The 69,813-nt window shown below is 38.8% G+C and overlaps 6 protein-coding genes, 1 long non-coding RNA gene and 1 pseudogene across 13 annotated transcripts; 3 read left to right on the forward strand and 5 right to left on the reverse strand.

Annotated features, from left to right (window-relative positions):
• The first annotated feature begins 11,686 nt into the window (after positions 1 to 11,686).
• Positions 11,687 to 15,341, forward strand: LOC133712141 (exocyst complex component EXO84A). The gene is made up of 6 exons (XM_062138230.1): positions 11,687 to 11,969; positions 12,473 to 12,570; positions 12,778 to 13,822; positions 13,920 to 14,624; positions 14,714 to 14,850; positions 14,946 to 15,341. The coding sequence occupies exons 1-6, from the start codon at positions 11,805 to 11,807 to the stop codon at positions 15,133 to 15,135; spliced, it is 2,340 nt and encodes a 779-aa protein (XP_061994214.1). The 5' UTR covers positions 11,687 to 11,804; the 3' UTR covers positions 15,136 to 15,341.
• Positions 15,342 to 17,600: 2,259 nt separating this feature from the next.
• On the reverse strand, positions 17,601 to 20,381 carry LOC133708284 (uncharacterized). Its single transcript, XR_009845726.1, has 3 exons — positions 20,225 to 20,381; positions 18,352 to 18,462; positions 17,601 to 18,010 (listed from the first exon to the last, which is right to left on the reverse strand). It is a non-coding gene; the product is annotated as an uncharacterized LOC133708284 (long non-coding RNA).
• Positions 20,382 to 21,624: 1,243 nt separating this feature from the next.
• LOC133708909 (LRR receptor-like serine/threonine-protein kinase FLS2) lies at positions 21,625 to 24,124 on the forward strand. Its single transcript, XM_062134479.1, has one exon. The coding sequence runs from the start codon at positions 22,129 to 22,131 to the stop codon at positions 24,115 to 24,117; it is 1,989 nt and encodes a 662-aa protein (XP_061990463.1). The 5' UTR covers positions 21,625 to 22,128; the 3' UTR covers positions 24,118 to 24,124.
• A 139-nt stretch (positions 24,125 to 24,263) lies between these two features.
• Positions 24,264 to 28,821, reverse strand: LOC133708910 (uncharacterized). Of its 2 annotated transcripts, XM_062134481.1 has the most exons (10): positions 28,321 to 28,821; positions 27,468 to 27,548; positions 26,863 to 27,348; positions 26,263 to 26,398; positions 25,880 to 26,042; positions 25,569 to 25,697; positions 25,220 to 25,414; positions 24,700 to 24,822; positions 24,503 to 24,614; positions 24,264 to 24,419 (listed from the first exon to the last, which is right to left on the reverse strand). In XM_062134481.1, exons 1-9 carry the CDS (start codon positions 28,514 to 28,516, stop codon positions 24,507 to 24,509), a joined length of 1,617 nt encoding a protein of 538 aa, XP_061990465.1. In that variant the 5' UTR covers positions 28,517 to 28,821; the 3' UTR covers positions 24,264 to 24,419; positions 24,503 to 24,506. The 2 variants fall into 2 exon arrangements, with proteins under 2 accessions (XP_061990465.1, XP_061990464.1); XM_062134480.1 differs by lacking the exon at positions 24,264 to 24,419 and having other exon boundaries at positions 24,442 to 24,614.
• A 1,087-nt stretch (positions 28,822 to 29,908) lies between these two features.
• LOC133707891 (uncharacterized) lies at positions 29,909 to 36,226 on the reverse strand. Of its 5 annotated transcripts, none has more exons than XR_009845390.1 (15): positions 35,943 to 36,226; positions 35,800 to 35,844; positions 35,613 to 35,711; positions 35,376 to 35,486; positions 34,936 to 35,110; positions 34,764 to 34,820; positions 34,165 to 34,301; positions 33,998 to 34,057; positions 33,834 to 33,911; positions 33,412 to 33,485; positions 33,142 to 33,218; positions 32,746 to 32,825; positions 32,565 to 32,648; positions 32,148 to 32,415; positions 29,909 to 30,301 (listed from the first exon to the last, which is right to left on the reverse strand). XR_009845390.1 is itself a non-coding variant. In XM_062133353.1 (14 exons), exons 1-14 carry the CDS (start codon positions 36,033 to 36,035, stop codon positions 32,326 to 32,328), a joined length of 1,239 nt encoding a protein of 412 aa, XP_061989337.1. In that variant the 5' UTR covers positions 36,036 to 36,226; the 3' UTR covers positions 30,638 to 32,325. The 5 variants fall into 5 exon arrangements, 2 of the variants coding, with proteins under 2 accessions (XP_061989337.1, XP_061989336.1); XR_009845388.1 differs by having other exon boundaries at positions 29,911 to 30,228; XR_009845389.1 differs by lacking the exon at positions 29,909 to 30,301 and adding an exon at positions 30,312 to 30,618.
• Positions 36,227 to 46,772: 10,546 nt separating this feature from the next.
• LOC133709749 (transcription factor BHLH089) lies at positions 46,773 to 49,885 on the forward strand. Of its 2 annotated transcripts, none has more exons than XM_062135591.1 (6): positions 46,773 to 47,511; positions 47,784 to 47,981; positions 48,215 to 48,280; positions 48,480 to 48,548; positions 48,663 to 48,734; positions 49,325 to 49,885. In XM_062135591.1, exons 1-6 carry the CDS (start codon positions 47,209 to 47,211, stop codon positions 49,469 to 49,471), a joined length of 855 nt encoding a protein of 284 aa, XP_061991575.1. In that variant the 5' UTR covers positions 46,773 to 47,208; the 3' UTR covers positions 49,472 to 49,885. The 2 variants fall into 2 exon arrangements, with proteins under 2 accessions (XP_061991575.1, XP_061991577.1); XM_062135593.1 differs by having other exon boundaries at positions 46,785 to 47,511; positions 49,343 to 49,885.
• Positions 49,666 to 51,925, reverse strand: LOC133709748 (SNW/SKI-interacting protein-like; annotated as a pseudogene).
• Positions 51,926 to 54,044: 2,119 nt separating this feature from the next.
• Positions 54,045 to 65,109, reverse strand: LOC133708492 (phospholipid-transporting ATPase 3). The gene is made up of 27 exons (XM_062133960.1): positions 64,744 to 65,109; positions 63,750 to 63,815; positions 63,330 to 63,391; positions 62,496 to 62,577; positions 62,239 to 62,349; positions 62,002 to 62,079; positions 61,796 to 61,892; positions 61,515 to 61,621; positions 61,127 to 61,192; positions 60,569 to 60,690; positions 60,368 to 60,467; positions 60,191 to 60,268; positions 59,977 to 60,093; positions 59,615 to 59,764; positions 59,049 to 59,150; positions 58,547 to 58,689; positions 58,097 to 58,198; positions 57,952 to 58,015; positions 57,653 to 57,865; positions 57,257 to 57,422; positions 57,042 to 57,121; positions 56,619 to 56,858; positions 55,769 to 55,990; positions 55,521 to 55,688; positions 54,997 to 55,347; positions 54,795 to 54,901; positions 54,045 to 54,699 (listed from the first exon to the last, which is right to left on the reverse strand). The coding sequence occupies exons 1-27, from the start codon at positions 64,915 to 64,917 to the stop codon at positions 54,402 to 54,404; spliced, it is 3,666 nt and encodes a 1,221-aa protein (XP_061989944.1). The 5' UTR covers positions 64,918 to 65,109; the 3' UTR covers positions 54,045 to 54,401.
• Positions 65,110 to 69,813: the final 4,704 nt, after the last annotated feature.

Raw genomic sequence — 69,813 nt, forward strand, 5'->3', positions numbered from 1 at the left:
AATCCGACCGTCGGATTTTCATATAATTTTGTGGAGATGTTAGTAAGGGCGATTCAGGAAGATCTGACCGTTGGATCTTCGTGATAATTTTGGAGGATGATCCTAAGGGCGATCCGTGAGGATCCGACCGTTGGATCATCATATAAATTTGATCTGACCGTTGGATCATCATTAAATTAGAATCCGACCGTTGGATTTCTGTATATGTGTGGTCTATGAATGATTTCTAAGTTAAGATCGTGTTTGACTAGGTGGTTGATGGATTGATTGGTGAACGATTTCGGATCGTTGTTTTTGAGCTGTTAAGAAGACGCAGCGGGAATTTAGAGGTGAGTAAACCTCACGTGGTTCATATTACGAACCGAATAAATTTAATTACCTTATTTTGTCGTAATTGCGTGAAAATATTTATGGAATAAATATTTGTTTTAAAATCATATGGACTTGATCAACTACGGTCCATGGGTAAGTAAAATGATTTTTACTATACAAATGAATTTCTCGGTTTTATTGCATGTGAACTATAGTTGGTATTAGTGATTATCCCTGAGCGGATAATTACGTATATATATACTTACGTGATTATATGTGAATGGTGTGACATTGAAGAGTGTGGAATTGGGATGATTAAATTATTATGAATTGACATGTGACTTACCATAATTATATGTGATGAACATGATTGATGAGTTCTTGTTAATATTCATGATTTACATTGGAGGATGTATAGAGTTAGAGAATGTAGGGTTCTGAGGATGAGGTGTCTGAAGTTCGACGGTTAAGGATAACCGGAGTGTTTGTGTGCTGAGGACGGGGATGTCCAAGGTGCGACGGTTTATTATTAACCGAAGTTGTGTGCTGAGGACGGGGATGTCCAAAGCGCGACGGTTTATTATTAACCGAAGTATATGGTGCTGAGGACGGGGATGTCCAAAGCGCGACGGTTTATTATTAACCGAAGTATGTCGCATTACTTGCACCTAGGCCAAGGTGACTGGTAGCGATGTGGTTAGAGCTCTAACGTGCTGTTGGGATGGACCAAAGTGGTGTTATGTGGGTTGGGTTTTTGCAGGACCAGTGTGGTGTATTGTGATTTGAGGATTGTGAAAATGTATTCCTTGTGGTTTTACATGAGTGGTTTGATGTCTCTTTGCAGACGTAATACTGTTGAATTTTACTTGAACTGAAATTTAATAAATCAACAGTTCTTTCTTTTTACTCATACGGGCTGTCAAAAGCTTACCGGGTTTTGTGTTGTTGCAATCCCGGTACACTATTCAAACGGTGTAGCGGATAACCCTGCAGGTCAGGAGAACCAGGACGGTGATCGGGCAGCTTAGAGTAGTGTTATGTGAATTACAGCATTATATTGTGAGGTTTGTTATGCTCATTTAGAGCTTTACAATTTTACTTTGTAAGAGTGAATTGTAATAATTAACTCGAGGTTTTCGAGTTTTGTGTTGAGTGGCGAGTGGTGTGTTTGTTTCTGAGAAAAAAATTCAGAACGTTATTTGTATTAATTGTTTATTCATGTTTCGGATTTGAATTGGTTATTCAAAATTCGGGGCGTGACAGTTTGGTATCAGAGCGTAAGGTACATATTTGGTGATAATCAGTACCTCCCGAGTGATGGCCCGTCTGCAGCGGATCCCCATCATATACTCTTCGGTACTGGTATAATCATTGGGTATGTCTTAGTATGGGGTCTAGACAACGTGTAAGTCCGTAGGACGGTAGAGTTGTCTACTAAGTTCGTATTAGAATAAGTTTAGTTTCCGCGAGTTGTGATCTTCGAGGAATAGGAACCTCTGGATTTAACTCTGATGAGTCGGTGAGGTAGAGGTCGAGTCTGATGTAGGGACAGGATCTTTCTATGGAGACAGTTGAGGATGAGGTGGAGGCATTAGAGGTTGAGTTGCCTAGTCTACCTGTAGTTGATGTGATGGATGTTATTCTTGGGTTGAAATGGTGAAAGAGATTGAGACCCTAGGAATAGTTGAAAAGAGAATTGATCTCACCAACTCAAGATGATAGGAGTGTGAGAGATTATGAGACAGAATTCTCAAGACTATATTGGTGTACGAGTGTAGTGATGTAATTTGGGAGATACTTATGTTACCTTTAATAAGGGTAGTATGTTAAGTGATCATGGCATAGGTTGACTTTGTAAGTGAAGTGGTGGAGTTTGTGTAGCTTCTTTGAGTTATAACCTTTGAGGAATGGGAACCTTTGGATTAAACTCTGGTGGAGTTATTGAGGATGGTTTCCACGAAAAACAGTATCCTTATGTGCATTGTAGTCGTTGGTTGTTGGGGTCATGGTGTTTGACCAATGCTTGTATCTAAAGTCGTTACGAGTATTTGACTAGTAGTTGTGATACTTTCCATTAGTTGGATATGCAGATGTTTTGAGTTGAAGAATACTTAGCAGTTATTGGTTGCTTAGTGATGGAATTGTGTTATAATGGAGCATTCATTCATGCTCAGTTGTTTGGTGTTTAGGATAGCTACTATATATTAGCTAAATGTCGGGGTGTGGTTTGAGGTCTGCGGATGGTATTGGAAATTATTGTGGAGTGCTGCTTCACTGACTATTGTTGAGTAGTAATGCATAATTCGTTGTTACTATGATGGATTTTGTGTATGGTTGACTTATGGAAAGATTGATATGACCTCGTGATAGGATTGACTGTGAAGAGACATTGTGTTGATGTATGAGCTTAGGTAATAACGTTGTTTTCAACTCTAGGAGTGCTAGGGTTGTATAACTAATTTATGAGGCCAGATACTGTTGTGAGGACAGATTATGGATTATGACGTTGTTAGTGTGAAGTGCTATAATCACAGAATTTTGACCACTAGATGTTGACTTACCACCAAATGAGCAGTGAGGTGATTCGTGGGTGAGATACTGAGTGTTGTACCAGTATCGATTAGTGGATGCTAAGATGGTACATATTGCTTGTTGAAGCAATTGATAGATGGAATGATCGAGATTTTTTTTAGAGTTGTAAGTGTAACTCTAAAGATGTGGGTTTTTCCTAACTAACTCAGGAAGTGTTTAGCTTTATTAATCCCTAATTCTAGCGACGAAATTATTGTGTTTGGTTTGACTCAGAGGATACTAGCTTGACCTTTGTGTGACTTAATTGATTGCTAGGTTTTGAGTGATTGTTTTTATTGCATCATTATGAAAGATGTGTGCAGCAGAGTTCTCGATGGTTTTGAAAAGAGTATTGAGTGACCAAGGTTCGATCCTTGGTGTTGTTGTTGGTTAAACAAAAAGAAAAGAAAACATGCACACAATCTTATTGATTTTATATTACAAAAAGGGAAACGAGGACTATTCTATACTAAGCCTAGTCAGCAGCTCCGGATGGGTTGAGGCTGAGCTCAAGAGAAACGTTTGAGCCACTGTGGTAACCGCCTGAGCCACCAGAATAGTAACCAAATGCGCTACCTTCCTCGGAAGTAGTCTTCAGGTTACCAAAGACGTCCTCGCCGTGCACGGGGAACAGAGGAAGAGTTTGAACCTCCTGGTGATCTCCTCCTCGTTGTTGTAGGGATGTTTGTCCTCCTGTTGTGCCAAAAGAGTTGTACTGGTATTAGTGTTGAAGTGTGAGGAAGATTATGAAACAAAATTTAAATCAAGAAATCCTTCATTACCAGTAGAATAGGTGGAACCAAAGTTGAGATCAATGGATCTACCATCATCAGTAGAACTAGTGGACCCAAAATTGATGTCGATGGATCCACCAGCACCAGTAGAACCAGTGGACCCAAAATTGAGATCGATGGATCCACCAGTACCAAGAGAACTAGTTCCCATGGGCACTGGAGCAGCCTGATTACACCTATTCATCTGCTTCTCTCGAGCCCTGACGTTCTGGAACCAAAAGTAAATGTTCTTACCCTCAACATGTCCATACTGGTTCAGCTGGAGGCAGATCTCGTGAATGTGCTCTGTAGATGGGCACTTAAATCCCTTGACGTAGTAAAGATCCTTGAGGATTCTTATTTGTTCTGGAGTAGGAATCCATCTGGTACGGCTTCGCCAGAAATCCATGTTGGCACTACTTCCAGCTGCTTGGGTGTTTCCTCCCTCCTCTGTTGGTTGCTGTTGTTGTGGTTCCATTTGTTGCGGGGTTTGGAGCTCCATTAGTTGCAGAGTTCGTGGCTCTTGGGTCATGAGGTGAGAGGATGTGAATATCGAGGAATACATGGTTTAGTGTTTGAGGGAGATTTTGTTAGAAGGATTGGAGTTGTTGAACTGGTGATTGGAGATCTGAGATTCTCAGCGGAAAGATGAAATCGAATCTTCAAATGGGAGAGAAGATCAGAAGAGAAGGATTGAAATTGATGAAGAAAGGATTTGAGTTTCGAGAGGAAGACTGCAGAGTTTGAGAGAGAATGGCTGGGGAAAATTTCTTTTCTTTGGTGTGAACAGTTTTTCTCCAGGATGCACCTATTTATAGAACGAGGTGAGCAGATCTCCACCGTTGGATGGACGATCTCTGAGATTCAATCTACGCGTTGGATTAAAGTCATCCGAAAACCCGGAAAAGTTGTTGGCGCGTGGAGAGCGTGTAAGGGGACAGGCCGAACCTCGAGACGCTGTGGCAGACAGCTTTAGCCGAAAGTGATTTGCTTTCCGTAAATCACGGAAGAGACGTGTCGTGGCACGTGGAGTGTACCGACAGTTTGTTGTTATTCTATCGCTTATGATAGAATAAATAAAAGAAGTTGCATGGATAGTAACGAGAGCAGCTGGTGCTCTAGTGGTTGAAGAGCAAGGCTCTTGTACAAGAGGTCAGAGGTTCGAACCTTGCCTCTCGTTTATTTTTATTATGTTCGCTTATGACATAATAAGTATAACATTTGTACACATTATATTAAGCACAGCTTGTGCTCCAGTGGTTGGGGGAAAAAGGTTTCGTGCGGCAGGTTGAGGTTTCGAACCTTGCCTTCCCTGTTATTTTATTTATGTCGCTTATGACATAATAAATATAACACGTGAGCATATATTAATGAAGGCAGCTCTTGCTTCAGTGGTTGGGAGCAAAACCTTCGTGTTCGAGGTCGGGAGTTCGAACCTTACCTCTTACAAATATTTTTGGATCTCGTATATGCTTGATATACATACGTATATACGGTCTGTACGGTATGCATACGTATATACGGTTGTACAGTATGCATACATATATACAGTCTGTATGGTATGCATACGTATATACGGTATACCTACGGTATGTACAATTTCATACCGTAGCCGAGCTAAAAAGTTGTGGGCCAAATAGTAAGCCCAAATGTTAGGCCCGATTTGTAGGCCTAAATAGTGAGCCCAATTGTTCGGCCCGAATAGTAGGCCCAAATGTTAAACCCAAATTGGTTTGGGCCGGTTCGAAATGTAGATGGTTCGGTTCTTCGGCCCAATTGGCCAGCCCTAATGCTTAGCCAAGGATTGAGCAAGCCCAAGTCATCGTCACTGGGTGACATATTTTATTGGCGTGCTTTTGGGGATGATTTGTTTTGAGTGATGCTAATTGAGTAGCGAAACGCTTTGTGGGAGTGTTTACTGTGCTTGTATGCCAGTACAGGGTGAAGATCTATGTGAGGATCTATGAGATAATCTCTGTGAAGATCTAAGTGATGATCTATGTGATGATCCATGTGATGATTTTGTGTAATTGATGTGGAGTGATGTTGAGCAGTTGTGTTGTGAGTTTACGTTTGTGATGAAAGGATTTAGTGGCCATAGGAATGTATTTTTATACAAAGGGCTGAGGCTTTGTAGATTACTACAGATTTGGAAAAGATGGAGATTCTATAGTTAGGTCAACCTTAATCGAGAGGAATTGATTTACGCTTAAATTTCGGGACGAAATTTCTTTAAGGAGGGTAGATTGTAATACCCCGAAAAATCCAAATTAAATTCCGTGGATTTTTAGAAATGATTTCACGATAATAGGAGCGAGTACGAAGCTTGGAAAAGTTGTGGAATTAGTTCGAACGATTTTATTTCGAAAACGAACGTTATTTAGGGGCTCGCGAAAGTTGTCTTTTTATACGTTCAAAATTTGGGAAAACTTCCTTCATGGAAGTTGTAGAGCTTGTCAATACGATCTCGTGCATATGTGGAACGCAATATTCGGAGTTCGTATGAATAAGTTATGAATATTTGAAAATTGGGAATTTTCTATAAATATCAAAAAAAATGTTGACTTTTTCATTAAGGACGAAAACATGTTGAATTTGCGGAACAATCCCCGCGTTTTCTCTCTGTCTCTCTTCAGAACCCTCGGGTCCCGACCGACCCGACCCGGCCAAACGACGGCCCTCCGACTTCCTCCGGCCTCGGACCCGGAGCTTTTCGAGGTCGCCGCCGCACGCTGAGCAGCTCCCCAGCCTCGCCTTGCTCCGCCGCTGCTCCAAAAGATGGATCGAAGCCACCCAGACGCATGATTCTGACCCGGCCGGAAAACCACTTTTCCGGCGTTGCATGGGCCGATCGTCCCCAGTTTCGTGATCTCCTCCTCCCCCTGATCATCCCTATGTAAGTCTTTCATCACGATTTTGAGTGTAGACCGCTAGATCAAGGTTTGACTTTTTGGACGCCTCTGATTCAATCTAGGATCTGATCGTGCGACCGAGATTAATCCAACTTCAACGCTTGATCTAGGACGATCTAGACCTTGTCTCAGAAAAAGTCAGGTATTAAAGTGGTTCAATTCTGTATTTTGAAGAAGTTTGTAGTTGACAACTTTAGCATCTGAAGTGGTTAGCCGGAGTTGACAGCCGCGTTGACCGCCGTCTGTCCTCCGCATGTGGCGGTGCGTCGGACCATATTTTGAGTTTATATTATCTGGGCGATGATCTATGCATCCATACGAGCGTTTTGATATATTACAAGGTTATGTTAGAAAAAGTTGGTAAATAGTGGATTTACGTTTTTACGTTACTATTTACGGTTTTTACGTTTTATCTTCGGTTTACGATCTACGAAGATCAGACCATCGGTTTTACTTCAAATTTTAATATGTTGATCGTATGACTGTCCCGGTGACTTTGTGAGGTCACGGGCGAAGATCCGACCGTTGGATCTTCGTATATTTGAGAAATAGTGATTCGGAAGGCGATTCGTGAGAATCCGACCGTCGGATTTTCATATAATTTTGTGGAGATGTTAGTAAGGGCGATTCAGGAAGATCTGACCGTTGGATCTTCGTGATAATTTTGGAGGATGATCCTAAGGGCGATCCGTGAGGATCCGACCGTTGGATCATCATATAAATTTGATCTGACCGTTGGATCATCATTAAATTAGAATCCGACCGTTGGATTTCTGTATATGTGTGGTCTATGAATGATTTCTAAGTTAAGATCGTGTTTGACTAGGTGGTTGATGGATTGATTGGTGAACGATTTCGGATCGTTGTTTTTGAGCTGTTAAGAAGACGCAGCGGGAATTTAGAGGTGAGTAAACCTCACGTGGTTCATATTACGAACCGAATAAATTTAATTACCTTATTTTGTCGTAATTGCGTGAAAATATTTATGGAATAAATATTTGTTTTAAAATCATATGGACTTGATCAACTACGGTCCATGGGTAAGTAAAATGATTTTTACTATACAAATGAATTTCTCGGTTTTATTGCATGTGAACTATAGTTGGTATTAGTGATTATCCCTGAGCGGATAATTACGTATATATATACTTACGTGATTATATGTGAATGGTGTGACATTGAAGAGTGTGGAATTGGGATGATTAAATTATTATGAATTGACATGTGACTTACCATAATTATATGTGATGAACATGATTGATGAGTTCTTGTTAATATTCATGATTTACATTGGAGGATGTATAGAGTTAGAGAATGTAGGGTTCTGAGGATGAGGTGTCTGAAGTTCGACGGTTAAGGATAACCGGAGTGTTTGTGTGCTGAGGACGGGGATGTCCAAGGTGCGACGGTTTATTATTAACCGAAGTTGTGTGCTGAGGACGGGGATGTCCAAAGCGCGACGGTTTATTATTAACCGAAGTATATGGTGCTGAGGACGGGGATGTCCAAAGCGCGACGGTTTATTATTAACCGAAGTATGTCGCATTACTTGCACCTAGGCCAAGGTGACTGGTAGCGATGTGGTTAGAGCTCTAACGTGCTGTTGGGATGGACCAAAGTGGTGTTATGTGGGTTGGGTTTTTGCAGGACCAGTGTGGTGTATTGTGATTTGAGGATTGTGAAAATGTATTCCTTGTGGTTTTACATGAGTGGTTTGATGTCTCTTTGCAGACGTAATACTGTTGAATTTTACTTGAACTGAAATTTAATAAATCAACAGTTCTTTCTTTTTACTCATACGGGCTGTCAAAAGCTTACCGGGTTTTGTGTTGTTGCAATCCCGGTACACTATTCAAACGGTGTAGCGGATAACCCTGCAGGTCAGGAGAACCAGGACGGTGATCGGGCAGCTTAGAGTAGTGTTATGTGAATTACAGCATTATATTGTGAGGTTTGTTATGCTCATTTAGAGCTTTACAATTTTACTTTGTAAGAGTGAATTGTAATAATTAACTCGAGGTTTTCGAGTTTTGTGTTGAGTGGCGAGTGGTGTGTTTGTTTCTGAGAAAAAAATTCAGAACGTTATTTGTATTAATTGTTTATTCATGTTTCGGATTTGAATTGGTTATTCAAAATTCGGGGCGTGACATGTCGTCTGCTGCCGGACGGGTGATTGATGCTATTGCTCAGAGGAGTTTATGGGAGGACTGTTTTCGCTCGAGGTTTCGGCATGGTGGTTTCGACGAAGGTCACTGGGCGTTGTTATCTGGAACACAGTGGTCATCTTGTACAATTGGTCGGCGCTTCGTCAGGGGCTTCCAGGACAAGCGCAAGGCGTTTGGATAGTGGAGCCTATGACCTGATGCGCTGCTGGTTAATTTTGTAGTGGTGCGGGCCAGGTCTGCTTAGGTTGAGGCAGCGTGAAGCGTAGCGACATGGTGATACAGGTCGCGAAGGCTATGGCGGTATGGGTCGGAGGCTGTGGTGGCGTGGTCGAGCGACACTGCACCGGAGTTGTACTAACGTCTAGCAGGTATGAGAGATGACGCCTGGGCTTGGGTCATTCCAATACTGCTGGGCCTTGAGTTGGGCTGGGTTGTGTTGCCCTTAGCCTATTTATGTTTTTAGTTAGTCTAAATTTAATAATTTTCTTTTCTCTTAGGAAGCTACGCATTTTGTGCGCACTCTATGTACCTCTAGCGCTTCTAGAGTAGTACCAAAAGAAAATTTCCGCTATATCTGCGTACATGAATGTCTAATGGGTGAGTCTATTTGATTTGTGTGCTTGAATGCAACTTACGCGCAATAAGGGCACGGTCATCAAAGAAGTGGGAAATATTTGAACCCGAAATTATCGTACCACGGGGATTGATAAGCTAACTCCAATCCTTGGTTATGCCGATTACTAAGTCACTAACAATTAACAAAGAACCTAGAAAAATAGCACCAAACTATTTACATGCCCGACTTGGAACAACCAAGCCTAAAATGGTCAAGAGAACCACAAGTGAATGCGGAAACTCACAAGCAAGTGGTATTGACAATGAAAGTGGTTTATGAAATTTGATTTTGATTGCGAAAAAATAAAATTGACAATTGAAAATTAATATTGCAACTAAAGATAAAGATAATAGAAATTTATCAAGAAATGAAAATTAGGTCACTAGGGTATCCTCCTAGCCAAATTTAATGCACAAATATATTTCGACAATGGTCATTCAATTCATAGTGGCATCAAGAACCGTACCCAAGGCTTTTCAAGGCTCATGAGTCATTAGATTCCTTAAAGGGTATTCCTACTCCGGATCAAGGGTCGTAGAAACTCAATTGGGACAATTTAAAGTCTTGTTAGGGCCTCTAGTTGCACCAAAAGGCGAAGAGTCCTAGAATCAAGGTTCCCAAGCTAGCCAATACGGCAATCGAAATTGGTATTGTAACTAACCATGTTCTAAACAAGTGTCCTAGCCATAAATTAGAGAAGTGATTAGGTCCCCTAATTTGTTCTAGACATGCTCATCTACACATTCAAGAGTTAATCAAGCTCCTAATTAAGCATGCATCTAAGCTAAATATTATAGAATAGAACATATGCCAAACATGAAATTAAAAACCATTAAATCAAAACATATTTATTACATTAAATCCATGCTAGGGCTCAAACCCTAGCTTCCTAAATAGACTACTCACAACCCATTCACAAATCAACAACAATATACATCAATTAAAGAGGTAAAGGTGAAGAGGAGTGAAAAGTAACAATAATAAGTTACAAATTGCTATGGAGCAATTATGACAAGCCTTGATTTATGGCTTCCCACTATACCCAATCTCAAAACTTGAAGCTCCTTGATGCTCTTTGAAATCCCTTGAAGGATTGATGAAGATTTTATGGAATTTTGGTGAGGTGAGTTTTGGATCTTGGTGAGGAGGAAAATTGATCTTGGTGAGGAGAAAAAGGATAGAGAGTGGTGGAGTGGTGAAGATTAAAAGAAAATATAAAGTGGGTATGGTGGTGTGGTGTTTTGGAGAAGAAGAGAGGAGTGAAAGGTGGTGTGCGGCTCTGTAGGTAAGGGTTCGAATGGGTTATCAGCTAATGGGGGTATATATATGGCTGAGAGAATATGAGTGGCCTAGAATGTGGACGCACAGTGTGCATGAGGAAGAGAAGAAAAAAATCTAGTGAGAGGCTGCTGCCATGTGTAGGCGTGTAATTGGTCCAAAACAATTAAACAAACAATCAAGGGTTGATTGCTGCACGTCATGGTCATGGCTGAAGCACTTAGTTAATTAATCAAATCATTGATTAATTAATTAAGCCAATGTTTAATTAAGCCACTGATTAATCCATGAATTGTTTCTTCTTCTTTTTTTTTTCTTTTTCTTCCTCCGGTCTCAAAGCACATCGGGAGGCATCATCTTGAAATACTTGGAATCGGCTTCCTCGCTCATGTAGACTATGATTGACCGCAATCAACTATTTCGTCTTTTTGTTGGAAACTCTATTTTGCTCAATTTTCCACCATTTTCTCTCGATTTCCACAATTCCACTTATTTACTACAAAATAAATAAAAATATATTAATTACATATTAATTGACTTGAAGATTAGCTAATTCTCGTGTTTTAGATACAATTACATGCATCGAAATGCGTGTAATCACTATTCCTATATACAATTGTGGGTACTACCACTATCTTCTTGTCTGTCTGTAGATAGCAGCGGAATGGTATGTAACGGCATGTTTTGGCTTTAGTGAATATACATATCGACACCCAACTTCGGGTTTGAATAAAAAAAAAAATGTAAGAAGCTCACATTCTATTAAAGAAAAACATAAAAATAGTCGCATTGTTAGCTAGATGAACCCCGCAATTATCAATTGTTGAATAAGAGGATTTCACTGAAATAGAGGAAAACAAAAACAATTTGACCAAAAGTTGCGGTAAACAATTTAACCAAAAATTAATAGAAAGTGTTATTATTTTAACTAAAAAAATAGATGAGTGATGATCCAATGGCTGTGCATGATAGATTGATTTTTGGGCGAAACGTTTGCGATAGATCCAATTTTAACAAACCAAGCGAGTCCTACGTGTTTGTAATGGCTCCCATCTTCTCAGTTCAGGTTCTCTCTTTCTCTGATTCTCTCTGATCAAAATGAAATGATTTGGTTCTCGGGCAAGGCTTCCAAACTGATTCATGTGTTCCACTTTCAACTAAACGGTGAAAATTAACAATGGACTCGAAGACACCGATACATATTTCACATTCGTCGAGTTTAGGAAATTCTTTGGAGTTTGAACAACATCTACCACTTAAGGATAGGCTGAAGTCCTTCAAATCCACTCATTTCGAACCAGATGAATTTGTCACCGCCAAATGCCACGCCATGACTGAGAAGGTAAATCAATATTAACGTCCACAACTTAATTTTTGATATCAATTGAGCTTTGAATGCCTCTAAGTTTTTGATATATAGTGCTTAATTGCTAGAGTTTCTTTGCTTAATCATAAAATTGCTAGATTATTCATAGATAAGGCAAAGCCAAAATTAAGTTGCAGATAGATTGGCGAAGTATGATTAGGCTCACTTATGTGCTCTTGTTTCTGAGGTGCCCCTTGATTTTATTCACGATGCCTTTGTGCCCATGTGGAAAACATGTTTATTATGTGAAAAAATCGAAGTCATTCGTGTTTTTATCTGGCAAGGCTTTAAAGAAGTCACTATTTCATGCGCCGATGCACTGCACCATTAAAACTAGGATTTTATCATTCATGTGGATTGTGGAAGCTACTCTTCAATACAAGAGAACTATTGCTATATGAGAATTAAAATGCGCATTGCTTCCAGAACAGAACAGAGGTCAATTTTGCTTACGGTTTATGCATTGATGGTGATGACAGGAAGTAAAGAACCTGTGCTCCTACCTTCTTGAACTAAAGAGGGCATCTGCCGAGGAAATGCGTAAAAGTGTGTATGCTAATTATTCGGCTTTTATCCGGTGAGGACCATTTTTCCGGTTAGAATGCAAAATGATTTTCAAAATAGAAACTAGCCAAATCTGTTATCATGAAGTAAGAAATGGGCAGCTTCAAGTTTGAAAGATGTTTGATACTAAACTCAAAAGGCATAATGAATTGTCATCATCCAATTCATACCATGATGTAGTTAATTACGAGTTTATCTCCATGTGTTCTATCATTTGCAGTACATCTAAGGAGATCACTGACCTTGAGGGACAGCTCCTTTCCATGAGAAATCTCTTATCTACTCAAGCAGCTTTAGTTCATGGTTTATCTGAAGGAGTTCTAGTTGATTCAATGTCTGCTTCTCAGGATGATTATGACGACGAGGACACATCTGATGAAAACAGACCCCTTTCCGAGACAGAAAAATGGTTTGCAGAATTTTTGGACACTCTGGAAGTCCTATTGGCCGAAAGAAGGGTGAATGAAGCTATGGCTGCCTTGGATGAAGGAGAGCGTACAGTTTATAAAGCTGTTGACAAGCGAACTATAACCCGAGCTGCATTCTTGTCATTCCAGACTACCATCAATGGACAGAGACAAAGATTAGTAGATCAGATTGCAGAGACTATGTTGCAGCCTTCAATTGGTGCTGATGAACTTCGATCAGCTGTTGTAGCTCTCAAAAAGCTCGGGGATGGTTCCCGTGCGCATACGTTGCTGCTCAGGTCTCACTGTCAGAAGTTGCAGTCTAATATGAAAAACCTTAATTCCTCAACCACTTCATATGGAGGAGCATACATCACTACATTATCGCAAATACTGTTTCGTTTCATTGCACAAGCAGCAAGTGACTCCTTGGCGGTTTTCAGTGAGGACCATGCTTATACATCTGAGCTTGTGACATGGGCAGTCAAACAGACCGAGGCTTATGCTCTTCTACTAAAGAGGCATGTTCTAGCATCAGCAGCGGCTGCTGGGAGTCTAAGTGTTGCTGCCGAGTGTGTTCATATATGCTTGGGTCATTGTTCTTTGCTAGAAGCTCGCGGATTGTGCCTCTCTCCTGTTCTGTTGAGACTATTTAGGCCATTTGTCGAACAGGCATTGAGTTGCAACTTAAGGAGAATTGAACAAAGCAGCTGTGCATTAGCTGTTGCGGACGATTGGTTTCTTCTTCATCCAACAATTGGTACACGCCCTTTGGGTTCTGCTTCCTCTCTTCCTAGTTTAAGTGCAAACCAGCCAAAGCTTTCAAGCAGTGCTTACAGATTCAATGCAATGGTTCAGGTAAGGTTATTGATCTCGGTTACAGCCTTTCACCATAATGAGTAATTCTTCCTCGATTTTTAACTTCACTAATTACTGTCAACGTTTCTGAATTTAGGAACTTCTAGAGGACGTGGCGCCCCTCGAGACTCTTCAGCTAGATGGTCCAGCATTAGAAGGCGTTTTACAAGTGTTCAACTCCTATGTCAATTTGCTGATCCATGCACTACCTGGTGCCGTAGAGAGCGAAGAGGAAGTTCCTATAATTGTTAGCATGGCAGAGACAGAGGCACAACAGATGGCTTTGTTAGCTAATGCATCATTGTTAGCAGACGAGCTGCTCCCACGCGCTGCCATGAAGCTTTTGCCCTTCCAGCAGGGTCAAACTAACAGGTCGATGCCAGAGATGACCCCTAGGAGAAGTTCGGACAAACAAAGCCGCGTTCCAGACCCAGGCAGGGAATGGAAGCGGCGGCTTCAGCGTTCAGTTGAACAGTTGAGAGATAGCTTCTGTAGACTCCATGCTCTTGATCTCATCTTCACAGAAGATGGCGATACGCGTCTCAACGCGCAAATGTACACATGCATGGATGAAAGTGTAGAGCCTGAATGGTTCCCATCTCCAATTCTTCAGGAACTCTTTGCAAAGCTGACAAGGATGGCAAACATTGCAACTGATATGTTTGTGGGAAGGGAAAGGTTTGCAACTATCTTATTAATGAGACTCACGGAGACTGTGATCCTCTGGCTTTCTGAGGATCAAAACTTTTGGGCGGAGATAGAAGAGGGCCCAAGGCCATTAGGCCCTCTTGGACTTCAACAGGTACTGCATCAAAGTCCCTTTCTTGTTCATTCTTGTTCATCTGTTGAATTCATACTAACACACATTTTGTTTGACCTATATGCATTCAGTTCTATTTGGACATGCAGTTTGTGCTGCTTTTTGCATCACAAGGCAGATACCTATCGCGGCATCTGCATCAAGTTATAAAAAACATTATTGCTCGAGCTATCGAAGCGGTTCATGCTACTGGAATAGACCCTTACAGGTATAAAACCATAATATACAGCATATATATATACACATCCATACAATTTCGCTTTTTGCTAATCTTACATTGGGTTGAATGCTATCTTTGGGCAGTGTATTGCCAGAAGATGACTGGTTTGCTGAAGTAGCTCAAATTGCAATTAAAATGTTGATTGGGAAAGCTAGCTTCTCCAATGTAGAAGAAGATGGTCTCAGCCCCACTTATTCAATGTCAGGAAAATCTCCATCTATCCATTCTCATGGCAGTGAGACCAATCTTGCCCACCACTATAGAGAGCAGTAGTTAATTCTTCATCATAAATTGTCAGTTTCACAAACAGATGAAGACCATGTATCAAAAGAATCATGGTACATGAAAGAGAGAGTGATGTTAACGTTGGACCTCTACTAAGAAAATACTTGTTTGGCTAGATACATATATTATTACTTACTAAATTTTTTTGTTCTTTTTAAATTTCATTGAGTAATCCTAAAATTTAATGGGATGGAAAATAGCGGTTTGAAAGAAAATGTGGATTTCATTAGCGCATGCCAAAATGTTCATTACATATCCTTCTGCTGCCTTCAACTAGACAGATCAAGAAGTTGTAGCAAAACTACTGTGATACATAGAAACAGACAACCTATATTCGAACTAACCGCTCACTCATAAACTATGGATAAAATGGAAGACATAGAATATAGCTCCTACCACACCTACCTAGATCTTTTCTTTGCCCTTCATGCTAGGGCTAGGAGGTTTGCCTGAGTACAGGACAGTTATTGTCTCTTCTATGTCACTTATGTTACTGATTGGATTATATCTCTGTTATATGGCCTAATGCGCTTACCATAAAAGTTATTGATAATTGTAACTTAGTCAAGTCTCGGTAAAAACTAAAAGGAAATTCATATGAACTTTTCTGATCTTGGCAGTTCAAATTTGTGGATGCTGCAAATCAACAAGGCTAGTTGGATGTTGATGATGATCAGAGTGAGGAAGAAGGTGAAAAACAGTAGGGGGGACCTACCTTCAGGAGGGTGAGGAAAGTGGCAAATCAATGGGACCTTTGAACTTTGTATGCAGTGCCGCAAACTACTGGTCAATGGTTTTTAGGGTTTTTTTTTTTTTTTTTCCCAACGTTTTTTAAGATATGCGATTGTAAACCAGCAAATCATAACCAAATAGAGTGAGGAAAGAAAGTGAACAACCGAAAAAGATTAGTAGGAGTACAAAATTGGGGATCGTTGTTTAGGCCTGCCTAAAACATCAATTGGGCCTATTTATATCATGAACATTAAACATCTGGTCCGATTAAGACATTAAATGCGCGCTCCGCATCTTGTCGAAAAATGGCATTGCCTTTTTAAAGGCTCTTTTAATTGGGCAATAAATGCAGTGTCAGTTAGAATTTAATGAGCAGCAAGCTTATCGGATAGTGTATTAAATGCGCTTCCACCAGATCAGAGAAACATTTAATGCGCCGCCACATAACCGGCCAAAGTAAATTGGGCCTGTATTGGGCCTTCTCAATGTAAATTGGGCCTCATCAAACAAAAGTTGGGCCTATTGTTGGCCCTACAAGTTATGCAGCATTAAATGCGCCACAATCTTTAAGCATTTAATGCGCCGACACCTGGTCGGGTAAAGTATTTAATGCGCCGCTACCTGGTTGGGTCATGAAATTTGGGCCTTTTATTGGGCCAGTCAACATGAATTGGGCCTTTTATTGGGTCGTCTCCAAGTAAATTGGGCCTCATCGAACAGAAGTTGGGCCTTCCAGTTATGCAGCATTAAATGCGCCGCAATTTTTAAGCATTTAATGCATTGACACCTGGTTGGCAGAAGCATTTAATGAGCCGCCACCTGGTCGGGTCATGTAATTTGGGCTATTTATTGGGCCATTCAACATGAATTGGGCCTTTTATTAGGCTGTCTCAAAGAATATTGGGCCTCATCAAACAGAAGTTGGGCTACTGCTGGGCCTTCTAGTGATGCAGCATTAAATGCGCCGCAATTTTTAAGCATTTAATGCACCGACACTTGGTCGGCAGAAGCATTTAATGCACTACCACCTGGTCAGGTCATGTAATTTGGGCCTTTTATTGGGCCACTTCAACATGAATTGGGCTTATTATTGGCCGTCTCAATGACAATTGGGCCTCATCAAACAAAAGTTGGGCCTTTTAAGTCATGCAGCATTAAATGGGCCGCAATCTATAAGCATTTAATGCCCCGACAGTTAGTTGGGTAAAGCATTAATGTATCGCCACCTGGTCTGGTCTGTAATGATATGGGCCCATTATCGGGAATTGAGCCTTTCATTGGACCTTAACTTGAATTGGGTTTTTCATTGAGTCGCGTCAGCATGATTGGGCCGCGACGAACATAAGTTGGGCCTTTATGTCATGCAGCATTTAATGCTCCGCAAGTATGTCGAATCAAACATTTCATGCACCACAGGCATTTAATGAGCTGCCACTTTCATTGATTTGCGCTAGTCTTCAATTTAAATTGGGCCTAGGGCATTCTATTCGACCTGTTCAAATAAGAGTCGAGGGTTTAACAAAAAACTTGGGTAAGTAAGGACTGCCGCCCGGCGGAGTCGTTCTCCTTGTTTATAATTGTAATGGGCTTCCCTATTTGATTTTAACCAATTTCCGGAATAATCTGGGATCTTTTTATACCAATTTCTAGATTTTTTTTTTGGACAAAAATTCAACCAATTTTTTGGACAAAAATTCAACCAATTCCCTAGAGGCATACAAGACGAGTAGATACTATCTTTTTCACTCTAATATAGAACAGTATCAATAGGGCAAAGAAACTTTGTGGAATTGATCATAAATATTACTAACAGTTTAACAACCAAAAGGGAAATTACAGACAAGCTAATGCACTCATTAAAACATTATACTTGACAAACATACCCACAAATCAAACTTCATGTCCTTGATATTTCTCTAATGCGCCCGAGTAAATTTATATAAATAATAGAAGATAAGAGTTCATATTAATCAACAAGTAAATCGCTAACCCAAAGCAATGCCAAAAGCAGTAAAAATTTCTTTAACTTATGGTAAATTACCTTTATTAATCCTCAAATGAGCCTTGGGTAAACTATGTTATGCTATATATGTTTTGCTCTACTTCAACCACTTGTCATTTTCCTGGTCACCTAGCAAACAGAAGATGAAAAACTTAGAAAAATGATACAAATATATGAAGGATATCTAAAAAGTTAACAAAATATAAAATGATAGTCTTTAAATATTTTGATCCCCGACCCCAGTCATAGTTATGGACTTATGAGCAGTTGGAAGGTAAGACATAAGAAAGTAAAAGTAACTAAAGTGAGATCACCATAGGGCCAGACTGATACCCAACTAACAACCATCACATTGTTAAACAAAACAGAAACAAATTTTTGCTCATAAATACAGTAAAGGGGATAAATTTAAATAAGCAACGCTTAGATAAAAAACTATGGCAAATGATACAAATATAACTTTCTCTTACCTGTTTCTTATCACAACATACTGGTCCTGCTTTCAGTCTACTTGCAGGAAGGATGCATCAGTTCAAATCTACCAAAACCAATGTTTTGTAAGTCAGAATGGACATCCATACCTGTGGAACAAAGTACAAGAAAGCAATATTATTTTTAGCCAGAACCCCTCACTCCCCTGTTACTTAACATAAATACATAAACAAATAACCAGACAAGATTTTGAAAGAAGAGATAAGAAAAAGAAAAGGAAAAGGAAAAAAAAAGATGGATCTCAAGAAACTGAAAAAAAATAGACAACCAATGCAAACAAATTTTGCCGCTTGTTTAAGCAGATATCCAATATTGCTGTTTAGCAGTAGACCTAAGGGACTTCATAGTACACAAACCACTGTATCACTGTGGCAGGTCAACTGGGCCACAGTCCAAAATACAATGGGCTTTCTGATCTTAGAATAGCATAAGGAATTGGATGTCATGTTCATAGCATAAGAGGGATAGTATTGGACTTTAGCTCAACAAGTGCATATTTCAAATCAGAAAGTAGAAACCCCACAGCTGGACAACAGAGTAATGGTATCCTAGGAAAAATATCAAAATGTAAGAGGTAGTCAGGCAGTCCTAACCATGTAACACAACACATTTATAATCATTTTCATTACCCAGCCAAATCCAGAAAGGAATAGGGAGAGAGAGGGGTGGAGACACTACGGTCCATAGGAAAAACAGCAAATCTTGGATATCAAACAGTGCTGATGGAAAATTGTGCAGAACATATGAAACAAGTCAAATCCAATTGATTGATCATAAACCAATAAACGTTTCAAAAGGAAGTTATTGACAAAGGATTCTTGACTAACCCAATATAGTTAGAAACAAAAGTTAACGTATTGTTTGAGGAATAGGCCTCATCCATATAAGGACGAACAACACAAAAGCTTTGGAATATTAATCTTGGGACCAACCAAGTTAAACATGTAGAAAAGTAAATGTAAATTTCCATTCCTTCTGTTCTCTCTCTTTCCCTCTACGAAACAAGCATATTCTTATTTAAAAAGAAAAGAAAATGTTTCAAACATACTTCACATAATGTTACTAGACACCACTTCACATATTGTGGTTATGGGAATACGTGGGAGCCCATGTGTCCCCCTGCCTGAGCTTTATTTTTCAGGTATTTGAGTAAACAGTGTGGAGTTATTTAACACAGTCACCTTAAAAATTTACCTACAGTCTCTCCCATGTTCCTTTAGTTGGAGGTTTTCCCCTCATAGACCTCACTCCTTACCTCTCCATCCGATTTCTAACCTTACACCGTGTCTTGTGGTACCCCACTGATATATTTTTCTGGCTCTACCACAAACGGCAATGGGGTAAAAATTATCAATAACAATAATCATCTTTCTTTCCCAAGCTTAAGGTGTAGAGTTTATGCCTCAAATCTGGGTTACGATTCTATTTCAAGAGGCATTTCTCAGTGTCGAACCAATTCCCTAAGGAAAGAAGCCAGCTCTGATTCAATCACAAAGATGACTACACTGAACAGCTTTAATTGTAATAATTTTAGTGTTGAAAAGGTCGTATTGAACAAACATAGTATACAAAAAGACAAATAAGCTTTGCTGTTGAAAGCCAAATAAGCTTGAAAATTGAACGAGACAAGGAATTTTTCAACAAAGCCTCATATTAACAAAAATTTATAAACGCATCCAATGCATCACAAACAGTTATCACCAATTTTTGTACTAAACCACAGGAAAAAAAAAAAAGCGTAGAAGACGGAGCATTAGCACGATCAGACTAATTTGTTTGCTGTTGAAAGCCAAATATTGAAGGAGACGACGGATTTTGTGATAGCTAACTGAGCCGCAAAGAAATTTATACCTGCTCCATCTTCGAGAAACCCTAGAATATCTGAGTCAAGAAACTCGACGGCGATCGACGAATCGGACCACCACGTTGGCCGCCGTACCACTGGAACAACTGCTGATTACCGAGTCGATCGCCACCGCCATCAGATCCCGGACCTACAGATTCGAAAACCTATGGCGCAAACCCTAGCGCCCCTATTGGCCTATTCTGTGATCTCTGCAATTTCTGAAAATGAGAGTGAGAGAGACCGAGACTATCGCTTTTGGGGCAAGTTCACCCGTTGGGTCACCAGGTCACTCACTATTCACTACTTTTTAATGTTAATTTCGTGCCCTGGGTCACGAGCACAGTGTATTTCGTGTCCTGGGTCACCCTGTACAGTGTTCTGGGTCACCATGGTGACCTGCACAGTGTATTTTGTGCCCTGGGTCACGGACACAGTGTATTTCGTGACCTAGAGAATGAAAATATACACTAAAAAGCAGTGAATAGTAGGTGACCCGGTGACCCAACGGGTGAACTTGCTCTTGTAGGTAAGTCGTTTCGGTGGGCTCTTTTCGAATTTTGGGCTAGGCCTTCACTTTAGTTGTAATGGGCCTGCGGCACTCTCTATATAACTTAGTGGGCCTACGGCGGCTCAAATACCTTGGTAAACAAGTGTACCAACTTCAGACCAAAAAAAATGCGTACCAACTCCACAGCAAAAAAGAGTAATTAAACAATTGGAATTTTTTTTTAGAGAAGAAACTTCATTCATAATGAAAGATTATAATGTGATAGAACAAAATTTTGCCCACACTAGACTTCAAATTGAACGTCTATACTGACACACTGTTTGAGCCAAGGAGACCCCGACTCTAAGCATATCAAAGACTGACTAATTAATAAGACTTTTTTGCAAGAGGATGGGCAACTTTATTACCCTCTCATTTTACAAATTGTCAACTACAAACTTCAAAAGACTTGACTTCATCTAAAATACTGCCTTCCGAACCAAATCTTCACTCTCGTCATGCAAAGCATTGATAACAATTCAAGCATCACCCTCAATCTCCACTTTCGGAAATCCGACATGAAGAGCAAAGCATAGTCCATGAAGTAATGCTAGGGCTTCAATCGATCTAGGGAAAGAGTCCCAACATGGGGTATTGACGTAGCTCCTTTCAAATGCCCTTGCTCATCTCTAAAAACAACTCCCAATCCACATATTCCTTTCTTAATATCACAGGCCCCATCAAATTCAGCTTTAGACATCCCACAGTAAGAGGATTCGAAGCGACCACAGCATCTCATCTTACACGCACAGCACTAGTAGCAAGTAGCAACTAGCAAGCCTCATAGAAGCAGTACGCTGTGCATTAGGTAGAGCCATAGATGGTGCTTGCATTGCCTGAGCAGTAGATGCCCTTGGAAATTGATAATTATCAATATAAAAGAAAAAAATATATATTTAGAGGGGGTTGATGATAAAATAATTTTAAACACTATTTCTGGACTTAGCCACCTATTTGATACATTTGAATTTTGAAAAAAATAAAAATGAAATGCTAAAAGTATACATCACTTAATTTGGCATTAACTGAAAAATCAATGACATCATTAAAGTTCATTGAGAGTAGTTTCTAAAATTTGATGGGGCCGGAAAAAGAGATAACCAATTAGCAATACCATGTGCGCACTTCTTTTTATGTAATTTTCATCATGTGTAGACACATATATGCTTTTATTACTCCAATCTAAAAAAAGGGAAAAATTTGTAAAGGAGAATAAATGAAAATCTGTAAAGGTGAAAAGAGAGTCTGTAAAAGGGCAAAAGAGAAAACAAAATCTGAGTTCTTTGACTACTTATCATGTCTCTTTGCTCTAGTATTTAAGCTCAATCCACTTTCTTAAAATTTCAACATACTGAACTGTTCATGTTTCTCTGCTTCCACTCTCAAAATTCCAAAGACTTAATCTCTAGAAACACAATGAAGATTGAGTTGCTGTGGGTTGTACTCTTCACTATCTTAACTATTGGAGAAGGAAGAAGAAGTACTAGCAATGCCTGCGATTCCAATGACCTGAAGGGCCTAACCATTTTCAAGTCTAGAATTCATGTCGACACTTCAGGCCGGCTAGATAGTTGGTCCAATGAAACCAGTTGTTGCAAGTGGAAAGGCATTTCTTGTGACAATAGAACAGGCAGAGTCACAGAGATCAATCTACCAGGGTTAATTACAACAGAGGATGCTCCTATCCAAGCCGAAATGAAAGGTTTGCTATCTCCTTCAATAACACTCCTATCCTCTCTAGAGGTCATAGATCTTGGAGAGCTCGCTGGTCTTTCTGGAACAATCCCAACATCCATAGGGTTTCATCTCCCAAATCTCCGAAAGCTTGTTCTCTATGGCAATAGGGTTTGTGGATCAATACCAGAAAGCATTGGTAAGCTGTCAAACCTTGAAGAACTTGTACTGCATGAGAATAGGTTTTCTGGGTCACTCCCACCAAGCCTTGGGAACCTTAAGAATCTAAATAGGCTACTTGTTCAGTCAAACCAATTTGTGGGTAGTATACCTGATTCATTTTCAAATTTGACAAATTTGGTTCATCTTGATCTTTCTAGCAATTCTCTAACTGGTCACTTACCACAGAGAATTGGTCAGCTTCAGGTCTTGAAAGAGCTTGATCTTTCAAGCAATCTTTTGGTTGGGGAAATTCCACCTTCAATGGCTAATTTAACTGCCATTTCAGTCATATCCTTGGACACCAATCATCTTGAGGGACCAATCCCATTTCCATCAAGCTTTGCCCAGATGTATTCTCTTAAGATTTTAAGGCTTCAATCCAATCATCTTACTGGAAAAATACCCTCCACCTTTGGAGAATTGGTCTCTCTCCAAAGACTTTCCCTAGCAGATAACAAGCTTGAGGGAGCAATTCCCTCTAGTTTGGGGAATTTATCGGCTTTGAGTGAGCTATACCTCAGTGGCAACCGCTTCTCTGGCCAAATACCAAAATCAATAGGTCAACTTTCTCAGCTTATATTGTTGAACGTCTCTCATAATCTGATTCAAGGACCACTGCCTTCAGAGATGTCTTCCCTTCGAAATATTGACACACTTGATCTGTCGTTCAACCGTTTAAGCCTCTCCTCCATACCAAAATGTGTTGCGGAATTGCCTACTATTTCCAGGATTTACATGGCAGGATGTGGAATCCAAGGGGAAGTTCCAGAGTTCTTACACAAAACTCCAATACAAGAAGTCGACTTATCTGACAACAATCTTACCGGAAGTATTCCAACTTGGCTCGGAAACCTTTCTCGGCTCTACATATTGAACCTGTCCAAAAACTCACTTGTTTCAAAGATCCCTGACTCGATTACTAACTTGGATCAGTTGGTTGTGATTGATCTCCATGCAAACAAGCTAGCAGGCTCCATAAGTCAAGTTTTCCAGATAAAACAGACATTCCCATTTGAATCATCACTGACGTATGTTGATCTATCTGATAACAGTTTCTCAAGTGGAATCGAGCAAATTGGTGTAAGACCACAACATGGCATTAAGTTTCTCAATTTATCAAGCAACATGTTGCAAGGGAAATTACCAACATCCATACAGAGATTGGAGTCGCTTGAAAGTATGGATTTGAGTACCAACAAGTTAGGTTTCAACTTGCCAGAGGGCTTAGGAAATTTGAGCAAGTTAGAGACGCTCAACTTGCAGAAAAACCGCTTTAACGGCAGCATTCCAAATGGATTTTTGAAGTTAAGAAAACTGAAGAAATTAGGTTTATCAGACAATCTTCTGGTGGGAAAAATCCCAGGAGGCAAACTGAGCGACTTTCCGAAGAGTTCTTACTCCAAAAACAAAGGCTTGTGTGGAAAGCCTCTGAAGCCCTGTAATAAGCACACATGAACGCGTTCGTGTGTTTGGAGACACAAGCTCCAAACATGCCTTTTGATCATAAGATGCTTGGAATAATCATTGTACTTTTTCAAACTAGTCTCCAGGACAAATAATTTGAATGAAATATCTCGTTTTAGCTATTTTTTAAGTAGGTATTGCTTGGTAATTGTGCACCTATTTCTTAATTAGGAAATTGGGAGCTATATCTATGTTAATTATTTACCTCCTGCTTGCTTAGACAACCTTGGCGTCCTTTAATCATATGAAGGAATGTTGCCTTGATCCGTTGCAGAATATGAGAGATTCTATAACTACACACAAGATAACACAGAATTTTCTCTTGAATTTTTGCTTTATTAATGAAATTTTAGATTTACACTGTTCCACAACTTACAGGGTCAAAGGGGATCTTGGGTCAACCCCAGTTGATTGTAGTTCATGTAGTCAATTCCATTCAACCGTATACAACATAAGATCTGCTCTGGCAACTCTTCGGGTTTGTTCCCCTGTTTGGAAAGGCAGATATAAGGTATAGATTAACCATCTTTCAAAAGCCAGCATGAAAAACAGAATAGGAATCATAGGACAAACCTGAATTGTGAGGCCGACATCCAAGATGCAGATCTTCAATCTATCTAGGAATGTTTCAAAACCTTTCCTAGATATATAACTAAATCTGTGCATATCCAAGTCAATCTCAAGGTAGTTTTCTCCCTGAAAATTTTCATTATGGTTAGCAAAACAAACATATATATATATATATATATATATATATATATATATGTAGAGTATATGCTGGACTTTAAATAAAATATAAGCCATAAAGTATAATAAGCTGGACTTTATCATACAACACAAGAAAAGAAAAATTGTTATCGTACAAATGAAGATCCACCATTACAATGTTGCACGCAAAGCCACAACTGGAAAAGTTTGGTCTACATAGTGGTCATTCAAAGCTACTATATATAAAACTACAAGGTATGCAGATTAAAAGATGACAAATGCTTTGTGATGATTTCAAGTCGTCTTCATTACCATAAGACACAACCCATTACTCCAAAGAATACATTAGAGGTGGGATCAAATTTAAGCAATATCACAAACTTACCAAGTAGAACTCATGCTGAGGTCGCGAAAGAACAGGTTTTTCATTGTAAGCCTGCATAAGCTTCCGCTCTGCTGTATTTAAATGAAGATCTTCCACATTAACAACACGTCCCAATATTTTCAACCTTTCTCGAAAGGGTGCAATTGTATCCACAGGAAAACCTTTAACCTTTTCAACTTCATCATCAATTAATTTCTGTTAAAAGAAACAAGGGTATGAGTTAAAAAGTATATCATGCCCTGTTCTGGGACGACTGTCCAGTAGCATGATTGATAGAAATAATATTTACTGAAACAGTTCTGAAGATAATAAGACTGCAAGGCAAGTTGCTAATGGCGCTCCATCTTACTCTGATACTTTCTTGAAAGTGAGGTGGAAGTTCTTTTGAGTATGACTCATTAAGCTTAAAGTACAAAACAAAATTCATTCCTTCTCCATCAGTCTCACCCTGAAAAATTGCAGCGGGATACAATGGTACCTGTAGAATCCATAAAGAGACAGCATCAGAATATCTAAATTAGTTTTACACATTCTATAAGTATAGCCATTTGAATCTCATTTAACTAACCAGAAGGTATCTTGAAAACCATTTTCAGCTAACTTAAAGATGGGCAACTATAGACAGATTGAAAGTCACAGGAAGAGGGAGACAACAAATACCTGTACATTTACAACAAGAATAGCAGGCAGATTTCCAGAAGAACTAGCAGCAGGGAGTTTCACAAACCGAGCTATATGATTTACTTTTCGCTGAGATAAAAATACGTCAAGACCAAATGGATAATATGCAGCATAGTTCGCAGCAAATTCCTTCTTCTTGTCCCTGCAATAAAGAATATCATCAATTTACAAGCTCAATAATGTGGTGGAGAAACTGCTCGGTCAACAAGAGATCCATAGGCGAATCTCAGATTTTGAATAGCTTTGAATTTTCCTATTTAATGGATAACATTAATGATCATTAGCATGTGATTATTTGATCAATGCAAATATGTACATGTTTGAGTGCATAAACCAATCGAACAGTTTTGCCAGAAGCTTACCTAAGATAGTTCACTCCCCGAATTTTGAAAGTGCGTGGCTCAATTTGTGACCAAGAATCGAACATGTTCTTTTCTATAGGGCAAAAAGGAACTTGGGAACCTGCTATTGGTCTTTCTAGAATCATCTTTGACGAAACTGGAATAATACATAAAAAGAATAAGTTAAGAGATTACAATAGGATATGCTTGTACTATCAGTACAACCACTGAGAACCAAACTTATGACCATGTTTGCTCAATCTACAACAGATACGAAAGGACTTAAAAAGAGGCTAGAAAATATTCTACAGATCAATGTTGATCAACCAAGTATGAAGAGAACATCAACATTCATCATATGTGGTCAGATTATGTGACAGTAAAATCTTAATGTCGAAAGGGCCAAACACTGAGACTCCCATCATACTAGAGATTACAACACAAAGCATATGAGCACTGAGCAGCATAAAATTATACTTCTGGATGAAAACCACGACTGGGACAGAATACTAAGGAAATGCATCGGCATGATAATCATGATGAAAACAGTATGGATCCCATATGTGTTTGCCCATTGCATATAATGGATTAGAACAGATCTAAAGATAGTTCGGTTCTTACATAAACTTGCATTGGCAGGTTCTTTCCATTTGAAGGGAAGTTTTATGGCAGCCCTTTTCCTTGCACTTGGTGGACTATAACTTAGTGAGCGTCTCTTTCCATCTGAGGATTCAGTTGAAACAAGACAAGGCAGACAGTTGCTTGGAAGAATCCCACAATTATCCAATATACCTTCCTCCTTGGAAGAACTTTCATCCACAGAGGAGGAGATTTCATCGAGGAATACAGGTTGATTTGCTTCGGTTGTTGAATGACCATGACATTTAGCTTGGGAATCACCGTCATTAAATACTTGTCTGTCGCCCTTTTGCGCAACCACAGTGACAGAGTTTGCAGAATTTTCTGGTGATACATCCCCTGCTTTATGCATCTGCTCCATTGTAGGGCCATGGACATCGCTAATAATATAGTCCCCATAATTGGCATCTTTTGCAGATGAAGTACTTGATACAGAAGCACGTTCAAAACCATTTAGAGATGAAATCTCTGCAAATATTAAGGGTTTAGTAATTTAAACAAACAACATCAATTAATCAGAACAAAACGAAAAAGAAAAGAAAAAAACATACATATATGACTGAAAATAGACATCTGTAAAGTTTTACCATCATGAACACTTAGGTAATCTTCATCACAGTCAGATTCCAATATTGCAACCGGATCAAACCATGCTTCTTCAGTACTTTCTGTGGATGCACAACAGTTATAACAGTTACAAGAGGCAAAGGCATAAAGAAGTTTACGGTGACATGTTATTTGAGAATTAGAATGCTTGAAAAGAAAATTCCACGGGAGCCTGCCTAGTTTGTCAGAGAAAATGAGTTCCCACATGTCATTTGTAATAAAAGACGAAAAACATAGGTTTGGTAGCAAAGCTGAAATATTGAAATGTTACTTTTAAGAAACTATGCGAGCTGATCATCGGGAGAATCCCAGAGCTGACATTACGTAATTTCAACAGAGCTGCAGAAGGACATTCTATAGAGTAATGCATTTCAGCATATAGAAACTTTAATTAGCCGGAGATAAACATTCTCGAGGGCAAAGGAATGAACCACAGAGATTCCAACAAGTTGTCCTATCAATCGAGTCATCACCAGTAATGTAGGCATTGCAGTAAGAAGTGACGAATTTCAAAGCCAAATTATTCTAGTTGTCTATCAACTGAACCCCAACACAGATTTCAAATGGCTCCCAAATCGAAGTTTCTTCAACTATTTAGTCATTAAAAAGAAGTGAAAAGGATTTGTACCAACACTGTACAGAAGCAGAAACAGAGCTTAAAGTGATCAATTGCCTGTTGGTCAACTGTTAAATCTCAGCTTCCATCAATCACATTCTTTCAATTACTCATAAAAATACTAAAAAGTAAAAACCAACCACCAAACAATGAACCAAAAAAAATTCATCCTGTTGAGATATTTTCAGCAACAGAGAGAGAGAGAGATTAAAATAAACCTTGAAAAGTGCGGCTGTTGGTGGTGGTGGAGCGATCAGGTGCGGCAGACCTACCGTGCTTTCCCGGTGATACCTCCGACACCGGAGCTGTCCTGGCCGGAGATGAGTTGAGCCTTTTTCGACTATTCTTCCTCCTATTCTTGGACCTCAGCCTCCCTCCCACGCACCGGTCCGGCGTGGACACACACGCCCCCATACCACCTCTCTTTCCGGCCGCTCAGAGATCACCCGCCACCATCTCCGCCACAAATTACAAGACAAAGACGACGAGGAAAGAAAAAGAGAGAGAGAGAGAGAGCTGAAGAAGAAGAACAAGATATTAGCCTACCGTTTGGTTTTTCCGAAAGCAAAAGGCTGTAGAGCCTTTAATTTGACTACACCAACAAAAACAAAAACCAAAACCAAAAAAAGAAAAAGAAAAAAAAACAGAGCAAAGGGAAACACGCGGTGACGGCAGTTATTGCTGTGGCAGCCAAAGCCCAAGAGCCGAAGCAAACAAGGCATCTTTTTATAATAGCAGCCCGGCCATTGAGGGTGGAACAGTAGGGAGGAGGAGGAGGAGGAGGGAGGGACCCAGTTACGGAAATGGGTGACACGTGGCGCGTTGTTGTTTTTGCTTTAGGTGGACGTGTGGGTTGTTTGTTTCACTGAATTTTGACGTTGGCGTTTAGCTTACGTTAATTGCAGACTCTCATGTAGAAAGTTAATGGTGGGTGTAGCACGTACTGTGCTGCGTAGTCAGTCCAGAAGGGTCACTGTCTCAGAAGCTGCGGAACAGTTTCGGCGATTACTATGAGGACGTCGGCTACTTCTTCTTATTTGGGTAAAAAAAAAATAAAAAAATGAGATAAATGGTAAAGGAAAAAAATAATAATAATAAAGCAGAGGCAAAGAACACAAAAAGAAGAACAACTTTCTGGTGATGGCAGATGGAGCGAAAACAAAAATGTTGAGATCTCGACTGTTTGTCCACTCATTCTCACCTACCAAAATTGATTACGTTTCCATATTATTAATTTTAAAAAAAATCTTTGCTGTAGCTATCTTTTGTTTATAATATCAACTATTTCATGTTTATAATTTAACAATTTAAGGAAGCAATTAATCGGAGCAGAAGAGGAAGGGAAAATGAAATAATCAATTAGTATTTTGGACTGTCATTGGTAGTTTGTTAAATCAAATATCAGTTGAGGCATCAAGTTAAGACCGGAGCTCATTTTCTATTCATTGTTTCAACCTCGCAAGGTCAGCTTCTCCCATAATAAAGATAGATTTTCAATTTTCAATCAAATTGCAGTAATTGCCATTTAAAACAAATAAAAGCATATTAATGAGTGTTTTACTTATGATATGTAATCTATCATCAGCTGAAACATATTTGCCCAATCACTATGTGACTTCTATTTATAGCTTTGATATTAATTTCTTTTACATGGGAACTCATTCATTGAATTCTACATTCTTAATTTGTTAAAAGAGATATTTTCAAAAAAAAGAAATTTTAACAAGAGAAATTGAGAGAAAAATTGCTACCCTTTCTCATGACTGAAATATAGGACAGTAGGACACACGCTATTTGTACCAGAAAAATATAGGACGCACTTTAAGTGTTTGATGTGAAATGAGCCTTGTAAGTGGTGTACATGACTTGGCAGGGACCCATTCATTTTGCTCAGAGAGAGAGAGAGAGAGCTGTAAATTTAAACTTGCAATTTATTGAATACGAACACCAACACCAACACCAACACCGTTCCAGGAGGAAATGGTTCAGATGATAGATAGCAACAGCTCACATCAATAATCTATTTAACAATTAACATCCTGTTCAAAATGGGGCCTTTGAGGGCTTCTCTCTTTGGGCATATTGCATTGCACGACCTTATTTTACCCAATGACATTGCTGGCTTCCTGCCACGTAATATTTCAATTACTACACCTCCAAAATGAGTTGACTGTATGACTACTCGATCTTTAATTTTTACTGCAGACGGGGGATATCAGTTTTTAACACGACATGGTAACATGACTCAAACACGAGACATCAAATATACATACTCGAGCTGATAATTATATGATATCAATGCGAAAATGACACGACTTTGCTACTCTTGTCACATACAATTACAGCCCTCTATAAGAGTCAACAACCAACCCAGAAAACCAGCCCAAAACGAAAACTACTGCAAGCAATTGCAATATATTGAAGTTTTTACTCAAAGAGGAAGCAAAGGCACTTCTTCTCTCTGTGGATGTGGGAGTTTCTTTTATTAGAATCGTTATCCGAGTTTGAATCCAGACCTGAAAGTGAGTGAATTAAACTATTAGACGTCTCTACTTTTGTGGTTGATAGAGGGAGACATCTTTAATGACTTGTTCCACGGTTTATGGCACACATAGTGTGCCGTTTGTAATTCTGGACTCCACATTTGATTGTTTAATCCCTCGACTGTTCTTTCCTTCAACCTTTGGCAGACCAATCTACCCCCTGATCATACCTAGAGAGGCCTCACTCAAATATTAAAAATAAAAATAAAAACTAAGAAAGGCTTAGTCTTAAAGCAGCTATTGCAATTAACGAGTAAGAGATTTCTTTATGCGAATCAAAGTCCCCATTGTTTAGAAGCTTAGTGGAGTGGGTGTTACTCCAAAGATTTAGGTGGGTCTACCCTAGACACGAAGCTGGAAAAAGCCTGGATTTTTGGTTCTTTGCAGCTTCTTTATTCCTTGGATTAACTTTTGTAGTCTTTTCAGGCTTGAAATTTAGGGAACTACCCAACTAAACTACATTCCATAGCAAAGATCATCATCCACTGAAATCCTTAGTCTTTGAATCCCATATCACAATATAGTGTAGTAGTTAAGAAAGTCAATAAACCAAATACTAGAGAATCATATAATGATCTAAATCGGCAAGCAAACGTATTTACAATTTTAATAACTTTTCAGAAATAATTGCGTAAAGCACTCTAAATATGCATGTTTCTGACCGCATTAGGTAGTGTACAAACGCTTCATCAATTCTAAAAGTAACTCCAACCAAGCTAATTATATCCTTCATTGTTTAATAATCCTACGGTAGTTCCAAGTTTTCAAGATCTTAGTAATTTAATCGGCGCTGCTGGGTTCCATCTGTTTAAGGGTGTCTTGGTTTCTATCCCAAAAGAGATAACAAAATAGAATTCATGGATCAAAGAACACAAAGGGGCATCGTATGGGCAAAATTAACTAATTGAGAGTTGACCAATTTCTTGTCATGGGCATTTCTCGAGCAAGGGACACCATTAAATGTCATCTGGGAAGCAGTTGAGTTGACTCACGTGCCGTGCCGGTAAAGTTGCACGCCAACTTATCATGGATCTGGCTAAGGGGTACCACAAGAAGAAATGGAATGATACACTTTGCTCCCTAAACATGTTTCTAATTGATCCTTCAGATTGACGCCTATTAGTATTAGATTTCTTTTCTATTTTCCTTATAACAAAATGGTCGCATGTGGAGCATGAGATTAATGATTGGATCTGTTATGACATTTAGGTAGAGATACTTTTGATTTCTTTAGATAGAATATGGACGCCCTAAATCTATAAAACATTGACAAAGTTCAGTTCACCTAAATGAAGTTTGTTCTCAAGTGGTCAACTTTTTGCAGCAATGCTCTCTAAATTCAAACCAAGGCATCAATGCGTTCAAGGAAACCTGGACTACTAGGGATTCAAAATAGACTGAACACTACTAAGTCAGCCCAAATTTCAAATAAGGAGGGCTGAAGTCAAACATAGCCCAATATGGACTTGGCATCAACTTTTGAGGCAGTGAAAAAGAGTTACCTATTTGCTGAACAAGCTGTGTTGGTGAGCGTGTATGAATCAATACTCAGCACAACAGTAATATACAGCAGGCTTCAATTAACTCCTGATTTTCTGGCGCCGACTTCGAGTGTTCTGCATCCTCCTATTATGCTTCTATAATTAAGATTACTCACATAATTAAAATGATAGGATGATGCTATACATGAACCTCATTTTGATTGTGTGAGATTTCAGCTTGAGTAGATGAGCATTCTGATTCTATATGCGTTGATACTGTGCAGTTACCCTGGACATTTAAATGTGGACATTGGTCAAGATAAAAGTTTAATCAGTTATTTTGAGCTGGTTGCTAATGCATTCTAACATAGAGAAAACAGATTTCAGCCCAACAACATCAGATGCAGCTAGTGTGGCATAAAGGTGAACTTCTCATACCTTTATATCATTTGATAGAACACTTAGGACAGTAGCTCGCAATTGAGGGTTTGACGAAGCTGTCTGTGGAGAAGAACAGTGAAACTGCCGATTTAATTGAAGAAGAAGAATATCATTTACATTACTCAACATAGAATAACCAATTAAGTTTCTCATTTTGCAACTTTGAAAGTTCACTTACCTCTGACACACAGGAGTCCAAGTTATTGTTCTCTTCTAAGTTGTTGCTAACTGACTTGCACTTTTGAGATAGAGGTGAAGCTGCACAAAGTAGCCTTTAAAATGAAATTGCTTGTATCACATATGTTCATAACTTTCTTTTCTATTCCTATGAAACAAAGCATCAATAGTGTTCTTTGAAATAACTCAAATAAGGAAATGCCTTCATTCCCAGTGAATCATTCATTTGCTGATACAGAATAGTGGGTTGATGGTATCCCAGGTGGTCTACAAGCATATCAGTGTTATTCAGTGGCTTCCTCTAGTGTGGTCAGAGCAAGCTTAGGTATTACATAATTTCAAGTGTTCAATTTTCTTTTTCATAATTCAAAATATATTTATTTTAATGCTCACAAACCTGTGTTTCCTCCTGCGGCTGCCCTGTAATCCTTTTCATGAGCTTTGTCTATATTTTTCTGGATTGCATCTTCAATCCTGGAAGGCCAACGACAGTATATTTACGTAAAATATTAACAGCAAGGTCTAGCTAGTGGAAAATAACCTTCTTATTAAGGTGCATTATTACTTGTGCTTGTGATCTTCGATGAGAAAAAATGTCTGCAATAAATAACAATAAAAGTGCTGGAATGGATCTCTTGTGTGTAGAAGTCAATAGTAATAACTCTACCTATTATCTTCCTTCACCAAAATCATATTGCATCCTTGTTGGTGTTCCAATATTGAGGAGAATACCCGTTTGTCCTGGCATATAAAGTAAGAAATAACTCACACGGAAGCATTGAGGCATTAAAAGCATTACAAGAGCCAAAACCATAAAACTTAAGAATCACACCACATATAACATAGTTTGACACAACTGATAAATTAGAAATGTGACATTCAATGGAATCGCTATAAGTAAAAGTAAATAATCCCAAGCAAACAACTCCAGATATGAAATAGATGTGGAACCATCAATTCTGGCATACTCTTTCTCACCAGTTGCAAGTCAAATGTAAACAAACATCTTACAGTAACTTTTTTTATAGTGCTTGATGGAAAGTTTTTGAGCACAAACTATTATTATCAGGTTGAGATCAAACTTCTCACCTCTTGATTCATACTTCTAATAGTGTCTTGAATCTTCCTTAATATTGTGCCCAAACTTCCAACTTCAAAATGCAATCCCTGATCATGAAGTATTTCAACCAAAATTTAGAAATCAATAGCACAAAGCAGTAATGTCTAACTGAAAAATAATCTGAAATATAAACCTGTTTTTCTGAAATCAAGTTCTGTATGACCACATCCTGTGCTGATATAATTTTCTGAAGGTAAGGGTGGTTAAGACAATACATTGATAAGAACATTTTCAGTTAAAAGAGTAAGCCATATTTGAGAACCAACCAAACAAATGAGTATTAAACACTGGTCTGGATATCTCTTCCATTTGAGTCTTGTTGCTATTATTAATTTTTGCTGCCTCGAGCTGTGACTCTAGTTCCGAAATGACTTTATCCTTTCTCCGAGTCTCATCTCTATACCTTCTCAGTTCTTTTTCCTGGTCACAGATCTTCTCTGCATAAAATAGTTCAGGCTTCAATAAATTAATGGGTTACGAATTGTTTTGGTATTAAGTACTACATCGAACAAACTTATTCAGTAATAAGATGATTAAATTTGCAACAATTCAATTTTTGATAGAAGGACTAGGGTTGGTTTGATTCTGGCATAACAGCAACATAACAAAAATATTAAAGTTATCCCACCGAAGCTTCTTATGGTCAATCCCTAGGTAAGTTGATGTACATTCAAAAAAGTTGGTTTGATTCTGGCATAACAAAAATATTAAAGTTATCCCACCGAAGCTTCTTATGGTCAATCCCTAGGTAAGTTGATGTACATTCAAAAAAGCAATGAGCGTCACTGCCTACCCAAGTAACCAACAAGATAAGAAAACTACAAGACAGACATAACATTACAGAGTCCAAAGCAAATGAATGAATGCAGTTGAATAAGAACTTCGAGTTAGTGAGTTACCAATAAATACTTTCTCAAATGTGGAAACAGTATCCATTTTGCTCTTTAACCCAGCCACTGGAGAAAATCAGCAAGTTAAGAAGAAAAATGGCACGCATATTCAATGAGCTTATCAACGGTCTAATGTTGATGTAGATATAAGCATACAGTAAGAGTTCAAAAAGATGCTTGCCTACTTCCTCTTTCTCACTCACAAGGTGTTGCACATCAGCCACAACTTTCTTTACGGAAATTGCCTCCTTTTCTATCGAATCAAACAACAATAGATGCGAACTTATCTTCTCTGATAGGACAGCAATTTTTCTGTCTCTGCATTGAATTGCACGTTTCATCTCACAGGTGGATTCCTGCACACGAATGTGACACCAGTGAGCAATATATTGCTTAATTAGTATGAATTCACATTTCGGTCAAAAAACATTCACCGCATTGCATGACAACCAGCATCCACTGCAATAATTCATATAATAGCTCGCAAAGTTCATATAACAGAACCATAACTTAATTCCTTCCCAAAATATATTTTATGTCTAAAATATAAACTTCACATTAAGTTCCTGAACTACATACATAAACTGACAGGCATTAATAATCGGCACACGTAACACAAACCTCATAAGCAGTGACGAAAGTTTCCTTAGACTGAAGTAGGCTATGAATCGTCGCCTTCAGCTCTTTTTGCTTGTTCTCCAGCAAGGAATTGTCATTCTGAAGGTAACTAACCTTCACCAAACCAAAACAAACACAATCGGAAACCGAAAAACAGACTCAATCTACAATCACAGTCACTACTATTTCTCACAAGCATTTCATCAAACAAGTTATCTGCAAAAAAAAAGATCAACGAACCTCTCTTTGGAGTTTTTGTCGGAGCTCATTGGAGGAAGCTAATTCGGCTTGAAATTCCTGCAACTTCCGGCCGTAATCTTCATCGGTTTGCTTCTGTTTCTGTATCCAAACACTTAAATTGATACGATCGAGCAAAAAAAAAAAACTTCAATCGAGAAAAAGCGTAGAGTGAATTGCAGAGCAAAACCTGAACAAGAAGATGAAGTTGTTCGGTGGCGGAGCGTTCCCTTTCCTGGAAATTTCATTCATAGATAACGATCAGAGACCTAGAGAGAGAGAGAGAGAGAGAGAGAGAGCGGTGGTGGCGGTGGCGGCGATGAGAATTCTTACTCGGAGTTCTCGGACTTCGGTGATGAGAGATCGGAGCTGGAGTTTGAACTTGGAGAGTTTCAGCAACTCCATTTTCTCTCCGAAATGGTCCATGCCTCTGAGTGTATGAGATAATCTGAATCTAATTTTGGGACTCTGCCTTTGTTCAAAATCTCCAATGAATTGGATTCCCGCCTCTGAAATTTGCTATGGCGGTTTGCATTTCCTTTTTTTTTTTTTTTCACAACCTTGAATAAATTATCGAGGAATGGAAACAATATTCTTCACAACCTTTTTATCTTCCAATTTTCTTCAGACCGATAAATCTCCAATATTGGTTCAGTTACTTGATTTTATACAACCTTGAATAAATTAACCATAACTTAATTCAGCATCCACTTCAGCCGACGACTTTTTTTTTTTTTTGGAGTAAAAAGGTCATCCCAATATTGTATTTCAGCAAGCAGTACCAACACGACACACCCCTACGGGCCGTCAGAAAGAGCCGTATTACAGAGTACCCTAAGAACCTATTCTCAATACAGAATAAGAAACCAGTATACCCCCAGTACACTCACCTTTTAAGATTACGCACCTTTATTCTAACAAAAACCTAACGTTCCGAAGCGAATAAAAGATCAACAAAGCAAATTAGATCTTTGCGACCTATTCTCTCAAAAAAAGAAACTTGACCTAACCTCCTTTGATAAAAAAGAAGGCATACCCAATACTAAAACTAAAAAGAAAAACAAAATAACCAAGGAGGCCCAAGTCCACACAAGGAAGGCCCAACCTCCCACTTAAGGCCTAGAATGGAAACCCTAGCCTGCGCAGAACCTCCACCGACAGCAACATGACCGCCGGCGCTACTACTACCATCGCCGATCCCATAGCTCCCAGCCAATTGTTCAGACCAGCCACCACATCGCCGCCATCCTCAGCGACCCGAAAAGCATCGACAAACACTACCCAAGCCAGATCCAATCCACTCGGTTCGAACGACGTGGGTAGAAACATGAAACAACCAACAGACTCGCTCTCATTCCTTCCACCATCAACGAGCCACCCAGAAAAAGCCACAACGCTGCCAGACTTGAAATCATGCCGCACCGCCGCCAGCAGAGCACCACCACCGAGATACCCCCCCCCCCCCCCCCCCGCCATAAGGCAAAGACGCCTCCGATCAACAGAAGATGATCAGATGCAGCAAACTCAGCGACTCGATGAAGTCGAAGCTCACCGCCGTCCCCAGAATAGCGATCAGAGAGAAGAGAAAATCCCACCTTTTCAATCGTAGGTTTACCGCCGGCCCTCGGGTTAGATAGCCGCAAGCGGACATTCTCTCGTGAGAGAGTCAGAGAGAAAAATATGTTTTCTCTATTCCTTAATATTTGGTAATCTTGAAGCCGATGACTTTAGTTATAAGTTTAGTTTTATTGAAACTGTCATTGATATATTATGATAGTTTTTTTTTGTTTTGAATCAACCCAAACCGGGCGCCAATATATTCGTCACAAGCCAAAATAGGCCGCTACATACCCTTCCGCTGTCATTTATAGACAAACAAGAAGCTAGTGGTAGTACCTACGTACATATAGTCATACTCATTGTACAATCAAATACGTAGAGATAGCGGATATCCTCCTTCGGTACTACTCCAGAGACGCTAAAAAGAGAGTGCACATCAGTGCTTAGTTTCCTAATACAAGAAATTATTGTAATTTAGATAAAACTAAAAAAAACATAGGGTTGGGCCTAGGCCCTAAACCCTAGCCCAAATAAACATTGGAGTAGGGCAGAAACCAGCCCAACAATTTGCAGCCCAACATGGTAGTCCTCAAGGAAATTCGCCCCAGGCCCATCAAACCGGTTCGGGCCAGTCAGCCTGCTCCTCCCATCCCCCCGTTGTACAGCACCATCCGGCAAGATCCGTCCGACCCACGTCGCCCGATCCACGCCGCTACGCTTTGCACTGCCACGCCATCCTCTTAGCGTTCCAAACCGCAACGACCTGCATCACCACGCCGCCACGACCTGCATTACTACGGACCAAAAACCATCCCCGATCCAGGCTGCCCAAAACCCCACGACCATCGATCGAGATCCTTGACGCCTGTGATCCAGGAAACCCATCGGTGGGGATCGTAATACCGGCCGGTACAGCCCGACCACCACCATCTGAACCATCCCAGCCGAACCAACTGAAAAGCCAGAGCGCATTCCTCCGACAAAGTCACCATGGGCAATAGTTCTCCCGTCCGGCAGCAACCCCATGACGGCGGGAGGCCAGAGGCCATCCCAACATCAAGGCGCCGCCGGACGAGAACAAGAATTCAAACGGCGTAGGCCTTAGGGTTTCCCGAGGTGAGAGAGAAACCTAGAGTTTAAATATATCTGCTCTTGGAGTTGATATATTATGATAATTGAACAATCTCTAGTTTAGTTTATTGTCTGAATCCTAAACTTTGAGTGAAACGATATTATCTTTTTATTCTTTTATTGGTCAGTCTTCCAACTTATATAAATTTGTGAGTCTTGAAAAAATAGACACATACGTTAATTGATCTCTCATATCAAGGTTTTTTGTCTCATCGTGTTTAGGGATATCTTATTGGTTAATTAGGCTATATGTGGCTTAGATATTGTTATGGAGCTAAAAGTGCACGGATGTATTATTTTGACACAACTCTATACCGTTGTAGGTATGAAGGGTTTTTGTCCATTTATCCTAATTCTAGGGATTTTTTTTTTCCACTTACCTAATTAAGTTTTTTTAATTCTCCCTTACACATGAAGACTCTAATAAGGTATTCCCAAATGCCCCACTACGTTTTTTTTTAAGACTATTTTATCTTCATTCCTCTGTTACATAGAGAGAGAGAGAGAGAGAATGGAAGAGAGAGAAACCATAGGAGACCTCATCGAAGTCAGGTCACCGCCGCCCCCCACAGGAGTTTTCTGAAAACCTCGCCGGAGGTCCCCAAAGAGGTCGTAGGAAAGTTTATTACCCCCCAATAGAGGGGCAATAAACCTCTATTGCCCTCTAATAGACGTCTATTGCCCTCTAATAGACGTCTATTGCCCCCCAATAGAACTTTTGGTCGCCAGAATGAGAACTAATCTCTCTAAATTTAGACAAATAAAACTTTGATTAAAGAAAAAAAAAACGAGGAGATTACATCAATTCAAAACTTCTATTGCCCCCCCCCCAATAGACGTCGCCTCCAACAAACATCCATCTCGTTCGTATTTTGGATACCTGTATAACCATCGAAGACTGTTGAAATGACTAATTCCCCAATAGAATTTTCGGTCGTCGGAATGAGAACTAAATTTCGACAAATAAAACTTTGATTAAGGAAAAAATGAAGAGATTACATCAATTCAAAACATCTATTGCTCAATAGACGTCTATTGGCCCCTAATAAAACCTTTTTTTTTTCCTTTCTTTTTGGGCCTTCTGCCCATATTAAAAAAAAAAAAATTACAGAAACTGATTTGGGCATCAAGAAAATGTTTTGGGCACCCATGCATGTCCTCTTCTCCATTCCAGTTGCAGTCGAACTCAGACTAGCAAGGCGTAGAAGACCGGGATTTCTTCGAGCCCGTGGAGCATGGATCAGCGGCGACTGGGATCAGACGGCGGAGAATAGGGCCCATGACTTCCGGCTTTGCATCGAGATCCGAGTTCCCCACCGGCGAGGTAGCTCCAACCGGAGCTTCTTCGTCGTCTTTAGGCAAGCCGGCAGAGAGAGAGAAGAAGTCAAAGTCGGCGCCGGCAGAGAAAGAAGAAGAAGTCGAAGTCGAAGTCGAAGTCGAAGTCGAAGTCGAAGTCGGCGTCAGCAGAGAGAGAGAGAAGAAGAAGAAGTCGGCGTCGACGTCGGCTGTGAGAGAGAGAGAGAGCTGTCGGAGTGAAGAAGAGAGAGAGAATCGTGCTGGCTGGCATGGAGAAAGGAGTTGAGTGGCATCTGTGTAATTATTTAATTAGGCCGAGGGTAAATTTGTCATTTATCCTTAAAATTGGGTTAGTGGGAATAAAAATCTGTTGTTGGGCAAGTGAGATAGTTTTGGCCAATTTTAGTGCTTTGGGTCAAGAACCCTTAATTTATCCATTTATCTCAAAAAAATAATATAAAATTACATATAAAGTGTCAGTTTGAAACTTAAATTAGTTATAAGGCCACCAAAGTTTTCTTGTATACATAAGGCCACTTGTAGCTTTAAATTATTTTCAACCTGACAATTTTACGCTTCCACTAACTCCATGATCATCCAGCCAAAACGAAAAGAAATTCATTCTCTCTCCTCTCTCTCTCTCTCTCTTTCTCTTTCCCCGATCTCTCTTCTTCTTCGCTTCCCTCTGCAATCACCGGAAAGAATCAATTCCGGCCACCATCTCTCATCACCGTCACAATCAATTGAACCACAACACAAACCCAACCAAAGCCCAGCCACCCCATTGCCGATTAAGGCACGACGCTCTCTCTATCCACCCCCCCCCCCCCCCCCCCGCCCCGGCCCGATTCCGACGACCACTGCCTCCGATCTAGTGAGATTCCAATAGATCCAAGCTTGCAAAACCTCGAAACGGCACCGCCATGCCTAAAGACGATGACGACGACGAAGAAGCTCCAATCGGAGCTACCTCACTGGAGTCCAACTCAGATCTCTCCGGCCGTGAAGAAAGCGGCTTTGATCTCTCCGTCACGTGCAACGACGACGCCGCTGCCTTTTGAATTTGGTGTTGGTGCGCTTCCGAATTGCGTTCTCGGTGTAGATTCGAGCGTCGTCGACGTTGCCTTGTGTTATCGTGCTCTCGCTTGGATCTCCAGGCCTCGGGAAAGCATGATTAGGGAGCTTACAAATTGAATTTCAATTTTCTTGTTGTGTGATTTTGTATCTCTAGCTAGCATTAATTTATGAATTGTGCAAAGTTTGATGGTCAAGTAAAAAGTAGTTGTTTGATTTCTGATCTTGCACTTTGCTTGTGATATGATTCATAAAACTCATTTGTTGCTTTTGCAAATAAACTGATGTATCAACTTCAATTATTCGTGTTTTTGGTCGAGAAGTTCCTAAGCTTCCTTTAGTTGCAACGAGTAGTGGTAATTATAGCAAGGTGAGACTAAATGTACTTTTTGCTTTGATTAATTGACAACATGAAGTGTTCAAATTATGTGGTTTGTGCATTTTGTTAATGAATATGTTGAAATCACTTATCCAATTCGTTCAATTTCCTTCAGTTGTGCATATTTTGTTTAGTTCTCTCTATAATTGTTATAATGGGTTTTCAACACAATTATAGTAGCTTTTTATGCCTATTTTAGTGTATTTTCAAGCGGATGTCAGTAGCTTTTCTGTTTCATTTTGATTGATTTCAAGTCAGTAACTCTCTACAATTGTTATAGTGGCTTTTCAATACAGAGAAATTAGCTTTCTATGGTTACATTAGTATCTTTTCAAGCTGATAACATTTTGATTAATTTCAAATCAGTAGCTCTCAAAAACTGTTTTAGTGGTTTTTCAACACTGTGATAGTAACTTTCTATGTTTATGTTAGTATCTTTTCAAGCTGATGTTAGTAGGTTCTCTGTTTTCATTTTGATTGATTACAAGTTGTCTTTTGTTAATGGCTTATCAAATTGGAAAAGTATGATTTTGAATGAAATTCAATTTACTTCTTGTTGTGATTTCGTATCTCTAGCATTTCTTGTTTGGAATTTGTGTCACACTATCAACATGTACAATCAGTTGGTTTTGTGCAATCAGTATCTATGTCAGTAGTTTTTTATTACTGGTCCAGTAACTTTGTACATGTGTGATAGTAGTTTTCCGAATCTATGTCAGTAGCTTTTTATTATTAGTCTAGTAGCTTTGTACATGTTTTATAATAGCTTTTTGTACCTATGTCAGTAGTTTTTTATTACAGGTCAAGTAGCTTTGTACGTGCGTTATAGTAGCTTTTTGTACGTATGTCAGTAGCTTTTTGTACGTATGTCAGTAACTTTTGATTTTAGGGAGCGTAGCTTTTGTTTGTGATAGTAGCTTTTGTTGCTGGTGATAGTAGCTTTTGTGACCTGGCCGGAGGTTGCCAGAAATCTCATCAGAGTAGTTTTTGTTGTTAGCCACAGTAGCTTTGTACATGTTTTATAATAGTTTTTGTACCTATGTCAGTAGTTTTTTTTATTACAGGTCAAGTAGCTTTGCACGCGCGTTATAGTAGTTTTTTGTACGTATGTCAGTAGCTTTTTGTACGTTTGTCAGTAACTTTTGATTTTGGGGAGCGTAGCTTTTGTTTGTGACAGTAGATTTTGTTGCTGGTGATAGTAGCTTTTGTGACCTCGCCGGAGGTTGCCGGAAATCTCATCAGAGTAGTTTTTGTTGCTAGCCACAGTAGCTTTTGTGGTCGCCGGAGTTGACCGGAGACCTCGCCGGAGAGGAGAGAGAGAATGATTGTTGACTTTTTACTCTAGTGGCATTTATGTAAATATGTTGGTTTTTATATCCAAAATATAACACAATTTTTAATCTAGTGGCCTTATGAGAGAAAAAATTAGTTGGTGGCCTTATGGCTAAAAAAACATTCAAAGATGCACTTATATGTAATTAATAAATATATATAGTTGACCCTAGGATATGGATATGCACAAATGCACAATATGTAGAACAAGGTCAGATACGCTGGCTAGCTAGAACTTAACCGGATGGTAAACTTGTGATCTGCTCCTACGTTTTACTGATCATCTTCATCCAATCAGTGGTTACCAATCCTAAAAAGTAAATAGCTTCGAAACTATATTGAGGTCCCGTTTGGGATTGCTTCGCTTTTTAAAAAATCAGCTTTTGTTCAAAATTTTAGATTTTATTATGTTTGGTAAATAAATAAAAAGTAGCTTTAATTGAAAGTTATAGGTCACTGGCAGCAGATTTTAGAAGCAGCCTAGAGGTTGCTTTTAGAAGCTGCTGTACTCTGCAGTTGTTTTATATATTAACAGCACTTTTAAAAATATTATTTACCAAACACGAAACTGTTTTAATTCACAGTTGATTATTCTCACAACACAGCAGCAGCAGTTTTTTTTAAAAGTCACAGCAATCCCAAACTAGCCCTGAGTCGTCCAGTGAAATATTGAGCCAATATTTACTCGTAATTAGTTACCATATATATCGGTTTCGCAATATATATGGCGTGGATATAGATCCATAGAATACAAGACATGGACAGTTTCCAAATTAAATAGGTCGCGCAGATTATGAAAACATGTTGAGAAGAATTCCAAAAGCTTATCGCATATGTTCCCTATCTGCTTGTCCAATTAGGCTGTCTGGCATTGATCTATTTGCTTTTATCTTCCAAACAAACATGATTTACAGCTTTCATTCAAAATGATAATAATTGAAGACGAAGAAGAAGTAGAAGCGGGAAGCCTCTCCAATCTTCGAATTATTGGTTTCTGTCTTTCTGAGGGTCCATATAGTAGGGCATTGCCATTGTGTTCTTTAGCAAAAGCCTTGAAACTGGTATGTGGTACATGCCTAACTAATAAAACTCCAAAAACCCATGTAATGAAGCGCAGCTAAGAAAGCGCTGTGTATAACTTGTTTGCACCTGATAAAAATATCATTATTTTCATTTTTTAATTTCTAATTTATTACAGACAAAATCGATACTGTGTCAGTGTCTCCTTAAAAGAAAAAAAAAAAAAAGCTTATCTAGCAAATTTAAGGGACAGGTGCTTAATTCATGACGTAATTGCCTTTATTGGCCATGATTAGTGAAGGCCCCGTCTACTGATCAGCGGATGAGATTAGATTGAAGAGCAACTGTCGTGACATCTACAGTTACCAAACACCATAATTATTATTCATTTTTGTTCTTGCTACAGTAGGACCACTAATTTGTAAAGTGCTTAATTTAGTCTCAAAATTGCATAAATTACAAGAAAATATTAGCATTCGAGTAGCTCAATTGGGTGTAACATTGATGTCTGCTACTCAAAACATAAAGCAAAAAGTATAAATTAACTAACCAATGTTCGAAGACCACCAATTCAAATGCCTATTTTCTACATAGTAGTGTCTAGCTAGTTATATTTCTCTTTTATGTTAGCTAGTATGAAAAATGTTTGTAGAACAGTTGTTAAAAGTGAATGTGGTAGAAGATCGGTAACCAAAATATATTGATTAAACTACTTTCATATACTTATAAGTTAACCAACGTTGTTAATTAACGTGATTTTAATTAAGAAAAATTCATTATTAAATAGTTTGAAGTTAATAATTTTCATATATGGAATGTGGTGCAGATAGATCAACGTAAATACCTGCAAGTTGCAAATACAAACAGAAAAAAATTATTTAAACTAGAGAATTCAAACCTAGCTAAATCTCAGCAGGAAAAAAGAAAATGCTCTTGTACCATGGAATACAACCCTAATCTCAGGCAATTATATCAGCCGGTTGTTGTTGGAAGTCTATATATCCATGCAATATTCCATATATATATATATATATATATATATAGAAGTACGTACTCTGATATATGATTGATCTGCATGATATATACGAACAAGTATACAAGTACGTACTGGAGAGGCGAATCACTCTTTACCTAATTAGAGAGAGAGAGAGAGAGAGAGAGAGAGAGAGAGAGAGAGAGAGCAAAAATAGTACAGAACAAGCAGCATCTGGCCGCCGGCCATTCGTAAAATGATAGGGGGAACCGATCACCTGACAGCGAGCATATCATATTACGACGTGTAGTAGTATCCCACGTGCCAATGCTCAAACTGATGATCGAATTCAATTCCTCCATTACTAGTCTCGGTAATTTTGTTAACCTAATTTTAATCCACATTTGTTCTGGATTCTGCACATGAAGGTTTCAACCCCAAATCAAAACGATGACGACACAATACAAAAGCTTCACTTGCTTTGCTGGTAAACATATCGATCTGGTGCATGTAAACGACAAAGAACAGGCCACAGTCGCAATCAGCACGTGATGAAATAGATCCAACAACTCATGCACGAACCAGCAGTTTGGTTTCCGAGTTGTACGCGTTTCACTATATTTCTTGATCAAGCAAGAGTAACACAAGCTTTCGACCAAGTGTGTGTGCCTAACCACATTTGATATTACGAGTGGCAAACTGGTTGGCCTGACGTGTGCGTGAAGCTTTCGCCTCTTGTCCATCACTCCTTGATAATTGACGATTCCATATACCAAACCAGGCAATCATCGATCGACGTTATCCTTTGGACTAGCTACCTAGCTAGCTGTTCAACCATGCAACCCTAATTTTAGAGACTTTTTATTATACTTCTACGACACGTTTTCAAATTAGCGTACATTTTTCCAATTAATCTTATTATTATGTTTTATATTATTAGATTTATTTCTCTTATTATAGTTAATGTTTCAAAATTAAAACATCATATGTTCCGAAACAAGATATAATTTAGAACAAATTTAATTGTTCGATGCATTCGTCACATCTAAGTAATTAAGTAAACACAATTTCACTAACTAGTCTTGCTAAGCACAACGGTCATTCTTTTCAACTCTACATAAGACACTTGCACGTACTCACTAAATCGTGTAAAATGTGCATGAAGGGGGAATCTTACTTTACCCAAAACAATTGCTTATTTCGTGCATGCTTCCATACAACTTGTATATTTGCACGTGTATATGGGATTGAAGCTTTGGTGAGTACATGGTATAAATTCACCGTTACTACTGGTCCTTAATATCCCAAAACATTTGAGGCAGAAATGATTCTCTGCGAAAGTTGTTTGGAAATGCAATTCCAAGTGGAGTGGGATAAGTAACAATAGGCATCTTTTTAATTTGGAACTTCATGATTAAGGAAATAGGTGACTTAGTTTAATAATAATCAAGTTACACAATCATATGTTACACCCACTAGTTTGCCTCAAGCAATAGTGGCTTAATGGGGACCAACTTTTTTCCAAATTGCTTTTATAATAGATTGGAAAAAAAAAATAATAGACCTGTGTTTGGATCTAATTTTGGAAAAAGAATAGAACAACATTTCCATTTTGGGAGGACGGCTATATTGATCATTGATATGCCACTTAACTAATTAGGCTAGGGTGGGCCTCCTTGGCTTCCAAATTTTGGTCCTAATTTTCTCCTAACGAAATCTAAAACCATGATTAGTCGTAAATTTAATAATTCATTAAACTCATAACACCTCATTGTCATAACAATCATTTAATAATTGGAAGCCCACCCACTAACCCTACTAAAAGTTGATCATAGATCATCTCCGACAAGTCTAATTTATCAAGAATTATCAACCTACCTATTATAAGTTTATAACATAAGCTTCAGAGTTAATATTAATTTCTAATAATTCCACGTACAAAACATCAATTGCTATTAATAGGTAGTACGTATTAATTTAAATCACTACAATGTATATTATACTTTTTCAATATCAGATCATATCACAAAAACATATTTCGATTGAACATTCTTGACTCTATTATTTGCATTTCGTTACACACTTGAACTAATCAAAAAGTCTCTTTATACTAAATGAAGTAACATACCATATTTAATTTTCATAAATTGTTAAAATGAGTAAATCTAATAATGGAAAGTATGGTAAGGTCCTAGAATGAAATTCTCGTAGTTTTAGGCATTATATCGCGACTCGTGGTCTGAAACGAGAAGAGAGTACGTACATTGAATTTGTACTTGGCGCTACAAGGGTACGTGTCACAGACCCCATTCCTTGAAGAACCACGTATCCTCCGCACCGTCAGTCACGTAGAAAATATAGTTTGACTGGAATAGTGATCTTGATCGACGGCGGAGAAGCGACGGGAAAGGCACATAATAATAAGGAGTGAGAGAGAAGAAAAGAAGAAAGCAAGAGACAGAGAAACGCTGGAGGCTCCGAGAAAAGCTCCCTCTCTCTCTTTCTGGAATGAAGCGGAGTGTCTCAGTGACTTGAGTCTCGCTTCCCGAGGCCGCTGTCGAGTTCCCAAAAATAGTGTGAAAAAAAAAATAAGAGACAAAGAAAACTTACAGTGCGCACCAATCTCCACTGTCCAAAGAGATCACGCACAGCTAAACTTAACTTGGTTTCTCTACTCTCTTCTATTCTATCTATCGCTTTCGGATCTCTAACTTATTAAAAGGGTTCTCCATTTAACAACTAGTATTTGAATCCGAAAGAGTTGAGGGAGCTACGTACTTTGGTTTGCTAGCTGAGGTGTTTGTGGATGCGAGTTATTGTTTTGAGATCGGTTAATGGATCCGCCGGTGTCGCTGGTGAATGAATGCTCGTACTCCAACGGCAATGCGACGTCGTATAATCTCTCGGAGATCTGGCAGTTTCCGATGAGCAGCGGCGGCGCCGGCATGGGAGAGACTGGAGGGGGACTGGGGCTGCGGAGGCCCAGTTTCGGGCAGTTTGGGGACGTTTCGGCGGCGATTCGGGACGTTTTGGGCGGTGGTGATCCGAATCCGATGAGTTTGGACCACCGAGCGAGGAAGAGGCGCGATGCTGACGAGGAGGAGTCGTCGCCGAAAAGCAGCGGCAATATTGGCGCGGTAAATCATTCTTTCAGTTTGGTTCAACTGCTAATTAATTTTCAATCTCATTTCGATCTTTGCACTGTGCACGTGCTAATTCACTGTTTGCTAATATTTTGCTTTGAGGTTTTTCTAAATCTTTATCTATTTTTGATTGGAATGAGACTGTTGTGTATGTTCAAAATGGAACTGAGCGCTGAGTTGGCTGGTTATTCATTGCGAATTGTTAATTCAATCTGTAAAGTGAGGGTACGTCTTTGTAATGATTGTTGTTCTAAACTTTTTTGCAGAACGATTCTGATGGGAAACGGCTTAAAACAGCGGGGAGATGTGGAGATGAGAATCTTGAGGCCAAAGCTGAGGCGGAAACGAGTTCAGGGAAGCCTGTGGAGCAGAACACTCAGCCGCCGGATCCACCTAAGCAGGACTATATCCATGTACGAGCAAGAAGGGGTCAAGCTACTGATAGTCACAGTCTTGCAGAAAGAGTAATCTACTTTCTTTTTTTTTCTCTCTCTCTCTCTCAGATCATATTGTAATGTGCATGTAAAACTGTAAATTTTATAAATTTAGGACTTTGGGGTCTGGGAATTGCTAGATGGATGGAGCCATATCCGAGAGGATGTTTATAGTTCTTGTTAGATACCCTTATTATGGTTATCAAACCAAAATTTAGAACATGATACTCATCAAGATACTGATGAGAACCTGTGGTGGACAGGCTAGAAGAGAAAAGATTAGCGAAAGGATGAAAATTCTCCAAGATCTGGTCCCTGGTTGTAATAAGGTATGGTATGGCCATTCTTTGAAATTTATTTCAACTACTTGTCAATTTCAAAGTGTATTCAAGTTGGTTTCTTTGTTTTTTGTTTTTTTTATACGCAACTAGTAGTCATCTACCCTGCAACAAATGACAAGTAGAGCTGCTGCATGTTTAAATTCAGTTTTCGTTAACTTTGCTGATGAAGGCAGTAAATCTGATTCAGGTTATTGGGAAAGCACTGGTCCTTGATGAGATAATTAATTATATCCAATCATTGCAGCGTCAAGTGGAGGTACGAGCCTTTCTTGGGTTTTTATTTTTTATTCTTTGGTTGCAGTAATTTTTGCTACATATTTCTTCTTGTTTTGCTTGAACTTAAACCTTATCAATTTCCGGGATGTTGCAGTTCCTGTCTATGAAGCTTGAAGCAGTTAATACAAGAATGACTCCTGCCATCGAGGTGTTTCCTTCTAAAGAAGTAAGTCGTATATGTATACTAGTGAGAGTTTATATAGTCCCCCTCCATGCTTTTAGATAAGCTGTCAATGTTGTTGGATCACAGTTCCATTCTCCTTGTTCATACTCAAGAGTCTTGCAGGGAACCTCTTTTTCCTGCAATTGTTTCCCTTGGCTGCCCATTTATCCACACTCAATGTTTTGGACAACTTTCTCTATGTTTGCTTTTCCCTACAATATTTGTTATTTGCTTTCATGATGAATTATGGCACTTTAGAAGTTGATGCGGAGAAGTATCTTGTTTTTTTTTTTTCACCCTTTCCCTTTCTTCTAAAGCGCAGAACAGAAAACATTTTATTTTTTGGATTTGTTTTCAAACGTGGTATCTGGCAAACTTGTAATGAAACTTGCAGACAACATTACATGGATGTTCTTGGTTTTGGATTGATAAGGTGGTTGTATACATCAATCCAAGGACTTTATAATTCATGACCTGCCACATTTTTCAATTACTGTGAAGCTTAGGTTAGCTTATGAAAAAAGTGAAAATTCAGATGGATTACTGTAAGGTAGGAATTTCCTCTTTTTTATGAACTGTCATTCTCATAACAGATCAAATTGTCATCTCAGTTTGGTCAGCAAACATTCGACACTGCTGCAATGGCATTCGGTACACAACCTCCAAGGGAATATAGCCGTGGATCTTCACCAGAATGGTTGCATATGCAAGTTGGTGGCGGTTTTGAAAGAACAACATAGCCCAGAAAAATCCTCTTCAACTGGGAATAAAAGTATCAAGACAATTCTTCCTACTTCAGTAGCTGTCAAAGAAAGTATACCATGATATGTCAAATCAATGCAAGACCTTATTTTCATTTTCTACATCAGGCATGGAGTTATGATACTGTCTACAGATCTGCTTAAGTTGGTAACTAAACTTCTCCATTTGTTTGTGTGTTGGGAAAATGAACTGTTTAACTTTATATATATAGCGAGCTACACATTCTTCTCCATATAAATACGCAAACAACCACAGGGAATGAGTACTGTTCTTGTAAAAGTATGTTGCTTGTTCCATATTTCTGATGCTCACATCTTGTGTAAACATTGTTTTAACATTGATTGGTTATCAAGCTGGAACTACGTTAAATAAAGTATCCTTGCTTTCTGGAAGTCCATATTGATTCGACAACAATCTATGTTTTCCAACGACTCTGGTTCCATTAACTTACTACATTGCCAAGGTATTGACATGAGAACTTTGATTATTTGGTTATTTAGTAACATCATTTAGTAATTCAATTAGGTTATATAGCAATTTTTTTTCATTAATAGTCTGGAAAATTGAATTCTACTGTAGCAGAAATAATGAAAAAAGACTACAATTTTCACTTCTACTCTCTAATAAGCAATAAAGGAGAAACATCAAGGGCAAATATAAGTACCTGTTGACTTCCAAAGAAGCTGATGAGGACTGAGTTGTGCCTCAGCCTCCTCACCTTGCCTTCTTCATCTTTGCCACTATCTCGTCGAGACCAAAGGGATCAGCTTCTTTAACATCCTGATCAAACTCAACCGGTCTATCTCTCGGACCTGCCCTTTCAGTAGTTCCTCCAAATCCTTTGTGAGGTTTGAAGCGATCAGTCTTCATGATCTTATCCAACTGCTCATCAGCACCTCCATAGGTATCAGCATCAACATCCTTCTTAGGCCTGTACAGGCTCGAGAGTGTAGACTGAGCAGTAAACAAGCGCTTCTCGTAGACATTGTACTGGTCATCGTTGCCAAACCCAGAGTCCATTCCTTTCTGCTGGCTAAACAACATCTGGTCATACATAACCTCTTCCCCTCTTTCCCCTCCAACTCCAGTAGAAGCCATGCCAAGAGCAATTTTCTCACTGATATCACGATCGCCATCTCTTGTGACTCTAGTTCTCTTATTCTTTGTCAACCTTCTCTCCCTTTCGCTCTCTCGACGAACCTCATCCCGCTTCAATCTCTCTTCTTTTGTTTCATCAGTATCCATTGCTGTCTTCTCACCATTAGGCTCTGGAATAGCAGCAGCAATAGCTGTTCTCTCTGCACGAGCTCTCTGAGCTATATCTCTTAGCTCCTGGTTTCTGCTTTCCTGCTCCTTCTCCATCCTCTCCATCTGAACTCTCGCTCTTAGATTAAATTCCTCCTTACATTTCACTAGTGCTACATGCAAAGAGTCATGAAGATGTGCAAATTTCTCACTGATCTGAACATCTTGAAGGCGTCTCCCATCAACTCCTTCGCGTTTGTCCAATGGGATTGTATACCCTTTCGGGTTCTTGAACTGTGAAATACAAGGCGGAATACTCCAGTCCTTCTTATCAGCCGCACTCACCGGCCTAGGAGGAGAACAGCACCGGGACAGGCGGCTCTTCAGAAGCCCTCGGGACATGCTTGTGCCGAAACTTGGGAGGTTCAAGTGGATCCACAGGCTTCTCCACCATCCTTATCATCCTCTCCTTAGCACCAGAGTTGAATGCCACCGACGTCTGTGATGGTCTGTACTTGATCAGTTTCGAGTCTTGGGTCTGTTTCGGTTGGCTTTTTGGCCGTGCAGCACTCAGTCTCACATTAACAGTCTTCTCAAGAGCGGCTTTTGTTTCTACTGTGGTTTTTTCAATCTCCTTCTGCATCTTCTCCTCACTATACATGTTTTCCTCTTCTTCAGTCTGTCAAAATTATAGGCACAAGGTCTTTCTGCTTTGAGAACACAGTTCTTTTGGCATTCTCGTTTTACTTAACAATGGCATCATAGGCTATGTTTCCATACGCATCAAAAGAAACCGGAAGAGTTTTGGATTGGGGCTTTGAGGACTTGGTGTCCTCCTTGCCCATGCCAAGAGGGTACTGAGGTTTATGAATCTCCGGGAAAACACCGCCGTCACGGAAATCCAATACATTGGTAGGAAGGACTGAAGAAGTCATTGTATTACTACTGATCCTCTCCTTGAACCATTGATCGTTTGAGTGGTCGTAGTAGGTTGTTCTGGTCGATTTCACAGGTGGAAGACGATGGATCAGAGCCGCCATGGTGATTAGGGCTTCGAGTTTTGTCGTCGAATTTAGTTTTATGATATGGTCATATGGATGCGTATTTGTGCTGCGTATTTCAAACACGCAAGGGATTCGGAAATCTTATTCCAAAGTAAACTAGGAAAGCTGAATTATTATCTTGGATGAGCATGGAAATCCTAAGGCTAAACTGAGAACCCGGTTTTGTTTTCACATATGAACACACCAGAATTTATCTCATTTTTTGAAGAAATTTTGAAGGAAAATCTCATTTTTGACCGATGCTATTTTAAGGGAGAGGTTCTAGCGAAGATTAATCGATTACATGATGACTTTAAATCAACGGTTGAATGAGTGGTCCAAATTTAAACTGACATATTATTTATCACTATACATGTCATCCAACCATTAATTAAAGAGTTTTTGTCCATTTACCCTATTTCTAGATATTTTTTTCCCACTTACCCCATTAAGTTTTTTTAATTCCCTCTTATCCAAAACACTCTAAGGAGGTATTCCCTAATACCCCATTAAGATTTTTTTTTTTTGTTTTTATTTTTTTTTAATACCATTTTACCCTCACCTTTGTTACTTAGAGAGAGAGAGAGAAACCAAGGGTTCGCCGGAGCCCGGTGACCGGCCGCCGGATTCCGATCACTGGTCGCCGGAATCCGATTACAGGCCGCCGCCCAACGGACGTTTTTGAAAACCTCACCGGAAAGGTTTATTGCGCCCAATAGACATCTATTGCTCCCCAATAGAGAGACAATAGACGTCTATTGCCCCCAAATAGACGTCTATCAGCCATGTATTGCCCCCCAATAGGACTTTCAGTAGCTAGAATTAGAACTAATCTCCCTAAATTTAGACAGATAAAACTTTGATTAAAGAAAAAAAAGATTATATCAATTCAAAACGTCTATTGCCCCCCAATAGACATTCAATTTTTTTTTTTCCTTCTGCCCCATTACTTAAAAAAAAAAAAAAAAAAAAAATCTAATTTGGGCACCTAAGAGTTGGACGTTTCTCGCCGGTGCTTCGGTCTCCGACTCCAAGTTCGTCGTCTTCAGGTAGCTTCGACCGGAGCTCTACCGCGTTCCACTCACTCACCGGCGTTTCTCAGTCACTCAACAACCTCAAGCCAACACAGAATTGAACCAATTGAAACCGTCAGAACCGAAAACCAAATTTGAATGGTTCCGATTGAATCTGCCAACAGCGGTGAGAGAGAGAGAGGAGAGAGACAGAGAGGTCGACGTGAGAGAGAGAGGAGGCGATGACCACCGGTCAGTGCCGTCCTTCGGGACCCCCAGCCCAGAGCCGGCACAAAGCGCGACCGCATGCCGGAATTCAATTCAGAGCAGCCTGAGGTCGTTGTCGTGGTGAGGCCGAGATTTGGGAAGCCGGAATTTGGTCTGGCTTGTTGGCGCGCGGTGCTGGTTCAAGGAGAGAGAGAGAAACCAGATCAGAGGAGGAGAGAGATGAGGTAAGTGGGAATAAAATATAATTTATTAAATAGGTTAAGAGTAAAATTATCAATTTGCTTCAAATTGAGTTTTGAGTTAGTGGGAATAAAAATTTGTTGCTGGGGTAAGTGGGACAATTTTAGCTGATTTTGATGCTTTGGGTCAGAAGAGGTCTTTCATTCATTTTCGTTGGCTCTTTACTTGTATGGTGAACCTGAGGTCTTTTATTTATTTATTATTATTTCTTTAACATGACCCTCTAGAAGCCTTTAATTCAATGTTAAGACTTTGGGTAGGGGCTGCCACGTGGTGGGGCCGTGTGGCCCTCCAATCAAAAATCTCAAATTTTTCTCTCTTTTCCGAAACTGCCCCTGATTTTTAATATGCAATACTCAAAATACCCCCCTGCTTGGGCACTGATTGGCCCGCCCCACTGCCACGTGGTGCGGGTGCAGTACGTAGGACTCTCTCAAGACAAAGAAAAAGTCTTGGGTAAAGACTGCCACGTGGTGGGGCCGTGCGGCCCTCCAATCAAAAATCTCAAACTTTTCCCTCTTTTCCGAAACTGCTCCTGATTTTTAATATGCAATACCCAAAATACCCCCTGCTTGGGCACTGATTGGCCCGCCCCACTACCACGTGGTGTGGGTGCCGTACGTAAGACTCTCTCAAAGACAAAACGTCCAAGTTTGCGCTGTACTTCCCATTGTTCTTAGAAAGATAAAAGTGAATCAAGTACAACACTACAACGCGGCTAGTTTAACTTTTTAGCCGCGAGTTGAGTCGGTGCACAGAACATCCCCAAGGTCAAAGCGGTGCAGAACAAACCATGACTTCTCGTACATGCCACTTATAAATTTATAAAAGTATAAAACGATACATGAATATACAAATCTGTCTCGAGTATGGCTTCCCCCTAGTGACCCTACTACTAAGAAAAAATGCTGCTCTCTAATTTGAATTAGATGGTGTAAATGTACATCTGGGACAAACCGTGGAGGAGACCACTACAGCTCCTGAAGACATGAAGCAGACAATGGAGGTGGAACAACTATTATGAATGGAAAAATACATTGACGAAACTAACACTAGGGATATGGCACAGCTAATGTACAACTTTTCCTACCCTCACTGTCCAGACAAAAATTTATACAAAAATCTTTTTCTTTTTCAGTTTATTTCTTTTTCGCTGTCCTTCTCATGCTGGCTCTCCGAGCAACATCCCATGCTTTTTGAGGGGCATATACACCTGCCTGTTTAGCGAAGAATGATTCATATCCAGGTGAGTCAAAAGCAAAGCCAGTGTGTTTTGAAATCTCCCGTGGGAGTTGAGCTACAGCATAGCTCCTCGCCTCGGCAGGGGTGAGGTTGTTTCCAATTTCCAGCAAATCTTCCCTGCGCCTACCTTCTGGCTCATCCCTGTGAAGTTCCTGAATTATCTGATAATCATATGGGAAGAACCATCTTTGCAACCTGTATCCAGATGACGATAGATTCATTCAGAAAATACATAGTTAAAACCAATTCCACACCCTCATTTCAGAGCAATAAAGATCGCATTTTCTTACACTTGGTAAACAAAGTCGCCAAAGAGCGCAAGAATGGGCACAAGAAGAAGTGTCATGTAGAAGTAGAATGTACTCATCAAAACAAATATGACATAATAAACACTTTTCTGCAGTAAGAGAAAGAATATGTTAGCATATTAAATAATTTGATGGAAATCAGCGAGGACAAACAATAATTATGGGACAAGGAATGAAGACCCACCCTATGGTCTGCAAAACAGTATATGAAAATGAATATAAACCACGCTAAAATGCTTCCTCCAACACTAATATAATGCCACCTTGTGATTGAATTACAGGTCATAAGCAGACGCAAGTTGACAGTTACTACAACACAAGTGAAAGCCATTGTGCTGACATCCATATGGCCAAACATCTTGCCAGATGAATCCACACTTCTAACAGCAGAGCTAGTCACAACATAGAAGAATATTAAAGATTGGTAAACAGAAAAGAAGGCCCACGTTGCCACAACCCTCCATCTGAAGAACACATTTCTTATTCCCTCCCTGTATAGTTCAGGGTACTTTTTGGAAAGGGCTGCACTGACATCCTGATAAAGACCACAAGACAACAATCAAAAACAGTAAGTGAATGTAGAGAGGAAGCAATGACATGCAGCCATCCTGTATAAATTTGCAGAAAATAATGCAATAATTTAGTATGTAATTACTTCTACAAATGCAGTAAAATTTGACATTATGAAGTGTAGGAGGGATACAATACCTTGTCAAAAAGCCCGACAATGACTACGGGCAAGGCTGTGAATATGACATTATATAGTGATTGATACCAATCATCATAGAACCTTTGACCAGAATATCCAGTATAAAAGGTGAACCAAAATTGTGTCAAAGTGAATGTAAGATTCTTGTAAAAGAAGTATGTGATGACCTGAAAAATACAATAAGACTTGTCAACTTTGCACAATACATGAAACATATCAAAGTAACCTGCAGAACATGGAACCAAACCTTGCATAATCTGATATACGACCATCGTCCATGGACAAGAAGTAAATCAGTAAGAAAGCGGAACTGGGCAATAGCGAAATCACTAGCCATCACTGCCTGCATCCCCTCTTGCCCACTTATTCCAACGCCAACATGAGCAGCTTGGATCATGCTCACATCATTGGCACCATCACCAATGCTAAGTGTTATTTTCCGGGCACCTTTTCTTACCATACTTGTCACCTGACAGCAGTAGCACATTTGAGAGTTGAGACACACATTTGAGAGAGGGGGGCGGAAAGAAGAGAGAGATGCACATTTGAGACGTAGTTTTATACATAAAAATATATCACTGTGCACATTTGTCATCTGCATCCTTGCAACTTAAACTAGATAACCAACGTTGTTTAAAAGGCTGTAATAATTGTGGCTGTAGAGTTCACTTTACTGATAAACTTCTGCTTTAATAGTCTAAGCTATTCTAGGTGTTCTCAGCTACCAAGAATATATACATACATACATATATATATATATATATATATATATATATATATATATGGCATACAGTTCCTTACATACACATTTTGTGGCTTGCCAGAAACCATAAATCTTCACAGGAAATAAGTTTTCAACATGCAGTACTCTGAATATCACTCTTAACTTCACTTCACAGTTGAGGCAAAACTTCACTACAAACTTCCGACCAATGGGATATATAATTAGCATAGAAAGAAAGTAACAAGCTTTACTAAGGGACCAGCCAGTCACTTGTTTGATTCAAAAAGCAGAAATTCATACAGCTTTTAAGAGAATGCATCTCCTTATTGCTTAAACAGATGATGTTAGGTTTGAATACTACTAGAAAGCTCACCTGTGCTTTCTGTAAAGGAGAAACTCGACAGCACACAACTGAATGACAGTTCAAGCTCAAGTTCAGTAGCATCACTCGTAAAGTTGGTTCCAAGGCATACATCAAACACTTGCCATCTATTACAAGTGCTAATTTTGGCCCAGACACAGTGCGAAGATAGTGCTGTGCTTCCTCGAGGCACCTCTTCAGATCTTTCTTCACTTCATCTTTAATGACACGAGCAATTTCCACTTGGTCACCCTAACACCAGAATCCAGAAGTACAAAGTAAGACCAAATACTGTGGTAGATAGTGACTTCTTATCTTTTCCTTTTTTTTTTTTTTTTTTTTAAATAGACCTGGAAGAAGAGGAATAGAAAACTCAAGAAACTAGGGGTTTCTGATTTACAAGCTAAAAGTTGCAAGCTACAGCCCTTTGCTTACCCTGTTCTCAGCTTCCCGAATAACATCAGTTTCTGAGCTGATAATGAACTGTTTCATTTCATTATTGATCAAATTGCATGCTGCAGAAAATTTAAAAAATGAAACTAAATGAATAATATCAGAGAGAAGATAGTTAAAAAAGCAACAAATAGCCCCTTTAAATATGGAAGGGTGAAGGGCCATAATTAAACACCAATGTTTAAGATACCACATACCATAACCTATATTTATAGCTGTTTCCATCTTGTCTCCTGTTAGCATCCAAATCTTGATACCAGCTCTAGCAAGAGTCTCTATACAAGCTGGAACTCCTTCCTGAAGCTTGTCTTCAATAGCAGTGCATCCAATCAATATGAGATCAATCTCAATGAGTTCTGCCACCTTCATTGAATTTCAAATTAACTTGCATCGATATGATATATACCTTGACTTTTTTTTTTTTTTTGGTAGGAAGACAGAACGGAAAAAAGAATAGGAAAAAAATGTGCAGAGAAGAATAATGAAGAGCAGCACAACTCCAGGTAAAATATACCAACAAACTTATAATAGTCCAGACCAAAACCAGAAAATGAGATTTCTTTAGTATCAAAACCAGACTGAACAAAGCATACCTCATCCAGCTTCTTTTCACGATCCCGTAGAGAGGATTTAGCCTGAATAAATTTCTCATTCCAGCTTTCATACACATCAGGACTTAAATCTCTATAGGCCAGGCAAAGAGTACGTAATCCAGAAGACCCAAATAGTTCCAAGTGTTTCCTTGATACTTTCTTCAGATCATCTTGGCCATCAGCCAGTCTCTCATAGATTACATTATCAGCACCCTGTTAATAGCAGGTTCGTGATATAATGTTACTTACTGGCCAAAAATCAGCAATTCAACCAATATCAAGCCCCAATAATCTATTACCTTGCAGTACAAGACAAGCCTGCCATCTGGATAACGGCATACAACAGACTGACGCTTCCTTGTACTAGTTATGCAACAAAAATTGCAATTAATTCACAGGACAATCAACCATGAAATCATAAGCGTATGCAAGAACATAACTCACCTGTTAAACTCGAGGACATTTAGAATCTCGTAAGACACATCTTGGACATCACCAACTTTCTCAACATGAGATTCTCTAACACATATAGTAGTCGGTGAACGCCTGAGAGAAAGAGAACATACTACCACTTAAATACACTTCAAGAAATATCAGAACAAAACTGAAAAGCCCCATTGATAACAGTAAAAATTGATTTTATATATCAAGAACAAAAACAAAGTTGAAGACCATACTGAACTTCCCCTCGACACTGGACAAAAAAAGCTAAGTTTGCATGATGTAAAGACTAAGCCAAATGAAAACATGATTAGTCAGACTGTTTGGCAGAGACTCAATTCTAAAGCAAATTGTGCCACCAATCACATATCGTCACTTTTGTGGTTTAGAAAATAGACAAGTACGATTCGCAGCATCCTCAGTGACAATAGGACACAACTGAGAGGTCCAAACCTGTAAAAGAAGAAACCAAAATTCTTCGCAGCAATGACCAAAGCAGACTCATCAGGGGATGCAGCTTGATATGTGATCTTCTCAGGGGACTCATCACCCTCTGGAAGTACAGTATGGCAAATAGCAAGGCATCTGAAAAATTCCTACAAACGAAAAGTAACTATCAGTATAGTTGTCAAAACTAACAAGTATGATATGCCTTCATGAAATGTAAGTGTGGAATTCCCTCTACCATACAGGAATGCTCACAGAAGGCATGAACATAAAAGTTAAAAGAAACTAAAAAACTATAGATTCCTTTAAGCTGTAAAACCATATTGTAAAGATAGAGATATGCACACCACCTACAAATAGCTATCCAAATCCCAAAAAAAAAAAAAAAAAACCGCCCAAGGAAAGGGAAAATAACACGCCTAAGATTATGCATGCTACAAGTAACTCCAGATCGAACCAAGTATATGAAAGGAAAAACCAAGTTGCTCCTAATAAATAACAAACCCACCTTACAGATATCTGGATTAGGTTCATTCCTCCAAGCTCCCCGCATGAGCTTGGCATCGTCGAAGTTAAATCCCTTGTCATGCACTGTGTCAGACTTGTACTCCTAGAAGAACATTAAAACCATAATTTCATTAAGAGGAGGCACGGTACATTCAAATATCTATTTATACGGTAATGTCTCTTCTTGCCAGTATCAAGCATGTAATCTAGCTACACCAAGGTTCAAAATATTGTCTGTGACAGACATATGGGCACTCAAATTTAAGGAAATATCAACAGATACATCCAAGATATTTCAGAAATGAGAAGCATTCTTGGGAGAATAAAATATCAACCACTGGACAAAAGGCAAATATCAGCAGATATATCAGAATCTGAGCAGATATTTCACACTTTAAGTCAGACTAGCAATCTAGATCATACAGATTTAAGCAAGAATCCAACTGATCAACCCAGGTCAGTAGTTGGCAATATAGCACAAGAAACTTTGTAGCAAGAGAACACTTTCATATATGTATACATTTTTAATATATGATATGTATATTTCAGAGAGAGAGAGAGAGAGACCTCATTAAGCTTTATACCACTTCTTTGTGCTATTCCCCTTTCTATTTCAGTGACACCAGTTCCATAGACCTCTCCTCCAATTGAACACTTGAAGAACTCCATCAAGTTTCTTGTTAAAGTTCCAGTTTTATCAGAAAAGATGTATTCCACCTGCCGAATGATAAGAGGCGTCACCCTTGATAAACAGATTTTATAGTAGCAAATTGATAGAGAATTTGATAAACACATTATTCAGTAACATATAACAAAAAAAGTTAATTCATGCTAATAAAGATGATGACATACTGATTATAGTAGGAGCACCAACAATATGAAGATGAAACATGTACTCTAAATTACAGAGCCAATATAGGAACCATTACCTGTCCAAGTTCCTCATTCAAATTCGAAGTCCTAGCCAATGCAGGGGTGTTGCTTTCCATGTGGTACATACGCAAGTCATTGTTGATATATTGGGTGGACTGAATAAATTTGATCATCTGAAATAGCATATAAAAATAAAATGATTTTTGAAACACCACAATAGTTATAAACATTTAGATAGAAATAAATAGGGATGATTGTTAAGAAACCTGCCTCAATGGAAATGTAAAGAGAAATAGGGATGATTGTTGAGTATAGAGTAATCAAGGTAAACATATTCAGAATGATGACCTACAACACCAACAAACAATATAAGCAAAAACAAATACTGCAAACCAATTTAATTGAAAAGGAATCCAATTCGTCTACAGCAATTATTCCATATGTTACCAGAAAACGATTATCAGGGTTAAATGAGCTGTACGATATGTTCTCTCCCTTTGATCCCCGCAGACCTAAGTAGTAGTACTTGTAGTTGATAAATACACCACTGCAGAATTGCATAAAACAAACATCACCATGCTGAACACTCGAAAAAGAATTTGAAGGGGATAATATTAAGCCAAATCACAGATTTGCATATATGTGTACCTGCATATGGCTCCAATCAGACACATACAAAAGAGAGTAATAAAAAGCCCAATGATAAGTTTGTCAAGTTTCCTCTCTAATGTACTTCTTTTAGAAGGAACATTCATGCTATTCATCATAACCTGCAATTCGAAAGTATCAAAATCTCATCAATCGACAAGTATAGACAGATGACAAGAGAAGTAAGGAAACATACATTACAATAAGATAAGATTCAAAATAGCTTCTTATACCCACTAACTTTACTATAACATTTCGAGGACCAGACACCCTTCAGTACGGCAGTATCAAAGACAAACAACTTAAGAGGAAGGTTTTTGTGTAATGCATTAGCAAAGAAGTATTTTTAGGAAACGAAATCAGAGTCACAACATCTAAGGAGACGAAATTTCCGATAAACAAAGAAATTGGTCAACTGAGTGACAGTCACATTTATCACTGATCTGAATACAAATTTGTGGTAAGAAACAAAAATAGTAAATTTTTTTATTCACTACACTTCATTCTTTACTACAAATGTTCCATTTAATAGAATAAAATTTACTGCACTTATGATACCTTGGTTTCATGACCGGTAAATACAACAGCCCCAACTATGTATTCCGTGTTCCTTAGGCTGCATCCCTGAAAATAAATGAGTAAGCCAGGTCAGTTTCACCAATTTTAAGTACAGTCAAAATCAAAATCAGCATCAAACAGAATACACAGACCACATTACAGAGAATCACTGCATTATAATTACACTAAGAAAAATAGTTCAGGACATACCACATTACGGAACTAATAATATTCACTATTGCAAAAGTTCATAAAAGACTACTCTTATGGGTTGCACAAGTATATTTGCAGCAAACAGGGGTGGCCATATTAAAATCACCTAGATACAATTCCACCAAGTAAAAAATAGACACAAAGAAAAGTAAGTTATGAGAAATAAATATCATACACGGAGAAGAAGATGGTTAGGAGAGAGAGGTAGTGTCTGCTTGTCAATAATGAGATTGCCGGTGAAAGTGTACAATGAATTGTTTGGTTGTTCACACTGCAGTTCTCCTGCAATTAGGCATATAGTATTCATTAGATTGAGACAGCAGATAAGTTCAGCCATTAAAATTAACAACTATCACATTTCACATGAGTTCTTTGATCACCATCTGACGGACACCAAGTATACCAACATGCATTTATAAGGACTTTCTGATGAGTAAATTAACTAGAATGCTAAACCTTTAAATTCAGATGCTTTCTCAGGAGTCAAGTAATCCCATGTCTTTTCCAGTGCTTTTCTGATTTTTAAATTAGTTTCCCCATCCAAATTTGCAGTCTGCAACAAAAGAATTTTTTCAGAACAAAAAAAAAGGGAGAACCTATCCATATTATTCATGAATAAATATTCACTTGCTAAAAAGTAAAAAAGATAAAGAATCAAAAACCTCAATGTAGCAGACACCATCTGCGTTTGTAGTTGCAAGAAAAAGAAGATCCGCAGGGAAGAATGCGTTTTGCTTAATCTATAGCCAAGTGAAACATCAGCTTCTACAAAAGTGATTAAAATCTTCTTCTACTCCGTACTACAGCCTAAACTATACCCTTACAGGACTACAAAAAGTCTTCATAAAATAAAATCAAATAAACTTCATAAACAATATAATAAGTAGCAGTATCCTCACCCTGACGATATCTCCAACTTGTAACCTTTTCCAAGGAATAGTTTCCCACCTCTGATCTTGCAAGACATCCACTGAATTATTATTTATTGTCATATCATTCTGGAAACGCTTCTGTTTAATGCACATGAAGAAGAAAACAAACAAGATTAAACTTGATCTTGGAAACACAGAAAAGAGAAGACAGAGAGAGAGAGAGAGGGGGGGGGGGGGATATATTGAAATCAAGGCTGCATATTATTAGTAGCAACCATACTCACCCAATCCTCCCATGCTTCCTTTACAAGAGAAAGAAAAAGCACAAAACTCAGCGGTACCACGTTGGTTACTGGATTCACGGGACTGCAGATTATAAATACAGTAAACTATGCTTAAAATTGTAACAGTATTTAAATTGCGGTAAATCAATCATGATCAGCACCAAGCATATTAGTGCCCACCAAACCAATTCTTAAAAACAAGAAACAAAAGAAAAGACAAAGTTCAATTGAAGCTATAATGGGTGATCATGATAACATTGAAGGCAATGTTCGTGCTATATGAGTGTGATGACAAATTTAAGGGATCATAAGAAATGAGGTGTAAATCCTTCTATTCTGGAAACTGATAAACAAAGCCTCCTTTTAATAAGTGCTCCATTAAAAACAAGATATTTAACAGCTTAATATACATGTCTGAGGCGTATTATCAACATTTTAAAATTGATGGTTCTAGTCAAAACATAGAGATTTTCCTGTTAAGAAATAGTTAAATTAACACTGTCGCATTCCAAACTGATAAAATAACATTGCTCCCCTCCTCCCCCAAAGAAAAGACGCAGAAACAATAAATTATATTCTTATATCTGAATATATTCTATTTAAAGATTCTTGAATAAATCAGACAAAGGTATATATGAGAGACAAGCAAAGCATCTACTCAAGGCATTTCATGTTAAAATTGCCAAATTAATCATGTTTTGTTTTCCAAGAACATCAACTCTGGTCAGGTTGACAAGGTAAAGGTGCTAATTGAGCTAACATATTGTCATTCTAGTAAATAAGCTACTTCTCCTTAATAAAGCCAAAAAAAAGTGATATACTAAATTAATATACCTGATTGGTGTTGTTGATAAAATTGAGATTCCAAGGAAGTAAAGGTTAGCTACCCGTCTGAACTGTCATTGAAAAACACAGAGTTTTCTCAGAACCATGCAAAAATATAAAAAAAAGTTTGGAGTAATAGGCACATTGCAAACCAAAAGTCCATCAGAAAGCAAATCAGTTTAACCATTCATAGTAACACAGGAGAACTAGATTATGGCAGTATAAAATGGACAGGCAAAAACAAATAAGAAAAAGAGAAACAGAAAATAATCTTTGAAACATAAAATTCTCCAAGTTGAAAACTAAAATCAAAGGAGATACAGAACTTCATCACCAACAATGGAGGTTGTCTTCTATAAACTCTTCTTACTACCTGGTCTAGCATATAATAAGTTCCAACATAATCATATTCATTGACAAGTAAGTTACCTGTTCAAAGAGTCCTTTCGGCAAAAAAGTTAAGAAGTTGTACTTTGTAGTTGCTATAGAATTCCCCTGGAACAATTGAATGCATACTAATTAAAACTTGATTAATACAAAATCGAGTCAGATAAAAGTGATAAATAACAAGACATAGGAAAACCACAAATACTACATATTGATAGACATTGTAAATCTCCTCATCTATTCCATCAAGAAACTGAATTGAAATTGAAATATGTATAACATCTCTGAGTAGAATGGGATTAACGGAATCTCAGTTAAAATATGCTCATACAACCTATTGGTCGTAGGTAGTGGAGGTGTAGGGGATAACAGAAAATGCTGTCACGCAAACAAAACGAACAACAGTAGCATCCAACCTCCAGTAGGAAAACTTCGAACACACACTACCTAATTCCAAGAAGGCAAAAAAAATCCTAATTTTTGTGAATTCTGTCCAGCAGAACAGAGGTAGCAAGCACTCAGTGTTGCACCAGCACTGCCGACTATTCGACGAAAAAGAGTGGCAGGCAAAACAGGACACTAGTGAAGCCTCTATAGACACTACCGAGTAAAACACATTCAAAACAGACTTAGATATCTTTCTTCCTTCTCTCTTAACACCTTCTTAGCGGCGGAACTTAAATTTGTTGCTCGGCATTGATGAGTAGGCTTCACTTCAGCAAAAAAGTTATTCGAAAATCGAAATATCCTCAACACCACAGAAGCAACCAAACCAATCCATAACTAGGCCAAACATTCCGATATCCTAACCCTCTCTTAATCCATCCTACAACTCTCAATCTCATCAAGCTAATTTCAGTGAAGTTCCGAATTTCCAGGATGTGCAACAAACAAAAACAAAATCAAACAACTCAGAATTTCAACCATTTCTTGTTAATTTTTGCCCTAATTTTCCAGCAACCAAACGGAGAACAGTAACGGATAACAAGAAAACGCAGATAGATAGATAGAGAGAGAGAGAGAGAGGGGCACCGACCACAAATTTGACGGGAAGATTAGCCTCGCGATCATTGCAGTAAATGGTGCGGTTACTCGGCGCTTGCGGCTGGACTCGTCCGAGCCGCACCGTCGTCGTCGTCGTGGTTCGCTCGAGCGGCGGGTTACTGCGACCTCCGAGCCTCGATCTCGACGACCGATTCCATCCGCTCATGGTTTTCCGGCCCGATCCGGACTCGAACGACTCGTCGTTTCCGGCAAATATTCTCCGATCGGTCTTCTTCCTCCGATTTTTTCGTAGTACGGACCGTCAGAACCAGAGGAAGGAGAAGTGTGTGTGTGTGCGCGTATTCAACGCCCCTCTCAAAAACCCGTTTTTTTTTTTTCAATCTGTTTTCTTTTTTATTTCTTTAATTTTTTCTTCTTCTTTTTTTTTCTGTTATAAACCGCGAATTTGATTTTCTTGGGCCGAGTAATTTTCTCGTGCGCGTGTCACTGCGCGTAGGAATGGTAAGATGTGGCGGCTTTCTAGATGTGGCGAGACAAAGCAGATGGACTGTGAGGTGACGCGCCGATGGGAGCGTGGTGTTTGTGTACGAGTTCTGTAGTAATCACCCTACGGCGTCGTTTTGTTGATGCTTTGGACGCTAAAGGGCGGTTGGCAGCCAGCAGCCTTTTAACTACCCCCCACGTTAGATATACGCGCTCAAATTTTGGTTAGTGGGACGCATTTTTAAGCCTTTGATTTTTTTATTTTAATCTTTTGGAGAAGTTATAGCCTTTGATCTAGGATAATGAAATGGGGCACAATCTTTGTGTGACCGTTTTCAAAAAGAGTCCAAAACAAAGAAGACAGCCCACAGTCCAAACAAATAGACCACAGAAAACCTAGGAGTCCATAAAACCGGTTGGAGCATTTGAATTTATAGATTGGTCCACCAAAGTTGGAAGGCCCGATTATTTGTATTCGAGTAAAAATCCTATAAATTTGATAACTGTTGTAAATATTATTATTTATGTGGATGTCCATGTAAATACTCATTAGTTATGTACTTTGATGTAAACTCTACCTCTATATAAAGGAGGCTAATGAGACTGAATGAGAACACTTCTACTTCCTCCCAACTATTCTCTCTCCATCTTCTTCCTACTTTATAACATGTTATCAGCACGCTCTATTCTTTTCTTTAAAACTCTATGATGATCCATGAGTCCTTATGGTGCAACTCTATTGCTTCTAACCATTACTCAAGATCTATGAGTCTTATACTTCAATTTACTTTTTGCAGCAATTTTTACGTTTACTGTATAATCTTTATTGGCAAGCATGCGTCAAAGCTTTCTCTTATGTTTGCTAATTATGATCTCTAACTGCACTTTGCTTCTATATATATAGTTTAATACGATTACACTTTAGTTATGCATATATATATATATATATATATATATATATATATATATATATATATATATATATATGGTTTCATATGATCCATGATTCGAGTACATATCCGAATGATGGTTTGGTCTCCCTTACTATTAGTTCATATATGACCCTACCTCTCTCTTTATTGATATTGAGTAACCATTAGTTCATATGGTTTCGTATACTGATGGTTTAACACGATTCCTATATATATATATATATATATATATATATATATATATATATGTATGTATGCCGTTAACATAATGGATATATGTTTTCTGTTTCATTACTTATCGCATATTTAATATGTATTTAAATAAATTTATCTTATCTGTTTTATCAAGCATACTTACTATTCATAATACAAGTGAACCTGAAGTTTCACTACTGCTACTCGAGCCAGAAGTTTCGAGTACATATCCATTTGAACCCGAAGTTCAAAAATACGGAATGTTAGAACCTGAAGTTCTAATCATAAGAACACGAACTTGAAGCTTCGTGCATATAATTGCGATCCAATGTTCACTTTATTTTCAAACCTGAAGTTTCGATATTGATTACTTATCTGTTAAGAACCTGTAGTTCTGACACTATATATGGATCCTAACATACCTCATCAGACGATTGATCAGATGATTGAATACAATTGATTATGTATATATGGGTATATTGGTGTTTGTTTTCACATGCGTTCATATATGGGCATAATTGCTGAAAGTTTTTAGTTGATCACGCAAATAGAATCATACCCGTTTTTCCTTTCTGACAATCCCAATTTTCTTTTGTCAATAATCATGCCTCTCTCCTTTATTTTTGGTTTTTCAACCAAAACCCAACGTATTATCCCATAAGGTGCAATAGAGGCATTAGTTTTTACTTGACTATTTAATAGCATTTTCTGGGTTTTTTGTCAGTATACACTCATAAGATTTTTTTTGTGTGTTTCCTTCATTGTCGTTAGACATCAATCCTAATTCGTCATATATTTCATGATTACAAGTATCAGTATATGCCTTATGTTGTCATCTACACATGTATTTACAAATTGATTAATATGAGAAGCAATCTTGACGTGATGAGAGTGATGACCACTATCTATGTTGATTCAATTTATGGCAGGATCAGTAACTCCCAAAGGCGGATCAATATTTTTTGATATCCAAGTTATACAATCTTACAATTATATGCATAAGTATGCTCAAAAGGTAAGGCCGTATGATATGATTTTATTGCTCATAGACGGATTTCAATGACCATTGTAAATTCAATGCGATCAAATTATTTTCTTTATATGATTACACGAGGGCCTGAAGTTCCTCAAAGATTGTGTAGTGGAAAATTGCGATATATGTTTGGCTCCAATTTTGTTGCAGCTGGTCAACAGTCTCTTTTCTTGCGCGGGCGTGCCAGCACCGTCGGGTGCGGTCGTCGGGGGTGTCCCTTGACCTGACTTCTTTCAAGCAATTGTGGACGAGGAGAGCATCAACCTCGTCGTGGGATTCTTTGTGCCTCGTGGCGAGGACTTTTGCTGAGCTTCTTGAAAATCACAATCGATACTCGATGTTGTAGATCGAGCAGAGCGAGAACCACTGGGAAGTGAGGAGAACTTGCTAAAGCGTGACTTTAGCTTGGCTGGGTTGCTAGGGCGTTACCCTTGCTTGGCTGGTTCTGTAACCGTTGTGGTCGCGGCACTACCGTCGGCTCCCGAGGAGACTAGGACCGAAGCACGTTGACAGAGGGTTTGGTGGCACTGAAAGTCGGCTTCTGAGAAGACTAGGACTAGGAGTGTGATCACCGGTAAGAGAAAGAGAAGGAGAGGAGTTGCTCTTAGAGAGGTTGCTCTAGAGAGAACTTAGATCATCTTAGAGATGTTGTAGTTGAATGTGAATGGGTGTCTTTAGAATGAGAGGAGAATGTGTTTATATAGGGAAGAAAAAGAAGAGTGAAATGATGAGTGGAAGAAAAATAATGAAAGTAGATCTAAGTTCACTTGTAAAATATGGAAAAGATAGAGAAAAGATGAAATGAAAGCAAAGCATGAAGGTGCAGCAACATGGAAGTGGTGATGATCTATTAAAGAGATTGTAGAAGAAAAATATATCCAAGGAAAAAGAGAAAAGCATCTAGCTTTCTTCATGTGGGTAGGAAGCATGAACATGTGAATATTGAGCTGGTTTTAGGTCAGTTTCTGCCCCTTTATTCCTTCAATTATTTCTCCAACAATACTTCATTATATACCTTCGAATTCTTCATATGAAATGTTCCACTATGAGTGTAGATCATCCTGACAAATTTTCAGATTTTTATTCCATGTGGTTGGGCCGAAAATGCTGCTGGACCTCTTACAGGTCCAGTTTTCCAGTTTTGCTTCTGTAGAAAATTGGACTGATTGTTTGAAGGCCTTCCACTCAAAAAAATCTCTGGCACTCTTCATAAGAAATGATCCTTGGGATGTCTAGATTTGATCTGGACAGTTTTAGCTCATTTCAATTTCATTTGGTTAGTCTGCCGCCTCTCCTTCCTTGTTTAGCTCGGTTTCTCCTAGCCGAAGTAGGAAAATGTGCTAAAGTTGACTTTTCATGTTTCCATGCTTCCATAGTAGGCTTTATTTAGCCTCTAAATATATATTTCGAGCTTGTCGACAATATATAGCTTGAGCCACTGACATTGGCTCAATTTCTCCAACACATGCCTTGTCAGGCCAAAATGTTCATTTTGGGTCCAAACAATATAAAGTCTCTCAAATTTATACAATTACGAGGGCCAGAAGATCCTTAGAGTTATATAATCGAGTATATGAACTCACATATTTTTGACCCCCAATAATTATAAGAGGGCCGGAAGTTCCTCAAAATTTTTAGGTATTGGGGTTTCCTCCTCCACATGACAATGTGAACCTGAAGTTCCTCGAGTTACATAATCAAAATTGCTACATGAAGTTTCTCAATGCTTATACAATTAACAAGGACCAGAAGTTCCTCAGAGTTATATAATGATCAAAACTGCATGTTGTGATCCCTGATCATAAGAGGGCTTGAAGTTCCTCACCTTATTTTGATATTATGTTCTTGTGCAATTAGAGGAGAGAAACAAGATTATCATATTTGTAAAATTAAGCAGACCAGAAGTTCTGTGTACTTTATTCATTCACGGAACCAGAGTTTCCACTATTTATTTATTTTCTTCCCTGCAATTTTCCTATTCTGTTATGTACTTTCATTACAGTACTTATCCTTTAATTTTTTTGTTACTCATATGGACCAGCAGTCTTATACCTCGAACATATGAATTTCGAATGTAATATTTTTGAACCAGAAGTTCAAAATTTCATAGTAGAACCTGAAGTTCTAACAGTAAAACTCGAACCCGAAGCTTCGAGTACAAAATATAAATTAGTTAAAAATGAACTTGAAGCTTCACTTTAGTCATCTCGAGCCTGAAGTTTCGAGCACCAAATTTATTTGAACCCGAAGTTCAAATTACGAAATCTTAGAACTTGCAGTTCATAGAAAAAATATTCGAATCTGAATCTTCGATTACACATATAATTCATTCACAGTTTATTTAACTTTATATCCACTTCGAACCTGAAGTTTCGAGTGGATCAAGAATGAAAAAGTTCTAGTATGTGTCACCCTCGAACCTAAAGTTTCTAGTAAGTTGTTTTCAACATGAGATTGT

Source organism: Rosa rugosa, chromosome 5, assembly GCF_958449725.1.
Source record: "Rosa rugosa chromosome 5, drRosRugo1.1, whole genome shotgun sequence".
Lineage (NCBI taxonomy): Eukaryota > Viridiplantae > Streptophyta > Magnoliopsida > Rosales > Rosaceae > Rosa > Rosa rugosa.

Bases quoted from the DNA above. Each gene is read 5' to 3' on its own strand.
- LOC133712141 (XM_062138230.1), top strand. From the start codon at position 11,805: ATGGACTCGAAGACACCGATACATATTTCACATTCGTCGAGTTTAGGA. The intron at 12,571-12,777 runs GTGAGGACCATT...TATCATTTGCAG, and splicing joins AATTATTCGGCTTTTATCCG to TACATCTAAGGAGATCACTG. The intron at 14,851-14,945 runs GTATAAAACCAT...ATCTTTGGGCAG, and splicing joins ACTGGAATAGACCCTTACAG to TGTATTGCCAGAAGATGACT.
- LOC133708909 (XM_062134479.1), top strand. From the start codon at position 22,129: ATGTTTCTCTGCTTCCACTCTCAAAATTCCAAAGACTTAATCTCTAGA.
- LOC133708910 (XM_062134481.1), bottom strand. From the start codon at position 28,516: ATGGGGGCGTGTGTGTCCACGCCGGACCGGTGCGTGGGAGGGAGGCTG. The intron at 27,349-27,467 runs GTAAAACTTTAC...TAATATTTGCAG, and splicing joins TTACCTAAGTGTTCATGATG to AGATTTCATCTCTAAATGGT. The intron at 26,043-26,262 runs GTAAGCTTCTGG...TCTTTATTGCAG, and splicing joins CGGGGAGTGAACTATCTTAG to GGACAAGAAGAAGGAATTTG.
- LOC133707891 (XM_062133352.1), bottom strand. From the start codon at position 36,035: ATGGACCATTTCGGAGAGAAAATGGAGTTGCTGAAACTCTCCAAGTTC. The intron at 34,302-34,763 runs GTAACTCACTAA...TATTTTATGCAG, and splicing joins ATTTGAGAAAGTATTTATTG to AGAAGATCTGTGACCAGGAA. The intron at 33,486-33,833 runs GTGAGAAGTTTG...TTTATATGCCAG, and splicing joins TTAGAAGTATGAATCAAGAG to GACAAACGGGTATTCTCCTC.
- LOC133709749 (XM_062135591.1), top strand. From the start codon at position 47,209: ATGGATCCGCCGGTGTCGCTGGTGAATGAATGCTCGTACTCCAACGGC. The intron at 47,512-47,783 runs GTAAATCATTCT...ACTTTTTTGCAG, and splicing joins GCAGCGGCAATATTGGCGCG to AACGATTCTGATGGGAAACG. The intron at 48,735-49,324 runs GTAAGTCGTATA...TTCTCATAACAG, and splicing joins AGGTGTTTCCTTCTAAAGAA to ATCAAATTGTCATCTCAGTT.
- LOC133708492 (XM_062133960.1), bottom strand. From the start codon at position 64,917: ATGAGCGGATGGAATCGGTCGTCGAGATCGAGGCTCGGAGGTCGCAGT. The intron at 63,392-63,749 runs GTAACTTACTTG...TTTCAATGACAG, and splicing joins CGAAAGGACTCTTTGAACAG to TTCAGACGGGTAGCTAACCT. The intron at 54,700-54,794 runs GTAAGAAAATGC...ATCTGGATACAG, and splicing joins GGCGACTTTGTTTACCAAGT to GTTGCAAAGATGGTTCTTCC.